At 44.9% G+C, this 60,948-nt stretch overlaps 1 protein-coding gene across 1 annotated transcript; it reads left to right on the top strand.

Moving 5' to 3' along the window:
- The first annotated feature begins 595 nt into the window (after positions 1-595).
- Positions 596-52,799, top strand: LOC113452852 (granulocyte colony-stimulating factor receptor-like). The gene is made up of 16 exons (XM_087921038.1): positions 596-736; positions 3,120-3,200; positions 8,711-8,789; positions 20,705-20,828; positions 23,723-23,904; positions 25,837-25,988; positions 27,298-27,478; positions 30,199-30,281; positions 34,505-34,724; positions 35,636-35,815; positions 37,504-37,605; positions 40,532-40,678; positions 42,622-42,765; positions 45,979-46,072; positions 48,369-48,450; positions 51,295-52,799. Exons 1-16 carry the CDS (start codon positions 596-598, stop codon positions 51,823-51,825), a joined length of 2,523 nt encoding a protein of 840 aa, XP_087777164.1. The 3' UTR covers positions 51,826-52,799.
- The last annotated feature ends 8,149 nt before the right edge of the window (positions 52,800-60,948 follow it).

The following is a 60,948-nucleotide window of genomic DNA, read 5'->3' as shown; positions in this document are numbered from 1 at the left end:
GGGAAAGCCATTGAGCAAATCAGATAACATAGCAACTAGCCTTCAAGGGGATTAATTCCGAAATAATAAGAATCACGTAACTCACCAGAAACTCCACTAAGACTCCAAGATCCAGTCACTGCTAGTAAGCCTGGTTTCACCCAGTCTTTTATTTAAGTATTAAATGCACAAAATAATAAATAACTTTTTGGTATATATATATATATATATATATATTTATCCCAGGCACTGCTAGTAAGCCTGGTTTCACCCAGTCTTTTATCTAAGTATTAAATGCACGAAATAATAAATAACTTTTTGGTATATATATATATATTTATCCCAGGCACTGCTAGTAAGCCTGGTTTCACCCAGTCTTTTATTTAAGTATTCAATGCACGAAATAATAAACAACTTTTGGGTATCTTTCTTTTTTTAGGTAATTAGGGCAAAGAAGCCACGTCGAGTTGGCCACACCCACCCAGTCACATGACCACCTAGCCACACCCAATCCCATGACCATCCGATCACATGACCACCCAGCCACACCCACCCAGCCAGTCATTAGGGCAAAGAGCCCTTTGCAAAAAAAATGTAAAGCCCATCCCTGGCTAAAATGGATGAAAAACGGTTGCAGGACCTGGATATGTCCAATCTAATGAAGAGAAGAACAAGGGCTGATGCGATAGCAATCTTCCAATATTTGGGGGATGTCACAGAGAAGTGGGGTAGAACACCTTCTCCAAAGCACCTGAAGGTAGGATAAGAAGAAAGGAATAGAAACTTACCAAAGTGAGACCCAACCAAGAACTTACTAAGGAGAAATTTCCTGACAGTGATAACAATGAATCACTTGCCTCCAGAAAATGGTACACTGGAAGTGGGCAGAGCAAAAGCCAATATTAGGTGGGACTATCCCTTTCTCATTGCCCCCCCCCCCAAAAAAAAACTGGAAGCGGGGAGAAGCGAGATAGATTCCACCAAGGGTGGAATAACTGTTTGCAAAGCAGACTGTTCAACGTATGGCTATTTCTTTAAGAACGGTTCAGATTTATGACAGTGCTGAGAAAAGCAGTCCAATACTTGAAGGGCTGCCAAAAAGAAGAGGGGGGTCAACCTATTCTCCAAAGCGGGGGTCTCCAACCTTGGCAACTTTAAGACTTGTGGACTTCAACTCCCAGAGTTCCTCAGCCAGCTTTGCTTAAAGTCTTAAAGTTGCCAAGGTTGGAGACCCCTGCTCCAAAGCACCTGAAGGTAGGACAAGAAGCAACAGATGGAAACTGATCGAGGATAGAAGCAACTTCTCTTCTCTTCTCCTCTCTTCCCTTCCCTTCCCTTCCCTTCCCTTCCCTAGTCTTCTCTTCCATCTTTTTCACCCACAGAACCTCCTTCAGAGAGCTGCATCTTCACATCATGTGTCCAAAGTAGGACAATTCTATTCTATTCTATTCTATTCTATTCTATTCTATTCTATTCTATTCTATTCTATTCCCTATTCTATTCTATTCTAATCTTCATCCCATCTATTCTATTCTATTCTATTCTATTCTATTCTATTCTATTCTATTATAATCTAATCTTCATTCCATCTATTCTATTCTATTCTATTCTATTCTATTCTATTCTATTCTATTCTATTCTATTCTATTCTATTCTATTCTATTCTATTCTAATCTTTATCCCATCTATTCTATTCTATTCTATTCTATTCTATTCCCTATTCTATTCTATTCTATTCTATTCTATTCTATTCTATTCTATTCTATTCTAATCTAATCTAATCTTCATCCCATCTATTCTATTCTATTCTATTCTAATCTTTATCCCATCTATTCTATTCTTTTCTATTCTTTTCTATTCTATTCTAATCTTTATCCCATCTATTCTATTCTATTCTATTCTATTCTATTCCTTATTCCCTATTCTATTCTATTCTATTCCTTATTCCCTATTCTATTCTATTCCTTATTCCCTATTCTATTCTATTCTATTCTATTCTATTCTTTATCCCATCTATTCTATTCTATTCTATTCTATTCTTTATCCCTTCTATTCTATTCTATTCTATTCTATTCTATTCTATTCTATTCTATTCTATTCTATTCTATTCTATTCTAATCTAATCCAATCTTTTTCAGCCTCAGAACCTCCTTCAGAGAGCTGGATCTTCACATCATGTGTCCAAAGTAGGATAATTTGAACACGGTCATCAGTGCCCCGAGGGAGAAACCTGACTTGATTTCTTGGTATATAAGAAAGGTAAATTATATTAAGAAAAAACATTAGGTGCTCTGAAGTCTAGTATCGACCTCACAGGTTGTCCCATGTTCTCGTCTGGCATCTTCAGGCTGACTATTCAGACTCCTCCCTAGGGCTTTCTGCTGATTGGCCAGGGAGCATAGGCCACACCCCCTTCTTAACAGGCAGCTTATACAAAGCTTTGCTCTCACTCACCTGTTCCTTTCAGCCTGGGAGGCTTCTCAGCTTTTATCTATAGGAGATGGATCTCCAGTTTCCAATTTGAAGTGCGCTTTCTGTCTTGCCCAGTAAGGAAGTGGATTTTATGCCAGGGTTGGAACCCTTCTCTCTTTCTCTCTTGTTTTTCTCTTTCTCTCTCCCACACATCTCTCTCTTTCACTTTCTCACTTTCTTTCTTTCTCCCACTTTTTCTTTCTCTCTCTCTCCGTCTCTCCGTATGTTTCTCTTTCTCTCTCCTTCTCTTTCTCTTTTTCTGTCTCACACTTTCTCTCTCTGTGTGTATGTATGTTTATCTTCCTTCCTTCCTTCCTTTCTTTTTCTTTCTTTCTTTCTTTCTTTCTTTCTTTCTTTCTTTCTTTCTTTCTTTCTTTCTTTCTTTCTTTCTTTCTTTCTTTCTTTCTCTCTCTCTCTCTCTCTCTCTCTCTCTCTCTCCCTCCCTCCCTCCCTCCCTCCCTCTCCCTCTCTCTTTTAACCCAGGGGAGGTAGGGCCCTTTATCCCTGAACCAGTCAGAGTTCTTTTCTCTCTTTTTTTTTTGGACACTTTTCAAAAGGAGAGACCAGAGACCGCATACATTTCTGTGGCAGGCAAGAAACGGCCGAGATTTGAAACCTCCAGAATGAAAACAGAAAGTCTTTATGATTTTTGCCTGTCTTTTGTCTAGAAAACCAGGGAGCCCCATTTGCATCGGTGTGCGAGAAGCGATGATTTCCAAAGCCCGCGGCAGCCAAAGCTTCGCTTGGAGGTAAGTACCGTCTTTCAAAGTATTATTTAGCAGGGAAGAAACAGCAGGACAGAGCTAGAAGCCGGAGGAGGGAATAATAAGGCTAGCTGGCGTAGAGCAGCAAGGAGATTAATTGCTATAGTCCTTTTTATGGTCCTGAGCGAAGAGGTGAGGCTGTGGGTTCAAGGGCTGGGGGATGCTATAGACAAGAATTCACCAACTCCTGCTTTGCAGAGCTGGCCAAGGCTGTATTTGCAATGATAAACCGATGTCTCTCCTTTCTACTTTCCAAACCCACCTGTTAATCTCCTGCGTGTAGAGCGATAGAGACAAAGGATGTTTTTCTTTTATTTCTTCGCAAAGTACGTTGTTAAAAGAAGCAAAGGTTTTGTTGTGTAGCTGCAGATGGAGAGAAGAGAAATGCATCTGAGGAGGGCAGCTCCAGACCACGAAAGTTTCTGCTATGCCATAAAATTGGTTTAAGCAGAAAAGTTACTATCAGACACTTCCTGATTCTTTTGGGGTCACTTAGGCTACAATGAAGAGAAACGGATTTTAATCAGGAATAGATGAGGATGTAAGAACCTGCAGGCAAAACACCTATTTCTGTTTTTTTTTTTTTTTTTAAAGAAAAATCATTGATATAATAGTAGCTTTAGAGCAGGGGGTATCCAACTACGGGAACTCTAAGACTGGTGGATTTCAACTTCCAGAATTCTCCGGCCAGTCAGTCCTGGGAGTCGAAGTGCACCAGTCTTAAAGTTCCCGACACGCTTGCCTTAGAGGGTGCATTAGAGGTCAGCTATTCGAGGCTGAAATCTTTCAATTGCACTGTTTTTGTCCAAACTCCTTGTCTTAAATGACCAATATAGGGGCAGTTCCTCTGCCTCTTTCAACTCAACCCATTTCACAGGATTGTTGTAAGCGGGTGGGGGAATAGGAGGAGAAAGATGTGTTAGATATATTCGCTATCTCGAGCCATTTGTAGAAATTATAAAGAGGTGACGTGAGAGCAGTCTTCCAATATCTCAGGGGCTGCCGCAAAGAAGAGGGAGTCAACCTATTCTCCAAAGCCCCTGAAGGCAGGACAAGCAGAGGGGGTATTCAGCCAGTTCTGGAGAACCGGTAGCGGAAATTTTGAGTAGTTTGGAGAACCGGCACATCCCACCTCTGACTGGTCCCACCCCCATCTCTTCTCTGCCTCCCAAGTCCCAGCTGATCGGCTGGGTCTCCTTTGGTTGCCCTGCACAGGAGAATGGAGCTGGAAAGCAGGTTAGTGGGGTGGGGAAGGAAGGGGGATTTTGCAGTATATCCTTCCCCTGCTATGCCCACCAAGCCATGCGCACAGAACCGGTAACAAAAGTGTTTGAATCCCACCTCTGAGGACAAGAAGCAATGGGAGGACACTAATCAAGGAGAGAAGCAACCTAGAACTAAGGAGAAATTTCCTGACAGTGAAAACAAATTAATCAGTGGAACAGCTGGCCTCTAGAAGTTAGAAGACCTCCAAGGTTCCTTCCAACTTTGTTATTCTATTCTATTCTATTCTATTCCTCATTCCCTATTCTATTCTATTCCTTATTCCTTATTCCCTATTCTATTCTATTCTATTCTATTCTATTCTATTCTATTCTATTCTATTCTATTCTATTCTATTCTATTCCTTATTCCCTATTCTATTCTATTCTATTCCTTATTCCCTATTCTATTCCTTATTCCCTATTCTATTCTTTTCTATTCTATTCTATTCCTTATTCCCTGTTCTATTCTATTCCTCTTCCCTTCTATTCCTTTTCGCTTTCCCTTCCTCTTCCTTTCCCTTCCATGTTTTCTATTTCATTCCATTCTAAATAAATAAAATCTTAGTTGCCCCGAAGTGTTCAACTTTAGCCTTGCCCTCCAGAACAACCAAGGCTAACGGGACCACGCAGTCCTTTGGCTTTCTGGGAACTCAGCTCCCAGGAAAGTCGGCAGCTTTGCAGGAAGTGAAAAATCGTCTATTTGATTTTTATTTTATTTTTTTACTGAAAATGTTTGAGGAGATAGAAGATGGGCAGGGAGGAAGGAGGGGTGAGAAATAAGTGGGTGTGGAAAAATAAGGACAGTGTGAGACCCAGAGGCAATCCCAGAGGTGAAATTATGAATAAAGGAGAATATTTGTAGTTTTCTTGCAGATGTTCCATGTCCCAAACTAAGTAACGTTACATTGACGCAATGTGTCAACCATAGCTTATGAGCCTAAAGACTACTTCACCGTGAGATGGGTGGCCTTTAAGTTTAATATTTTTTTAAAAAAAATAGTAAAAACAACCAAGGTGGCTCGCTGACCATCACCAAGCAGGAGCCATTCGAAAGCCCGTCTTCCCCAATTCAGGAGATAATTCTGAGGTTGTCTGTCTCACGAACATGATTTTTAGGATGGCTGATTAGAACTTTACCTGGACACCCCAAAGCCCTTTCCAACTTTTTCTCTCTCCCCAAAAAATTACTTAAAATAGGAGGGGCGGGGGGAGAGGGATTGCTTACTTTGAAGATTGGGGAAGAAGGTGAGAAACAGAAAGAGAGAAAGCAAGAATGGTTAGAGGAATGGATAGATTGGATGGGTGGGTGGGTGGATAGAGGGATGGATGGATGGATGGATGGATGGATGGGTGGGTGAATAGATTGGATGGATGGATGGATGGATGGGTGGGTGGATGGGTGGATGGATGGATGGATAGATAGATTGGATGGATGGATGGATAGATTGGATGAATGGATGGATAAATTGGATGGATGGATGAATAAATGGGATGGATGGATGGATAAATTGGATGGATGGTTGGGTGGGTGGGTGGATGGATGGGGGTGGATAGATTGGATGGATGGATACATTGGATGGATGGATGGATTGGATAGATGTATGGATGGGTGGATAGATTGGATGGATGGATGGATGGATAAATTGGATGGATGGATGAATAAATGGGATGGATGGATGGATAAATTGGATGGATGGTTGGGTGGGTGGGTGGATGGATGGGGGTGGATAGATTGGATGGATGGATACATTGGATGGATGGATGGATTGGATAGATGTATGGATGGGTGGATAGATTGGATGGATGGATGGATAAATTGGATGGATGGATGAATAAATGGGATGGATGGATGGATAAATTGGATGGATGGATGAATAAATGGGATGGATGGATGGATAAATTGGATGGATGGTTGGGTGGATGGATAGATGGATGGATAGATTGAATGGATAGATGGATGGATGGATAGATTGGATGGGTGAGTGGGTGGATGGATGGATGGATAGATGGATAGATTGGATGGCTGGATGGATAAATTAGATGGATGGATGGATTGGATGGATGGATGGATGGATAGATGGATGAAATGATGGATGGATAAATTGGATGGAGGGATAAATAAATTGGATGGGTGGATGGATAGACTGGTGGGTGGGTGGGTGGACTGATGGATGGATAGATTGGATGGATGGATGGATTGGACGGGTGGGTGGGTGGATTTTAAAGTATAGGATAGAGAGAGAGAAAAAAGAGAAAGATAAACAGGTAGATGGATAGATTGGAAAAGGTGGGTGGATATACAAAGTAGAGAGAAAGAGTATGAGAAAAAGAGAGAAAGAGAAAAAGATAAATGGAACGATGGATAGATATACAAAGTAGATAGAGGATAGAGAGATAGATAAACAGAAATAATTGTTTTGCGTTGTATAAATTACAGGGATGGATGGATGGATATACAAAGTTTCTTGGCCTTTGTTAACCTGGATTTGATCTTTAACTTAGTGTAGGAACCTCCATCATCGTTGATGTCATCATGCTTTCTCTTTCCATTTTGATACACAAACAATCAGAAGTAGAGTGCGCTATTCTCATTACAGCTAGTCTTCGACTTACAACACTTCGTTTAGTGACCATTCGAAGTTACGACAGCATTAAAAAAAAAAAAAAGGGACCGATGACCGGTTTTGCAGCATCCCCACAATCACATGATAAAATTCAAAGTGCTTGGCAACTGGCAGGTGCTTAGGATGGTTGCATGGTCCCAGGGTCACGTGATCACCATTTTGTAACCTTCCAAGACAACGTCCGACAAACAAACTCTCTTCTGCACCCCCATTTTACAAGCTTTCTTGCCGCAGTTGTTAACTCAATCAGTGCACTCATTCAGTTAGTAACACAGTTGTTAAGTGAATCCGGCTTCGCCGCTGACTTGTCAGAAGGTCACAAAAGGGGATCACATGACACCAAGACACTGCGACCATCATAAACACAAACCAGTTGCGAAAGGTCCAAAATTTTGATTGCAAAGCACCTTTGGGACAACTATACCCTGGATGACTGAAAATATGAGACGCTCATAAGTCAATTTTTTCAGTGCTGCTGTAACTCTGAACAGCCCTTAAATGAATGGTTGTATGTCGAGGATTATCTGTACGTAGATAAGGGAAAGGAAGGGAGGGAAGAGGAGAGGGAAATGAGGGGAGGGGAGGTGCGGGGGAGAGATCAATGACTGTCCAGTCTCTTCTTAAAATCTTCCAGTGTTGGAGCATTCACAACTTCTGGAGGCAAGTTGTTCCACTGGTTAATTGTTCTCTCAGTCAGGAAATTTCTCCTTAGTTCTAGGTTGCTTCTCTCCTGGATTAGTTTCCACCCGTTGCTTCTTGTCCTGCCTTCAGGGGCTTTGGAGAAGAGCTTGACTCCCTCTTCTTTGGAGCAGCCCCTGAGATATTAGAAGACTGCTATCATGTCTCCCCTAGTCCTCCTTTTCATCAAACTAGACATACCCAGTTCCAGCAACCAGTTCCTCATACGTTTTAGCCTCCAGTCCCCTAATCCTCTTCGTTGCTCTTCTCTGCGCTCTTTCTAGAGTCTCAACATCTTTTTTACATCGCGGAGACCAAAACTGGATGCAGGATTCCAAGTGTGGCCTTACCCAGGCCTTATAAAATGGTATTAACACTTCCTGTGATTCTATCCCTCTGTTTATGCAGCCTAGAACTGTGTTGGCTTTTTTGGCAGCTGCTGCCACACGGCTGGCTCATATTTAAATGGTTGTCTACTAGGACCCCGAGATCCTTCTCCCAGTTACTACTGTTGAGCCAGGTACCACCTATCCTGTACCTGGGCCTTGGCTTTTTCTTGCCTCAGTGTGGAACCTCTATTTTGTTAAGATCATGCCCGATGTTCAAGTCTGTCAGGATCCTTCTCAAGCCCATCACCGGCTATCACTTTTCACAGCCCTTTTTTTTGGGCTCGTTGGAGCAAAAATCCAACAGCTGAATCAAGAGTGAAGCCCCCCCCCCCCCTTCCCTCTTCTTCCTTCTCCTTCTCCAAGTCCCTTTCTTCCTGGTTGCCAGCTTGTTGGAGCGACCGAGCAGGGGGAGTTTGCTTGAAGCGTGCACTTGCATAATTTACAATGTGCCACACGCACGCACCGATTTGATTTTCAAAAAAGGGAGAGAAAAAAACTTAAGGGAGATTTAAATACCTGCCATTGTCGTCTCTTGGCAGCTGCGGTGCGCTGTGAGCTTCAGGATGTCCTTCCTGCTGGCGTGGATCGTGGTTCTTCTCACCTGCCTCTCCTGTCTAGGTAAGAACGGAGATCCAGAACAGAGTTTTTGGTGGGGTGAATGCAACAAGTCCTCGACTTATGGCTGAAAGAGAGCCCCCAAAATGTCTGTCAGTAAACAAGGCATTTGTTATGGGAGCTTGGCTCCATTTTAGGACCTTATGGAGATCCAGAACAGAGTTTTTGGTGGGTTGAATGCAGCAAGTCCTCGACTTATGGCCAAAAGAGAGCCCCCAAATTTATGTCACTAAACAAGACATTTGTTACGGGAGTTTTGCTCCATTTTAGGACTTTACGGAGATCCAGAACAGAGTTTTTGGTGGGTTGAATGCAGCTAGTCCTCAAGGTACGGTCGCAGCTGAAGCCCAACATGTCTGTCGCTAAACGAGACATTTGTTACAGGAGTTCTGCTCCATCTTAGGACCTTCCTTGCCACCGGTGTTAAGTGAATCACTGCATTTATTACATTACAGGTAATCCTCGACTTGCAACAGTTCATGTAGTGACCATTCATAGTTACAACCGCACTGAAAAAAATGATTTCTGACCATTTTTTTCACACTTACGAACTTCGTAGCAGCCCCAGGATCATGTGATCAAAATTCAGACCCTTGCCAACTGCTTCATACTTATGATAGTTGCTGCATCCCGGGGTCATCCGATCCCCTTTTGTGACCAGCGAAGTCAAGAGGGAAGCCAGATTCACTGAATGACCATGTTGCTCACTTATGAACTGCAGGGATTCACTTAGCAACTGTGGCAAGGAAGGTCGTAAAATGGGACAAGGCTCACTGATAAACGTCTCACTTCACCGCAGAATTGTGGAGCTCAATTGTGGTCGCAAGTCAAGAACTACCTGTAGTAATGCGGTTGTTAAGTGAATCTGGCTTCCCTATTGACTTTGCTTGCCAGAAGGTTGTAAAAGGGGATCGGATACCCCAGGAGACGGCAACCATCATAAATATAAACCCGTTGCCCACGGTTCTGAGTTCTGATCACACAGACCTGGGGATGCTGCAACAGTCATAAGTGTGAAAAATAGTCAGGTCACTTTTTTTTCAGTGCCGTTGTAACTTCAGTCACTAAATGGAACTGTTGTAAGTCGAGGACTACCGTATACTTAGCTTGAGTTCCTGATTTTCAAAATGTAAGTGTCTTTCTCTGTCAGTCAAATCATTAGGTAAAGTTTCCGCTCGCACATAAGTGCTAGTCGTTATTTCCGACTCTAGGGGGCGCTGCTCATCTCCGTTACAAAGCCAAAGAAGAGCCAGCGCTGTCCGAAGACGTCTCCGTGGTCATGTGGCCGGCATGACTGAATGCTAAAGGCGCACAGAACGCTGTTACCTTCCCACCAAAGTGGTGCCTATTTTTCTACTTGCATTTTTTTTTTACATGCTTTCGAATTGCTAGGTTGGCAGAAGCTGGGACAAGTAACGGGAGCTCACTCCATTATGCAGCGCTAGGGATTCGAACCGCCGAACTGCCAACCTTTCTTATCGACAAGCTCAGCGTCTTAGCCACTGAGCTACTGCATCAGTGGTGGGATTCAAATTTTTTTTACTACCGGTTCTGTGGGTGTGGCTTGGTGGGCGTGGCTTGGCTTGGTGTGGGGAAGGATATTGCAAAATTCCCCTTTCCCTTCCCACCCCACTAACCTGCTTTCCAGCTCCGTTCTCCTGGGCAGGGCAACCAAAGGAGATCCAGCCAATCAGCTGGGACTCAATGGGAGGCAGAGAAGAGATGGGGGCGGGGCCTATAAGAAGTGGCATTTGCCGGTTCTCCAAACTGTTCAAAATGTCCGCTACTGGTCCCCAGTCAAATCATTAGCAGATGTCAAATCAATAACACCCCCCTCTAAAGCTGTTAACTTGTTTCTCTCGGCCTTCGCTCCAATTAAATGGTCCGGGAAATAAACCACAGAGCGCTGACCTAGTTCTCCAGTCTAAATGCAAGCCCTTGCTCATTTTGAAGTGCAGGCGGTCCTCGACTTACGACCGGTTGCTTAGCAACCATTTGAAGTTACTGCAGACTTCCCCAGAAGATCCATCTACTGATAGCCCTCGATTTACAACCGTTCGTTTAGTGATGATTCAAAGTTACAACCGTACCGAGAAAAAGTGACATGACTGTTTGCTTGCGCTTACGACCGTTTAGGCCTCCCCATGGTCACGTGATCAACAGGGAGTGGTGCGGTGGCGTAGAGGTGGAGCTCTCGCCTCAAAATCGGGAGGCTGTGAGTTCGATCCTAGGTAGAGGCAGGTATTTCTCTCTCTGGGCACAATGAGAAACAAACAAAACTCCTCATTGGCAACAGGAATGGCATCTGGCCATTAAAAAAAACATTCTGCTAGCTCCATTCAGTGGCTCAGACTCCACCTCATAAGGGATTATGGGGTCATTAAAAGATGGTGATGATTGTCACATGGTCAACAGTCAGATGCTTGGCAATTGACTCATACTGGGTTTGTACAGGTAGTCCTCAACTTACAACAGTTCATTCAGTGACTGTTTGAAGTTACAACGGCACTGAAAAAGTGATCTACGACCATTTTTCAGACTTATGACTGTTGTAGTACCCCCATGGTCATGTGATTTACATTCATGGTCATGTGATTTACATTCATGGTCATGTGACTTAATTCAGATGCTTGACAACTGACTCACATTTATGACAGTCACAGTGTCCTGGATCATACGGTCCCCTTTTGCAACCTTCTGACAAGTAAAGTCAATGGGGAAGCCGGATTCACTTAACAACCCTGGTTACTAACTTAACCACTGGGATGATTCATTTAACAATGGTGACAAGAAAGGTTGTAAAATGGGACAAAACACACTTAACAAGTGTCTCACTTAGCAATGGAAATTTTGAACTCAATTTTGGTCGTGAGCCGAGGACAACCTGTATTATCAGGTTTGAAGTTCCCCCTCTACCCCAGGCAGTTATTAAGGGAGCTTGGCCCTACTCTACATCCTTTTTGCCCCAGTCATTAAGTGAATCATTGCGGTTCTTAAGTGAATCATATCTGTCCTACTTAATGATTGTGGGCCATTCACTTAATGACCACAGAACAAGTGGGGTTATAAACTCATTGTGGTTTTGTTTAACGACCATAATGCTTAGTGACCAAGTCACAGATAACAATTGGGGTCGCTGAGTGAAGAAGCCCAGCATAAATCTCCCAATCTAACCTACAACCACCACTAACCTCCAAATTCCTGTTGGCTATGGTTCTTTTTCTTTTTTTTTTCTTTTCCTTTTAATTTAAAAATGGTTTAAAGAAGGGGAAAGCAATTTCCTGTTTTGTAATAAATTCGGAGCCTGGGGCTTCATCGCTTCTGATGAAGATTGCACCTGATGCGGAGCTGGAAATCAAAGTAAATCTTCCATCCTGCTGGAGAATCCGAGGAAGACTTTTAGAACAAAGACCGTCGTAAGGCTAGAAGTCTGTGGAGATTCTCCGTCATCCGGATCATGGTTATCTCAAAGATGCTTTTTTTTTCAGGAGGCAATTGGACTTTTTTGGTTTTTTTTCTTTGAAGACATTTCACTTCTTATCCAAGAAGCTTCTTCAGCTCTGACCGGATGGCGGAGAACGGAAGGGTTTATACTCCTTGCAGACAGCTGGTCATTTGCGTACTTTGAGAGAGTCCTTGAGGCCACTTGGACGTTGGTTTGAAAGAGGGGTCGAAGAGGCCATCTGTGTCAAAACTGAACAGCCCTCACTCCACAGAGCGGGAGGGATACAATATCGTTTATCTCCTGTTTACAACACAGTCCTTTCAGCGGTTCCAAGAAGGCTCCACACCCATTTGCACCACTCAGGTGACCTTGAGGACACAGATAAACCTCCAAGTGGCCTCAAGGACTCTCTAAAAAAGGATGCAAATGACCAGCTGGGTCTGCAAGGAGTATAAATCCTTCCATTCCCACCATCCTGTCAGAGCTGAAGAAGCTTCTTAGGTGAGGAGTGAAATGTCTTCAAAGAAAAACCAGAAAGTCCAGTTGCTTCTTGATCAAAAGCACCTTTGGGATAAGGCCAGGGGTCAGATTCAGGCCCGGTTCGGGCCAGTTCGAGTGAACCTGATGTTAAATATATATCCGGTTTGCTGAACCAGTAGTTGAACTGACCGACTGGCCCCGCCCACCCTTCCTCTTCCCTCCCAGGAGTCTGTATGCAGCCCATTTTGGGTGCAGGGTCTGTGTGGAGACTCTGGGAGGGTGAAAAACAGGCCAAACCGGAAGTTCCAGAAGTCCAGAAACTGGCCTGTTTCCCGCTTCCGGAGGGCCTTCAGAGCCTAGGAGAGGCCATTTTGACCCTCCCGGAGTCCCGAGGGAAGCCTCCGGACTCTGGGGAAGGTGAAAAACGGCCATCCCGGAAGTTCCGGTTGACCACGCCCACCGAGCAACCGGGCAGTGAACCGGTTGTCGGGATTTTTTGAATCCCACCCCAGGTTGGACACCAATACCATCCCAGTCATTGAACAGGGGGGGTTGGACTAGAAGACCTCCAAGGTCCGTTCCACCACTCCGTTATTCTGTCAAAGGAACTCTGAACTGGAATTGGGGGTGGGGGCTTTAATCGACCTTCACACACACACACACACACACACACACACACTCACAAACCCTGTTCTGGACCATGCAAGGTACATCTTTGTGGGCGAATTGTGTTCCTGCATTTGGGCGGTTTGGTATTTCCTGCCGCCTGCTTGCTTTTCCCCTCTGTTCCTCCCTGGGCCACGTTCTCTCCATATTCAATAGGTGCATTATTTTATTTTATTTTCTTCCTTTTCTTCCTTTCGTTCTTTCTGTGCCGGCTTTGTGGAAGTGGAAGGAACATTGTGTCCAGGGTTACAAATCGTTGGAAGAAAGCCAGCCGGTTCTCCGGTTTTTTGGTTTTCTTTTTCATCAGCACTAGCCCTCCCCCCACCCACCCACCCCCAGGGCAGGGGAAGGGGATTCGGAGTGGCTTTGCAGGCAGAAGGGATCGTGGGTTGGTGGTGAAAGTCCTGGTAGCCGCTGATCCTTTTCCCAGAGGTCTCGGGCAGTTTAGCGCTGCATTTACGAATCCGATTTTAATTCATTCTTCCTTCATGAATTAATTAGATCGTGGGGTCTCCAACCTTTGCAACTTTAAGCCTGGTGGACTTCAACTCCCAGAATTCCTCAGCCGGCTGGGAGTTGCAGTCCACCAGTCTTAAAGTTGCCAAGGTTGGAGGCCCATGAATTAGATCACAGGGTGTGCAAATCCCAGAGTCTCCCTCTCTCTCTCTCCCACAGCCCCTTTACTCCTGAGGTGTTGCCTCTCATTATTATTATTATTATTACCTTTATTGTCAGAGTACAACATGTGTACAGTGAGTTTGTCTCTCGGGTCTGTCAAAAAGCCACCTTTGAATGGTCATGTTTGATGTGTTCCGTTGGGAGTCGATTTGTAATCCCAAAGCTGTGGTTTTCTTGAAGACATTTCACTACTCTACTAGGTAACCACATCAGCAGGGCATGTCTGATAAAATGCTTGCAAGGAAACCACCAAGCTCAGAGAGCACCAAGGACCCCCCCAGTTCAACCCTGAACTGTTGGAATCCCCAATCTGTTAAATTTAATGTGAGGTTTATCCTGCGTCCACTCTCTCTCTCCCTCTCCCTCTCTCAGAGAGAGAGAGAGAGAGAAACATGGAGAAAGAAAGAGAATGTCAGTCAGAGAGAGAGAGAGAGAGAGAGACAGAAAGAGAAAAAGAGAGAAAGAGAAAAGAGAGAGAAAGAAAGACAAAGAGGGAGACAGAAAGAGAGAAAGAGAGAGAGAAAGAAAGAAAGAAAGAAAGAAAAGAAAGAAAGAAAGAAAGAAAGAAAGAAAGAAAGAAAGAAAGAAAGAAAGAAAGAAAGAAAGAAAAAGAAAAAGAAAGGAAGAAAGGAAGAAAGAAAGAAAGACAAAGAGGGATAAAAAAGAGAAACAGAGAAAAAAGAGAGGAGAGAAAGAGTGAGAGAAAGAAAGAGAGAGAGAAAGAAAGAGAGAGAGGAAAAAAGACAAAGAGGGAGAAAAAAGAGAAAAAGAAAGAAAGAAGAGTGAGAGAAAAAAAGAGAGGAAGAAAAAGGAAGAAAGAGAAAGATGGAAAAAAAGAGAGAAAAATAAAGAAAAAGAAGGGAGAGAAAGACAGAATGAGAGAAAGAAAAAGGAAGAAAGAGAAGAAAGAAAGAAGCGTTCTCACTTCTAATTTTTTCATTAGTGTATAGTATAAAATACAAAAATAAAAAAGCAAATAGTAGAACACAGAGCCGAGGGGAAGAGGGAAGTGTGGAAGTAGAAGGAAGGGTAAAAAGGCTTTGAATTCTCTTGCAGTGGAATAAGGCATTAACATTAAACCACACATTTTTACTTTTCCTTTACTTATTTTTACCTTTTTTACTTTAAACTAGCCATTTCTCTAACAACAAATCAATCTGATCAGTAAAACCCCAAATGAAAGTTTCATTTTTTTTGCCCCACCTCAAACACAAAAGCCCAGAAGCCGTTTCCAAGTAGAAACAAAAGTACTTATATTCTTTTCTTCGATCAAAACGGGCAATTTAGCCATCTTTTCTCACTTCTCAAAGCATAGACACCCCCACTGGCCATCCCCTGGGAGTGCTTGATTTGAAAGTTGACACTACGGTAATCTTCAACTTACAACCATGGGTTAAGTGGCTGTCCAAAGTTACAACAGCTCTGAAAAAAAGGGACTTGCAACCGGTTCACTTGTACCTACAACAGTTGCATCATCCTCCGTGTGATCAAAATTCAGGCGTGTGGAAAACAGCACATACTTATGACGGTTGCAGCATCCTGGTCACATGATCACTATTTGCAACCTTCCCAGCCAACTCCCGTCAACGGGAGAAGCCGGATTTGCTTAATGGCCGCACGACCCACTTTTTTAAAAAAAAATTAAGCGATTTGCTTAACAACTATGGCAAAAAGGTGATAAAATTGGACACCGCTCACTTAACGATCTTAGCCATGGAAATTCCTATCCCGACAGCAGTCGTAAGTCGCAGGACTGGCTGTATAACAATGGATTCAGATTCTGGGTGGGGAATTAATGGGTTGGAATATAAGTGATCTCCAGGTACCCTTTCCATCCTTTCATACGAGAAGAAAATCCAACCAGTAAGTCAGGTTTCCATGGAGATTAATCTAACTCTGTTGATGGCACTTAATCAATCACACAAAATTGGTTTAAGAGCAGAACAGAAAGATTGGACTTTGAAAACATCTTTAAATAAAGACTAGATGACCCACCATTAAGGATGCTCTAATGATGAAATCCTGAATTGGTCAAGACCAGAATAACAGAATAACAGAGTTGGAAGGGACCTTGGAGGTCTTCTAGTCCAGCCCCTGCTCAAGCAGGAAACCCTATACCATTTCAGACAAATGGTTATCCAATCTCTTCTTTAAAACTTCCAGAGTTGGAGCATTCACAACTTCTGGAGTCAAGTAGTTCCACTGGTTAATTGTTCTCATGTCAGGAAATTTTTCCTTAGTTCTAGGTTGCTTCTCTCCTTGATTAGTAAGAGGAGGAAGGAGAGGAAGAAAAAAAATCAAAGGAGAGGAGGAGGAAGGAGAAAAAGAGGAAAAGGAGGAGAGAAAAGGAGGAAGAAGAGGGGGAACAGAGAAGAAGAGAAATGGTAAGACAATGAAGAGGAAGAGAAGAAAAGGAGGAGGTGGAGGAAGAAGGAAAGGGGAAGGAATGCAGAAAAGAGGGGGAGAGGAAGAGAAGAGGAAAAGAAGGAGGAAGAGGAAGAAGAAAAAGGACAGACAAGTGGAAGAGGAGGAAAGGGGGGAGGAAGAGAAAGAAGAAGAAGGCAAAGAAGAAGGAAAGAAGACAAGAAGAGGAGGAGGAAGAGAAAGAAGAAACAGAGGAACAAGAAGAAAAGGAACTTTCTATTGCTGGTCTAATAACAGTCCTTTTTTTTTTATAGAACCGACTTAAATTTAGTTCAGAACATTCCAATTCCTTCACCAACAGAATGAGAAGAACTGACTGAAGCAACCTTAACGTAAGAGAAAAATAGATCCAGACCAACCAAGGACTTTTGAAGGTCTCTAAGTAGAGTGCTAACATTCTCCTCCACCTTCTCTTCATCTTCCACCTCTGCGTGTCATGGTGATTGAACTGCAGCAGGGATGTGAAACTCAAGGCCTATGGGCCGGATCCTGCCGCCCTCCCCCCCGGGCAGGGGTGGACTGCTACGGGTTTGGCCAGGTCCGGGTGGACCTGTTGCTAATCTTATGGCTAGTTTGGTGAACCACCAAATCCCACCCGTGGCTGGCCCTGCCCACCAAGCCACCCCCTCCCCACCCCAGGTATCTTCACGCGGCCCATTTTGGATGTGAGGTAAATGCAGGGCCCTCACGGAGGCTCGGGGAGGGGGAAAAATACAGGCCTCCCAGAAGTTCCAGACCTCTAAAAACAGGCCCATTTCTGGCTTCTGGAGGGCCTCGGGAGCCCGGGGGAGGCAGTTTTCGCCTTCCCAGAGGCTCGAGGAAAGCCTCCGGAGCCTGAGGAGAGGGAAAAATGGGCCCTCATGGAAGTTCTGGAAGTCTGAAAATGGGCCCATTTCTGGCCTCTGGAGGGCCTCGGGAGCCCGGGGGAGGCAGTTTTCGCCATCCCAGAGACTCAAGGAAGGCTGTTGAGGTAATTCCCCGTTAGGAGAATGAGCGCATAGAGGGAGACGTATAGAGAGTAGTGTTGGAATAATACACACACAGCACACAGATACACTGTACAGTAAATGTAGGTTTTTACTTCCAGAAAGGTTTAAGCAAAGTCCAAAATAAGCAGTCCAAAATCATTCACAAGTTAAATCAGTCAGTTTTTCAATCCAGGGATAATCCAAATATCAAAGTCCAGTGTCAAAAAACAGTTCAGTATCAGACTTAACATTAAATCCAGTAATATCAGTCAATTAGAAGAAATGGAGCAACGGCAATACTTTCCAACAGAAGGAAACAGAAACTCACTCACACTCTCTTCTGAGACTAAGACTAAACCACCCAGGTTTCTGGCTCCATCTTATGGCTGTTTGAGAAACCACACCTAATTACAGTTTTGCATTTTCTTAAAGTTACAGTTTTAAAATGTTTATCCTGGTTTATATATTTCTAACCCAAATAGCTGACTTATATTCCTAACAAAGGCCTCCAGACCTGGGGAGAGGGAAAAACGCCCCCTCCCCCCTGCCATGGAGCAGGGGGCTGGCCACCATGGCCCTGCCCACCCAGCAACGGGGCAGAGAACTCATTGTTGACATTTTTGAAGCCCACCCCTGCTCATGGGGTGTTTAGATCTGTCCCGCAGGACTGCCTTGGAAACTGCGAAGGACTGGCCCGCAATGCCTCTGCCCTCAAAGACGAAGCTCGGGAGGGCCGCATGCAGCCCTCCCGAGCTCCGTTTTTGCTGGCAAGGGGTTGCAGGAGGCTGTCGCGGCCGAATATGGAGCTCAGGATCCCGTTTTTGCTGGCAGAGCACTCGGGCTGCCACAAGTCCTCCCCCACCCACCCACCCCGATGCAAGTGGCATCATGCTGGGGGGGACAGCTCTCTCTGCCCCCTCCCCCCGAGTTCGAACAAAACCCTGATGTGGCACTCAATGAAATCGAGTTTGACACCCCTGCTCTACAGCATATCTAGGGCTGTACAAATTGGACCAGGCAAGTGTGGAGAAGAATTAACTTTAAAACTTTGCGACAGTGACCCCAGTCCCAAACTATTGAAAAACTTTCAGGCATTTTTTTTTTTTAAATGTGGATCTATGTGAAGCCTGCAGATCAGGCTACCTTTATTTCATTACCCAAACTAGGTAATATCATCAATAGTAGCACTGAAGGTGTTACCAAGTTGGGTAATGAAACGCCTGCAAGAAAAAAAACCAAGCCGAGAGAAACACCAACCCACACTCCTCCTCTTCCTCCTCCTTCTCCTCCTCTTCCTCCTCCTCCTCTTCCTCCTCCTCCTCCTCCTCCTTGCAAATCTCACCCCTTCTAGCACTGAAGATGTTACCTAGTTGGGTAATGAAACGTCTGCAAGAAAAGAACCAAGCTCAGAGAAACGCCAAAGACCCCACAATTCTCTCCTCTTCCTCTCCGCAAACCCCTGTCCACTGTCACTGCTTTCCCTCCCTCCTCCCCTCTCTCCCTCTCTCTCTCTCTCTCTCCCTCCCTCCCTCCCTCTCTCTCCCTCTCTCTCTCTCTCTCTCTGCCCTCTGAAAATCCGGCCTAGATTTCTCATCGGACCCATTTCCTCTCCGCAATCCTCTTTTGGACTCCACGGCTAGACCGACGAAGCAGATGACAGCCGGCGCTTATGTGGGCCCAACGTCTTCCCTGAGTGTAGGCGAAGCCTCAAACGCCGGCTTGACGTCCCTTCATCAAAAATCCATGGCTCTCAGCCTGCCTGCGAAGCCATTGAAGCTTCTCTCGTAATCACTCCCTGCGCCCCCGAGGCTTGCTGATCTGGCATTCGCGCTGTCCTGAACTCATGCCAATCTTTTCCCTTGCGATGCGCCAAGCGCACTCCTCGCAGCATGGAGTTGTTTGGAAACATGTGGCAGAGGCTTTGCATGAGCTGGAATCAGTGCCTCCTTGCTTTGCCAGGCGCTCTTCTCGGAGACAGATGTTTCTGCGGGGGGGGGCTCTAATTTTCCAATTTCACCCTTTGTTTCGGGCCTTAAATTCATCCGTCCGCCGTTCTGGTTCTGCCCCCAGAGTGAGTCACTCCTAATCTCTCCCATCTGTTCTGGAGCGGTTGCAAAGGGGGTAGACACTTGCAACAGGAAATCTCTTTTCTCCCGTCTGAAATTTATTATTAATCATTCTGGTAACTGTTTTGTGGTTGTTGTTTTTGAAAGTCTACACTTTCATAGTAATTATCAGTTTAATCTTAGGCAGAAGGTGATGAAGATGCGTAGTATGACACACGTGTGTTTACTGTCATAAGCAGGAATCTGAAGTCAAAACACAGCTTAAACTGTGGGCCTCTTCAGGGGGAGTGGTGCCACAGTCAGTCCCAAATTTATTTCAATGAGAGAAGCCTTTTGGACTAATTTATTTCAATGAGATAAGCCTTTGGGACTAACACGGTGTTTTTCAACCTGGTGGGCAACATTAAGAAGTCTGTGGATTTCGACTCCCAGAATTCTGGGAGTCGAAGTCCACAAATGCTGGCTGGGGAATTCTGGGAGTCGAAGTCCACAAATGCTGGCTGGGGAATTCTGGGAGTCAAGTCCACAAATGCTGGCTGGGGAATTCTGGGAGTCGAAGTCCACAATGCTGGCTGGGGAATTTTGGGCGTCAAAATCCACAAATGCTGGCTGGGGAATTCTGGGCGTCAAAATCCACAAATGCTGGCTAGGGAATTCTGGGCGTCAAAATCCACAAATGCTGGCTGGGGAATTCTGGGAGTCGAAATCCACAAATGCTGGCTGGGGAATTCTGGGAGTCGAAATCCACAAATGCTGGCTGGGGAATTCTGGGAGTCGAAATCCACAAATGCTGGCTGGGGAATTCTGGGAGTCGAAATCCACAAATGCTGGCTGGGGAATTCTGGGAGTCGAAATCCACAAATGCTGGCTGGGGAATTCTGGAACTTGAAGTCCACCCATCTTCAAACTGACAAGCTTTCAAAGGCGATCCAAAGTCCTCCCTTCGGACAAAAATTGCAGTTTTCTTGGCCTCTTTGTCGGAACTGGTTTGCGGTCACTTCTTCCTAGAGCCGTGAGGGAGGGACAGGCCCCCCAAACCACTCAGCTTGCTTCCTGCCTAAGCCAGGACTTGAACTCGTGGTCTCCTGGTGACTTGGAGGCCCAAAGATCCGGTGACTTCTCTGCTTCGTTTATTCTAGCCTTTCAGCTCTTAGACAGTAACTGGGTTTTCTGTCTTGGTTTCTCTTTAAGGAGGGATGCCCGGGACTCTCAAGATTAAGTCTTGTGTCAGCTTCTGGGGGAAAAACATCACCTGCTACTGGGATCTTCTGCCAGAAATGGATTCTCCAACCACCTACACCCTCCAAGTCACGGAGTAAGATGCATTCCTCAAGGCTCCAGTGGTGGGATTCCATTTTTTTTTTTACTACCGGTTCTGTGGGTGTGGCCAGGTGGGCGTGGCCAGGCAGTCATGTGACCGGGGGCGTGGCCAATGGTCATGTGACTGGGGGGAGTCAAAAGGGGGTTTTTTGTAGCCTCCTCCCCACGCCCCCCCTTTTTTTTTTAGCCTAGTGGGCCTCAGGGAAGCCTCCTGGGAGCAAAAATGGGGCATGGGGGGGGCACGCAGCACCCACACACACACACACCCCGTTTTTGGCCTAGCGGGCCTCAGGGGAGCCTCCTGAGGCACTGAAAAAAGAAGCATTTTGAAGCCTTCCGAGGTAAGTACAACAGCAACAGGGGGGCATGGAATCAGCTCTGCCACTCGATTTAGATTAGCTAAAAAAGCAAGAAATCTGTGTCAACTCATAAAACATTTTGTATACATGTTTTATAGTTGTCAACAGAAAGAAGGGGGGGGAGATTTCAAAGAACAGGCGGCAGTGTGGAATCGAAAGTACCTCCCATTCATATTTTCTTCAGAGACTGATTAGAGGACTGAAGCTTCTGCCGTGCGAAAAATCTAATTGGAGAGCGTGATTGATGACTCTTGGCTATGGAACTGTCTCATTGGATGATACACCCAGAGTGGTGGGGGAAACAGGGTCAAGGGTGACGGTGAATATCTCAGAGTTGGCTACGCCTGGGAAAATGCCAGCACGTTAACTTCAAATAAATCCTTTGAAGTTTTGGGAGTGTCGCTCGAGGCTCATGATTTAATTGGAGTAACTGACGGAATCTGACAATCCGATGATTTCCTGCTTTCTAGCTAATCTAAATCGCGTGGCACAGCTGATCGTTGGAAATACCGTTTCAGGTGAACCTGTAGCATTTTTTTTTACTACCAGTTCACGTGAACCGGGCTGAATCGGCAGCATTTCACTTCTGGTCCACTGCAGAAGTTATTACTGGGAACTACTGGCAAAGCACAGTTGTGTCAGGCAAAGAGCACAACCAAAGCTTTGTCTAGCCTGCTTGAGCAGAGGGTTGGACTAGAAGACCTCCAAGGTCCCATCCAACTCTGTTGTTCTGTGTTTTATGCTCTGTGTTCTAAATCAGCAGTCCCCAACCTTTGCCCAGCTGGGGAGTGGGGGAGAGGGGAACTGGGCAGCAAGAGTAGTGACCCAGCAGGCATACGCATGTGCGTGCAGCTTGACTCACATGAGCAACAGTTTGATACTGGACTGCAAGTTGATCTGGGCATACATGCACATGTGTGACAGCCCACTGCTTGCACGAGCCAAGCTGCACACACACACACACACCAGCCCACCTGTCATGCGGCCCGGTTCTGAATAGGCCACAGCCCACTAGTGGGCTTCGGCCTGGAGTTGGGGACCCTTGTTCAAAATGATACTAGAATGATATCTAAGTAAGTTTTCGCTGGTCTATTATGTCTCCAACTATAAGGAGTCCTCAAGTTATGATGGTGATAGAACCTGCCCATTCTGGATTTAGGTCGTGACGGTAGCAAAGCAAGGCGGTCGCATGATTGACCTGATTTTATGATCTCTTTTGCAGTGGTCATTAACACTGTGGTCATCCTAGGGCTGGTTTTGGAATGGGACAACTCACCACAGCCAACTCGCTGCGGCCAACTCACCAAGGCCAACTGGCCAGGGAGCAACTCGCTGTGGGACAATTTAACAATTCAATTTAATGATTTAAAATAAATAAAAAATATTCTCATGTTTGTCATTCACATTTTATTCTGTCCCTCTTTTTGCATCCTTTTCTTAATGATTCTATTCCACCATTTCTTTGATATTAGTGTAACTCTTGTCCCACAGTGAGTTGGCCATGGCAAGGTGGCCATGGTGAATTGGCAGTGATGAGTTGACCATGAGTTAGCCATGGTGAGTTGGCCATGGCAAGTTGGCTGCGGTGAGTTGGCCATGGTGAGTTGGCATTGATGAGTTGGCCATGAAGAGTTAGCCATGGTGAGTTGGCATTGATGAGTTGGCCATGGCGAGTTGGCATTGATGAGTTGGCCATGATGAGTTGGCCATGGTGAGTTGGCCATGGCAAGTTAGCTGTGGTGAGTTGGCCATGGTGAGTTGGCATTGATGAGTTGGCCATGGAAAGTTAGCTGTGGTGAGTTGGCATTGATGAGTTGGCCATGATGAGTTGGCCATGTTGAGTTGGCCATGGCAAGTTGGCTGTGGTGAGTTGGCCATGGTGAGTTGGCATTGATGAGTTGGCCATGATGAGTTAGCCATGTTGAGTTGGCCATGGCAAGTTGGCTGTGGTGAGTTGGCCATGGTGAGTTGGCATTGATGAGTTGGCCATGATGAGTTAGCCATGGCAAGTTGGCTGTGGTGAGTTGGCCATGGTGAGTTGGCATTGATGAGTTGGCCATGGTGAATTGACCATGGGGAGTTGGCTGTGGGGAGTTGACCATGACGAATTGGCCATGGTGATTTGACTGTGATGAGTTGGTCATGCCAAGTTGGCTGTGATGAGTTGGCCATGATGTGTTGACCATGGCGAGTTGGCCGTGGGGAGTTGGCTGTGGCAAGTGGGCCGTGGGGAGTGGGACATGGTGAATTGTTATAAATCAAGTTGGTTTTACCAAAAATTGCACGTTTTTGGCAAACGAATCATCAAATGTGGTCAGGTGAATGCAGGATGCTGCAAACAACTGTAAACTTAGCCTAGTTGCCAAGCACCAAATTGTGTTTTAAATGTATCACACCAAGTGTCATCACCAAGTCTCTGTCCATCACTTACTACCTCCAACACCTGCTAAGTGCCCCTTCTGATGTTCCTGGTGCCAAGTAACCAACATGACTTTTAGATCCTATTATTGCTGGGTTCTTTTTTTCCCAGGGAAGCTGGACACTGCCAAAGAGACTTTGGCCTCCCCAAGAACTGCGTGGCTGATCCAGGAGAACGTTGGTGTGGCGTTCCAGTGGAGAACCTCTTTGCTTTCTACAAGATCAAATTAATTGCACAGAACCAGCAGCTGTGGACTGACTCCTCGGAGAAATGTGTCCATGGAATGAGCATTGGTAAGCCCAGGGGAAGGGGGAGAAATTGGGCTCACTTGGTACAGGTAGTCCTAGTAGACCCATGACTGGTCTTGGCCCTTATGATGACTCCTCCTCCTCCTCCTTCGATAACTTGTCCTTCTCCGCCTTCTATGCTTCTCCTCCTCCTCTTCCTCCCTCTCTTCTTCCTCCTTCCCATTCTTCTCCTTGTATGGTTTTTTCCTTCTGTGGTTCCTCCTCCTCCTTCTATAACTTCTCCTTTCCTTTCTCCTCCTCCTCCTCCTCCTCCTCCTTCTTCTTCTTCTTCTTCCTCCTCCTCCTCCTCCTCCTCCTATAATTTCTCCTTCTTCTCCTCCTCCTCCTCCTTCTTCTTCTTCTTCTTCTTCTTCTTCTTCTTCTTCTTCTTCTTCTTCTTCTTCTTCTTCTTCTTCTTCTTCTTCTTCTTCTTCTTCTTCTTCTTCTTCTTCTTCTTCTTCTTCCTCCTCCGCCTCCTCCTCCTCCTCCTCCTCCTCCTCCTATAATTTCTCCTTCTTCTCCTTCTTCTACTCTTCTTCTTCCTCCTCCTCCTCTCCTTCTTCTCTTTCTATGGCTCCTCCTCTGGCTCCTTCTCCATTGTAGCTCCTCGTCCCTTTCTCCTTCTCCTTCTTTGAATCTGCCATTTTAATGCTCACTCTGCCTGCTTATCAAATCAAGAATTTCTCAGGTGTGCCAGGCCAAAATATAAATCAAATGAATGGCAATTCTTCCGCTTCAGTTGCTGTACCCAGCAGGACAACCTGAATTATAGGTTGAAACAGAGCCAGTCCTCATAACCACAACTGAGCCAAAAATTTCTGTGGCTGAGCAAAGACAGTTGTTAAGTGAATTTTGCCCCCCCCCATTTGATGTCCTTTCATGACAAACTTGTTAAGTGAATCACTGCAGTTGTTAGTAACACGGTCGTTAAGTGAATCTGGCTTCCCCGTTGACTTTGCTTGTCAGAAGGTCACAAAAATTGATCACATGACCCTGGAACACACACAACTGTCATAAATACGAGTCAGTTGCCCAGTGTTTGAATTTTGATCCCGAGACCACAGGGATGCTGCAACAGTCGTAAGTGTGAAAAATGGTCACTTTTTTCAGTGCTGCTGTAACTTTGAATGGTCACAAAATGAATCATTGTAAGTTGAGGACTACCTGTATCTGCAAGGCTTCCTCCTAGGAAAATGGGTGAAATTACTCCAACCCCGTGTGTCATGCCCCTGTTGGAATCTAACTCGAAGGAGGAAGCTGAACAGCTGACAGAGTGGGAGTGTGGCTCCATTGGCTGTGGAGGAAACTGGGGAAGGGCAAAGTCCAGGTGGGCAGAGCAGGGGAGAGGTAGAACAAGGGAGAGGGAGTTCAGAGGAAGACCCAGGCCCACCCCTTCTTCACCCTAGGGCATGCAGCGAGGAACGGAGAAGGGAGCAACATGGGTTGCATGGCTTACGGGGGAGGAAAGGGCCCTGATTCCCTTCATTAGCTGCAGCTGGGAACACAGTGTATAAAAAAGGCAAGCTGCTGTTGGGAGCAAACGTGACTTTATCTTGTATTGTCGAGGCTTATCTGTGTTCCTGGCGTCTTCCCAACTGTGTGAGTTTTGCCGTCCTTTCCAGTCTGGAATTCTTGCTCCTGCCCTGCCAAACTAATTACTTCAGTTTGGCTTGTTTGGACTTTAAGTTATAATTTGTGTTTACCCTGTTTTGGACTTCATTTTCTGCAGTCAAAGGCTGTTCCTGGGAGAGTTTTTCTCCAGCCAGAAACTAACCTGGACATTGGGGGCCAAATTGGAGATAATAAAGGGACTCTTATTAGGTATCTGACTGTGTTGCTTTTGTGCCACGCCCCGGGTCATCACACCATGTTTTGAACTGTAAAATCGCTCAGTCCTGCCCTGTAACCTGTGTGCCTTCTTCCCATTGCTCATCCTAGTGAAACTGAGTCCACCAGTATTGAACGTGGTTGTACCCCAAAGCCACTGCCTCCAACCACAATGGAACCAGCCTGGGGACGAGCTGATATCGGCAACGGAGGCCCAGTACGAGATCCGGTACTGTGACCTGATGGAGCTCTCTTGCCTGCAGGTAGGTGCCAAGCTTTTTCAGTGCCAAATGGGTTGCAGGTGCTCCTTGACTTATGACCACAATTGAGCCCTGAATTTCCATTACTGAGACAGTTGTTTAAGTGAGTTTTCCCCCATTTTATAAACTTTCTTGCCACAGTTGTTAAGCATTGAATTGTTAAGTATTTAGTTGTTAAGTATTTAGTTGTTACTTATTTAGTATCCTATGACTATTACTAAGTGTTGTATCTTATGATTCTTGATGAATGTATTTTTTTATGTACACTGAGAGCTTATGCACCGAAGACAAAGTCCTTGTGTGTCCAATCACACTTGGCCAATAAAGAATTCTATTCTATTCTATTCTATTCTATTCTATTCTATTCTATTCTATTCTATTCTATTCTATTCTATTCTATTTTCTATTCTATTCTATTCTATTTTCTATTCTATTTTCTATTCTATTCTATAATTCTATTCTATTCTATGTTTCTATTTCTTTTCTAGTCTATTCTATTTGCTATTCTATTTGCTATTCTATTTGCTATTCTATTTGCTATTCTATTCTACGTTCTTCTCTTCTCTATTCTATTCTATTCTTTAGGTCAGTTTACACTGGCAGGTCTAACTTTAATCTTTCAGAAATATGAGGTCAAACACTTAACCTGCCTGCAAATTCTATCACTGCCTGGATTGGTTCTGCAACCCAACAAGACAGACCCAGACTCCAGAGGATAATTAGGACTGCAGAAAAAACAATTGCTACCAACCTGCCTTCCATGGAGGACCTGTATTCTGCACGAGTCAAAAAAGAGGGCTGTGAAAATATCTACAGACCCCTCACATCCCGGACATAAATTGTTTCATCCCCTCAAAACGAGGCTATTGAGCACTGCACACCAGAACAACTAGACACAAGGACAAGTTTTTTCCCCAAAAGCCATCACTCTGCCAAACAACTAATTCCCTCAACACTGTCCAACTATTTACAAAGTCTGCACTACTATTACTATTAACCTTCTCATCACTCCTTATCACCCATCCCCTCCCATTTGTGACTGTATGACTGTAACTTTGTCGTTGTATCCTTACGAACTATATTGACTTTTCCTAGTATGATTTGATTGCTTATTGTACCCTATGACTATTATTAAGTGTTGTACCTGATGATTCTTGACTCTTGACGAATGTATCTTTTATTTTATGGACACTGAGAGCATTTGCACCAAGACAAATTCCTTGTGTGTCTTATCACACTTGGCCAATAAAGCATTCATTCATTCATTCATTCATTCATTCCTTCATTCATTCCTTCACTTATTCATTCACAGGTAAATTTTACAACCCTGGAGAATGCTCCCCTTTCTGCAAACATCTGTGGGCTGTTCCCCTTTACCAACTACTCTTTGCAAGTCCGGGCAAAATATCTGCAGAGTTCTGCTTTCCAAAGTGATGGTGATGCCTTTTGGAGCAACTGGAGCTTGGAGACATTTGCAAGGACCCTTCCAGCAGGTATGGGAATTTGGCTGTTTTTAGTTGAGGTGATTGTGTTACACGTTATTGTCTTTCAAGAGGCTGGGATTTCATGCAGTGGAACCTTATCCATTTTTTCTTCAACTCATCAAGCACTTCAAAGTATGCCCAGAATGGACAACACCAAAAATTTAGACTTGGAGGGTTTGTTTGTTTGTTTGTTTAAAAAAGAAGGGTTAGCTGTATTTTAAGTGATTTACAATACAGGTTTAAGCTCTTAAAGTCCTCTGGATTCAGCCCTTTCCTAAATTTGGGCTGATTTTTTTTCTCTCTGAGATAATTAAATGCCAAAAAGTCTGCAAAGCTTAAGGCGTCAGAATAATAGAATAACAGAGTTCGAAGGGACTTTGGAGGTCTTCTAGTCCAACCCCCTGCCTAGGCAGGAAAACCTATACCACTTCTGACAAATGGTTGTCAGAATCTCTTCTTTAAAACCTCCAGTGTTAAAGCACCCATAACTTCTGGAGGCAGGTCGTTCCACTGGTTAATTGTTTTAAGTGTCAAGGAATTCCTCCTTAATTCCAGGTTGCTTCTCTCCTTGATTAGTTTCCACCCATTGTTTCTTGTCCTGACTTTCAGGTGCTTTGGAGAATAGCTTGACTCCCTCTTCTTTGGGGCAGCCCCTGAGATATTGGAACACTGCTATCATGTCACTCCTGGTCCTTCTTTTCATTAAACCCAATTCCAACAACTGCCCTTAATATATTTCATATATATTTATATATATATATTTATATGCTTCATTCTGGGGGCCAAGTTGGGCAGATGGAACGTCAAAGAAGGCCTTTCTCCTGGACTCCAACAGGTGGGATTCCCTGGTCTATGGGGCCCCACAGCATGCCTCCTTTGCCGGCACATGTGGGGTGGGCAAGAATAACAGAATAAGAGAGTCGGAAGGGACCTTGGAGGTCTTCTAGTCCAACCCCCCGCTGAAAAGCAGGAAAACCCTATACCATTCCAGACAAATGGCTGTCCAATCTCTTCTCAAAAACCTCCAGGGACGGAGCACCCGCAATGTCTGGTGGCAAACCCGTTCCACTGATGAATTCTTCTCTGAAAATGCTCCCGCTTAGAATGCTGAATGAATTGTTCTCGCTCGTTCCAGCGATTTCATTGAGAGCTTCAAGAAGCTCTTCGCTTTTCCTAGAATGTGGCGCACCGCGGTGGCCGCTGGCATCAAGAACGACCCAATCTGGATGCACAGTCATGTCCGTAAATGCGGGGAGTGAAATCAGCACCTTGGAGAGCTCCGCCGGAGCATTTGCATTCATTAGGCAGTGCAACAAGATGTTGTCTCAAGCAAGGAACTTCAAATAGTCCTCAACTTACGACCACAGTTGGGACCAGATTTTTCCATTGCTAAGCAAGGCAGTTGTTAAAGGAGTCAACCCTGATTTTATTGACTTTTTGGCCCGTGTTTTTAGGCAAATCCCTGCATTTTTTTAAATGAATAGTGCTGTCGTTTAATGAACCCAACTCACTCTATTGAGTTTGCTTGCCAGAGGATGGCTGAGAAAATCAGAAGAACTGAGTTGGAAGGGACCTTGGAGGTCTTCTAGTCCAACCCCCCCTGCTCAAGCAGGAGGCCCTATGCCATTTCAGACAAATGATTATCCAATCTCTTCTTAAAGACCCCCCCGTGACGGAGCATCCGCAACTTCCTGTGTCAAGCTGTTCCACTGGTTCATGAATTAATTCTTACTGTCACTGATCGCATGACCTGGATCACAGCAACCATCATAAATATATGCTGTTGCCAAGTGCCTGAATTTTGACCACGGGGATTGTAGAGATGCCACAAGGGGTCTTAAAGGCAAGCACCAGTTGTAAGTCGCTTTTCCCCGTGCCTTTGCACAGTGGTGGTATGCTACCGGTTTGTACCGGTTCAGCAGAACGGGTAGTAAAAAAGCCAACGATCAGCTGAGCGGAGGAAAAAAAATCTTCAATAATCAGCCGAGAGGAAAAAGAAGAGAAAGCACAGGGTCGGCCCTTCCACCGACCCCTGGGTTTTTCTCTTCTCTATCCCCTCAGATGATTGGCACTGCAGGTCTCAGCTAGCGTGGGGAAAACTGTGCCCCGGCATTAGCACCCCCACCAAGCCACGTCCACCGAACGGGTGGTAAAATCATTTGAATCCCACCACTGTATCTTTGAAGAGTCACTGACTGAATGGTCATAAGTTGAGGACTATCTGTAAGACCTTATGAAGACAAGATATATACTGCTCTAGGAATCCTAGAGAAAACTGGCTATTTATTTTTTTATTTTTTGCAAGCCACCATCGCTGATTGTATTAGAAGATGTGTATATAAATTGTCCTATCTTAAAGCCTTTTGTAGGAGGAGGGGTGGAGTCAAAAGAGGAACCAGCCTAGAATCCTTACATAGCCATAACTGAATTAAGTCCAATGGTGAATTCCATTGATTGTATTCAGCACCAAAAATAGTGCTATTAGTTATGTAGATTCCTGTGTATCGGCACAGGAATCAGTTTAACTAGAACTTCAGGTGTATCCTTCCTGGTCTTTGTCCTTACGGAATATGGTTTTTTCCACTCCGTACAAAAATACCAACTTGCATTCATGATGGAGATGTTCACAGGCACAAGTTCTAGAGATGTCTCAAACCTGGCAATTGATTTGCTCCTTTCTCCTTCTTCTCCTTCTTCTTCTTGCTCTGCTTCTTCTTCTACCTGGCAAGTGCCTTCCCGAGGGCCAGCATTCTGGAGGAAACTAGGAAACCCCACTGCTGACAAAAAGAGGGCGGTTGTCTTGATGTGGAAGGTAGGAGAAAATACCAAGCTGTAGCAGACGGACTGGCAGAAACTGGGGGAAGAGTGAAAAAAGGGCTTAGCCTAGAAACCCTAACGGACTAAGCCCAACCCCCTGTGGTGGTCCCACTCACCCACACGTCAGTCTGTTCCCCTCAAACCTGTTTTATTTCAGGTTTTCAGCTAACCCCCAGCTGCAAGCTTAGCACAGCAATTGGCTCACCACCAAGTAGATAACCAAAAGCAAAACAAACTTACAGCCAAACCAAAAAACACTCTCGGAAATAAAAGGTTTTGCCTGGTAGGTTCCAGTGGTGGGATTCGAACACCTTAACAACCGGTTCTCTGGCTGGGTAGGCATGGCTGGTTGGGGTCATGTGACCGGGTGAGTGATGTCACTCATCACACCCAGCCCCGCCTCCCAGCCACTCGCCTCAAAGACAGAATTAGGATTCAGCCAATTGGGGCTAGTCCTACCACTGGATGGCCCCGCCCCCACTTGTTTTTTGGCCTGTTTATTGGGCTTGTTTTCAAGGCGTTTTCTGGACCATTTTCAGGGCATTTTGGGGCCCTATTTGCACAGTTTGGCGAACTGACAAATCCCACCCCTGACTGGCCCCACTCATTGTTTCGGCTGGTTTTGGGGGGCTGGTTTTTCAGCTGGTTTTGGCCCCCCTCATTGTTTCGGCTGGTTTTAGGCCGTTTTCTGCACCATTTTTGTGCAGTTAAGCGAACCGGCAAATCCCGCCACTGGCTGGCCCCGCCCCCGCTCCTTTTTCAGCCTGTTTTGGGGGCTGTTTTGGGCCAGAAAAGCAGCCCAAAGCAGCCCCCCAAAACAGGCCAAAAATGTAGCTAGTTCACCGAACTGCACATAATCTTAACTACCGGTTCGCCTGAACCAGTGCAAATCGGCAGCAGCCCACCTCTGGTAGTTTCCAAAAATAAACAGCCCAAATCCCCTCCGAGGTCTGCCTCCACTGAGGTTCGTCAACCAGTTGGGTGGTCCAGTTTGGGGGCTTGCAAGGAGAAGCCACGCGAATTTGTCCAAGCCAGGAGTTCAGGGCGTCATGTCCAGTGAAGCCAGCCACAAACAAGCTCCAGACTAACCTTCCAGGCAGTGGCCAATTAGTCCACCTGACAGATAACTGGCTGCTCCAAACACAAATATAATCCCTCTCCACAATGGAATTAATTCCACCAGCTGCAGAGTCCCAGAAACCCAAACAACCATCTGGCCACGACCCACCCATGCTGCTTCCAGCAACGCCTCCCTCTGCTTGCCCTGCTAAATAGCCCCTCCCAGTGCAGCCCATTAAGGGGGCGGGGCCTTTCCCCGATCAATCTGGCAGATCTCCCCCTTTCTTCCCTACATCCTCTAGCATCTACCAAGGTTGGTAGCTCCTCCCCCTCTTCCTCATTGGCCTGTGAGCTCTTCCCAAGTCAAGGCATGTTCTGCTGGCAGTTTAGAGTCAGCAATACCGGACTTGCCAGGAATTAGTTAGTTTACTTTATTGTCACTACACCTCGTACACAGAAGTTAAATGCCATCTTCAGTGCACGTTATACATAAAAAAATGAAACGAACACACACAACCTTCACATTCTATACATTGAATTGAAAACCCCTGATATTGCATTAATATTGCACTATACAGTAGAATTTACTATAGTTCCTGCCCTGGGATAGAAGCTGCTTTTCAGCCTATTTCTCCTTGTTTTTATTATCCGGTACCGTCTGCCAGATGGTAATAGTTCAAAAAAAAAATGGTGCCCAGGATAAGATGGATCTTTGAGAATGTTTTGAACTTTCTTAAGGCAGCGGGAGCTATAAACGAGTGGGATTCAGCCGATTCGGGCCAGTTCGGCAAACCGAATGTTAATTTTACATCCAGTGGGGTGAACTGGTAGTTCCAACAATCATCTGGCCCCGCCCACCCCACCCGGCCCCTCCCACAAGGCCCGTCTGGCTCCCAGGTAAGTGTAGGGCGGCCTCCTGGAGTAAAAATAGGGCACAGGCTGGTTGGCTCAGGAATTCTGGGAGTTGTAGTCCACAAGCCATCAAAGGGACCATTGTTCCTCATCCCCACACTAGAATTCGCTGCTGTTGTTCTAAGCTGCACTTCGCTCATTGCTTGAGTCCCAGTCAAGCCTATTAAACCAACATTCATTGTTTGCTGGTCTCGGTCCAAAAAATAGCTTTCACGGCATTATTTTCCAAAGATTGTGTGATCTGCATTGTATTATCTTAATCTGGAAGAAGTGGAGCAAAATCTTAATTGTTCTCTTTGGCTCTGTTGGTCCCTGGCTGCTGTTTGAATTCTCTACCCCTCGGTGAATAAATATGCTCCTAATTATATTTGTTGTGCTGAGCGTATTTTCTTGCGGCTTGCACTGTGACATCTCTCTCGATGTCTTATTTGCTTTTTATATAACTATTTCCAACCGGTACATTTCGTCTTCAACATACAACTATTCTGACCCAGGCTTTGTCAAACATATTTAAACACAAACTTGTTTTAAAAGCAAAGCCTATTTTATTGCAACGCTGGGAATTACGTGCCTTCCCAGACAGAACTAATTATTTATAGTTCCCCAAGATAAGCACACGCCTGTCAGTGCTGTGGAATGCTGCCAAAAACAGAAGTATCCAATTATAACTGAAACCAACTGAAATACCAGAAAAAAACAACCAGAATACACAGAGCTTCAAGGAGGACTTGGAATCTATTGAACTACTTTGCTTCCTGCAAAGCTTTTGTCATTGAGGTCTGACTTTTATCCCTTATGGGAGGGGCAATCACTTCCCAGCCTTACTCCCGAGTCGCCCCTTTTGTTTCAGCTGCTCTCGCCTTCTAGCAGCTCTGCGCATGCACGCACTGGGAACAGGCTCCGCTTGTTCCTCTGCCTCGCTGCTGCTAGACTCCGAAGGCTTCAAAGTCAGCACCCCACTCCCAGATGGTCCTGGCCCCATCCCTGCCTTGGACGCAGGACCCTCGTCCAAGTCCTCTCCAGACCCCTGGACTGATCTCCTTTCTTCCTCACTGTCCGACTCCGCTGCCATTTGCACTGGCTGCCAGCGAACCACCACAACAACGTTCATTTAGCGACCGTTCGAAAATTACAGCCACACTGAAAAATGTGACTTATGGCTGATCTTTGCATTTATGACCATCGCAGCCACCCAATGATGATCAAAATTTGGGCACTTGGCAGCCAGCATGTACAGGTCATCTTTGACTTACGACCACAATGGAGCCCAACATCTCTGTTGTTAACTGAGGCATTTGTTCAGGGAGTTTCACCTCATTTTACGACATTCCCTGTCACGGTTGTTCGGTGAACCATTGAAGTTGTTCAATTAGTAGCCCGGTTGTTAAGTGAATCTGGCTTCCCCGTTGTTGGGAGGTCGCAAAAGGGGATCATGTGACCCTGGGACACTGCAACTGTCATAAATATGAACCAGTGGCCAAGCATCTGAATTTTGATTATGTGACCCTGGGGACGCTGCAAAGGTCATAATTGTGAGAAAACGGTCCTAAGTCACTTTTTTCAGTGCTGTTGTAACATTGAACAGACGCTAAGTGAACTGCTGTAAGTTGAGGACTACCTGTATTTACTATGGTTGCAGGATCCCGGAGTCATGTGATCACCATTCATGACCTTCCCAGCCAGCTTCCAACTAGTCAATGGGGGTGGGGGAAGGTGGATTCGCTTAACGACGGTATGATTTACGTAACAACTGAAGTGATTCACTTAACCACCATGGCAAATAGCACTAGCAAGAGCACTTATAGACCGCTTCACAGTGCTTTACAGCCCCTCTCTAAGAGGTTTACAGAGCCAGGCTCTTGCCCCCATACAATCTGGGTCCTCATTTTACCTACTTCGGATGGATGGAAGGATGAGTCAATCTTGAGCCAGTCAGGATTGAACTCCTGGCAGTGGGCAGAGTTAGGCTGCAATTCTGCATTCTAACTACTGCGCCATCAGGACTCTTGAGAGAGAGAGAGAGAGATTGTAGATAGACAGAAGGTCTCATCAGATTCAGCCCATGGGCCTTGAGTTTGACACCCCTGATCTAAGATATGCAAACAGGTGTTTCTTCTTGCGTAGGTTTCCTTAGTGGTGGACATTTGTGTAGCAGGACATTACCTTTTCCTTTGTCATTCCTTATCCTAGTCTTCTTCTCTCCCTGAAAGCTGACCACAGGCCTCGTCTTTTCATTTATCCTGCTAGCCCTTGAAGCCCAAGGAAGCCAACGGTGAGATTTTGGGGTACAGCCTCCTCTCTCAGAGGAAAGGGGAGCTCACGGCGCCCGAATGCATCACTCACCACCTGCGGTGTCGGCTGGTCCTCCCGGCCGGCGAAGAATTCGCCTTTTATCTCACCGCCAAAAACAGAGTTGGCATCTCACCTCCAACCAAGCTGGTGATTCCAGCCTTCCCTAACCCAGAAGGTAAGATTTGCAACAGTTGTTATATTTAAAAAAATAAATAAATATTTGCTTAAATGTTTTGGCCCCTTTTTTGTGGGTTGTAAAAATTGGAAAAGAAGTTTCTGCAAACTACAGTATATTTGGGGAGGAAGGGAAATTGGGTTGGTCTGTCATGTTCTTTCCTTGATCAACATGAGAAGCAGAATGTCTATGGAGATTCTCAGTCCTCCAGGTCACGGTTGTTGTCCCCAAAGTGCTTTTTCAAGAGGCAACCGGACTTTCTGTTGTTGTTTTTTTCTTTGAAGACATTTCGCTTCTCACCCAAGAAGCTTCTTCGGCTCTGACTGGATGGTGGGAAATGGAAGGATTTATACTCCTTGCAGACAGTTGATCATTTGCATCCTTTTAGAGGCGTCGTTGAGGCCACTTGGGGGTTTATCTGTGTCCTCAGGGTCACCTGAGTAATGCAAACGGGTGTGGAGCTTTCTTGGCTACAGGATGTTTTCTGGCCTGGGTCCCTTCCCTGACGCAGGCTGCTGGGGATAAGTCTATGTTGGCTGAAGCACAAAGTTTAGATAAACCTCCAAGTAGCCTCAGGGACTCCCTCAAAAGGATGCAAATGACCAGCTATGTCTGCAAGGAGTATAAACCCTTCCATTCCCCACCATCCAGTCAGAGCTGAAGAAGCTTCTTGGGTGAGAAGCGAAACGTCTTCAAAAGAAAAACCCAGAAAGTCCAGTTTCCTGAAAAAAGCACCTTTCAGATATGAGAAGCAGAAATCAACATTAAAATGACATAAAATCAATGTTTTTCAACCTTGGCAACTTTATGGTGCGTTGGACCTCAACATGTTGGCTGGGGAATAATTTTGGGATCTTAAAGTTGCCAAGGTCGAGAAACGCTATACATTGCCTCTTTTTTTTTGCCTCTAGTCCCGCCTTCCCCCCTGTCCATCCTCGTGTCCTCAGCAGGGGACCACTCCCTCCTCTTACAGTGGTCTCTTCCCAGCACCCCAAGGATGGACTTTGTTCTGGAATGGAAAAAACTGCCCGAGGAGGAAGAGGAAGACCCACACTGGCAGTATGAGAATGTCAACCACGCTGTCATTACTGGTGAGTGTGATTGATCGTGGTGATGATGGAGAGAAGAGAGGAAAAGAGAGAGGAAGGAAAGTTGTTTAAAGCAACCAGTGGCATAGCAAGAGAAAGGGGGAGGGAGGCAGGGAGGGAGGATGGGAGAGAGGAGGAAGGAGATGGAGGAAGAGGAGGAAAGAGAGGGAGGGAAGAGGAGAGGGGAGGGAGGAAGAAGAGGGAGAGAAGGAGATAGGAAAGAAGGGAGGGAGGGAAGGAAGGAAGGAAAGGTAGGTGAGAGAAGGGAGGGAGGGAGGGAGAGTGGAAGAGGGAGGGAAGGAAGGAAGGAAAGGTAGGTGAGAGAAGGGAGGGATGGAGGGAGGGAAGGAAGGAAGGAAAGGTAGGTGAGAGAAGGGAGGGATGGAGGGAGAGTGGAAGGAGACTGGGAAGTAGGAAAGAAGGAAGGAGGGAAGAAAGGAAGGAAGACAGGGAGAGGGCAGGGAGGGAGGAAGGAAGGAAGGAAGGAAGGAAAGGAAAGGAAAGGAAGGAAGGAAGGAAGGAAGGAAGGAAGGAAAGAAGAAGGAAGGAAGGAAGGAAGGAAGGAAGGAAGGAAGGAAGGAAGGAAGGAAGGAAGGAAGGAAGGAAGGAAGGAAAGCAGGGGAGGGGGACGGAGGAAGGGAGGAAGGAAAGGCATAAGAGAAAAGAGGAAGTTCAAAGAGAAAAGGGGGATCGGGGAAATATCAGAGAGCGAGAGAAAGGCCACAAAGAAAGACAGAAGAGAGAAAAAGGAGGGTGAAAGAAACAAACACATAAAGAGAGAAGATGGGCTAGAAAGAAGGGATCGGGCGTGATCCCAGAGGGTTTTTTGGCTCTGTCAGCTATTGGCCAGGGCCCTTTTGGTGAGGGGGAAGCAGCTGCCGTTTGGATGTTTTTGCTGCAGCGGCTTGCCCAGGGCGGTGCTCAAGGTCGCGGTGACCTTCTTCTTCGCAAGCCTCCTGTCATGAAGAGGAAATAGGAATGCACGTCCGGGCAGCTGCCTTGCCTGCCTTGCCAGACTGAAGTAGACCTCCTCCAGCAGCAGGAGCGACAACGACAACCGCAACAACCACAACCCTTAGGGGTTTTGCACCCCCCGTCTTTCCCATGCAGTCAGGAAATTAATATCGATCCTCGGCTCCACGGCACAGAACCAGCCCTCGGCCTGAGAGGCTCTTCGGAATCACGCACCCACAAGGCCACCCTCCCTTGTGAAAATCAGCCCTGCCAGATCCTGCGGAGGGTGTGTGTGTGTGTCAATTGAAGGGAGATTTCCTGCAGACCCCAGGCAGAAACTTAAATCGGATTAACAGAGTTGGAAGGGACCTTGCAGGTCATCTAGTCCAACCCCCCTGCCTGAGCAGGAGATCCTCCCCTACACCATTTCTGAGTCCCCTTCCCCTGCCGTGCCCACCAAGCTACACCCGCCAAGCCACACGACGCCTACTAAGCCACGCCCACAGAACTGGGAGTAAAAAAAATAATTTGAATCCCACCACTGCTCCGGCCCCCTCATCGTCTTCACAAGGAACATCGCAACGAACTGCCAGATCAGAGCAAAACAGACAGGGGGATAGGATAAGAAAAAGCCAAACCGCAGGGCCGCAAATGTTTCCGTAATTGCTCATTTCTTCTTCTTCTTCTTCTTCCTCCTCCTCCTCCTCCTCCTCCTCCTCCTCCTCCACCTCCTCCAGAAGCCATCGAGCCTGGGAATCGTTATGCCGTGAAGATCTTTGGACTCTTAGATGGCCGTCTCAGAGCCTTTGGTTCGACTCACGCTTACTCCAAGCAAATCGGTAAGCGGAACCTGTGACGTCCTGAGGTTGATATTCCTGGATTTGGGGGCTGGCTGTTATTTAGTAAGAAAGTGCACAGTGGCCCCAGTGGCTAGAGGGCAGTACTGCAGTACTCCTTCTTCTGACTGCCGGCTGACTGCAAATTTGGCAGTTCGAATCCCACCAGGCTCCAGGTGGACTCCACCCTTCCGTCCTTCCGAGGGGGGTCAAATGAGGACCCGCATTGTTTGGGGGGAGGGGCAAGAGATGGGCTCTGTAAACCGCGTAGAGAAGGCTGTGTAAAAGCACTGTGAAGCGGTAGACAGGGGTGAGCTTCAAAAAAATTTAGCAACGGGTTCTCTGCGCAGTTGCTGGGTGGGTGTGGCCATGCGGGGCGTGGCCTACTGCACCACAGCGGGGGGGGCATTTTTCCAGGCACCTGAGGTTTTCCTCAGGCCTCCAGGAGGGTGAAAAATGGCTTCCCCGGGCTGTGGAGGCTTTCTGGAAGCCGGAAACGGGCTTATTTCAACCTTCTCAAACTTCTGAAAGGCCCGTTGTTTGACCTCCCGGAGCCTCCATCCGTGCCCGGCACTTACCTGCATCCAAAATGGCTGCATGGGGGACTCGTGGGAGGGGTGGGGTAGGGTGGGGTGGGTGGGGCCAGCCAGGAGTGGGATTTGGGAGGGGGGGGTTCTCCAAACTGCACCGAATCTTAGCTAGGGGCTGTCCTGAACCCCTTGCGAGCCCCCAGCAGCCCAGCCCTGGCAGAATATAAGTCTAAGTGCTATTGCTATGGCTATTGCGCCACCCATACAGACAAAGGAAGCATCAGTTGGCTTGGAGTGACCTCAAATTATGGAGATGTACCTGTTATTGTTAGTTGCGAAGTCGTGTCCGACCCATCGCGACCCCATGGACAACGTTCCTCCAGGCCTTCTGGTCCTCTACCATCCTCTGGAGTCCATTTAAGCTCACGCTGACTGCTTCAGTGACTCCCTCCAGCCACCTCCTTCTCTGCCGTCTCCTTCTTCTTCTATTGTCCTCAATCGTTCCCAGCATGAGCCTCTTCTCCAGGGAGTCCTTCCTTCTCATTAGGTGGCCAAAGTCTTTGAGTTTCATCTTCAGGATCTGGCCTTCTAAAGAGCAGTCAGGGTTGATCTCCTCTGGGACTGACCGGTTGGATCGCCTTGCAGTCCAAGGGAACTACAGGGATAAATAAACCTTTTATTTGCTATCACATTGTGAAGCAGGGGTCTCCAAACTTGGCAAGGTTAAGACTGGTGGACTTCAACTCCCAGAATTCCCCAGCCAGCATGGAGTATCTCAGCTGCTGTGGGTATTTACTTTGGATTCGTTTTTTTTTAGAGTTTTAAAATATTTTTAGTGTTTTCATTGTAATATATCAGCTGGCTGAGGAATGGGCTGGCAGAGGAATTCTGGGAGTTGAAGTCCACAAGTCTTAAGAGTTGCCAAGTTTGGACACACACACACACACACATACACACATTCTCTCTGTTCTAAAGGAATGTGAGAATGTCCTTGAGAGGAAAGGGGGAACGACCAGATAAAAGGTGAAGGAGCCCGCAATTGTGTAACAGGCAGAGAAAGAAAGATGGAAAAGGTTCATCCTCAGACAATAAAAAGAGATGGTGGGGGATTTGTACTTTCAGACCTGTAAGATCGATCTCAGCCTCCTACGTAGACGAGGCAGGAAACACGAGAAGATTACATATTTTATTATAAAGCTACATTAACAGCATGCACTCGTTCCTTCATTCAATCCATTTCTATAGCCGGCCCATCTCAATCCATCACTCTGGGAAGCTTACGATTTCAAAAATAAAAAAGACACATTGCAGCGAAAAGACTAAATACATTTTAAAAATAAGAAAAACCAACCCCCCAAATAATTACATATAATAGCTGAGATCCTTGGCCACTTAGCAATAAAATCGGGAAACGGGGCACTTGACACATTCAGCACCGCAGGCTCAGTGCCAGGTTTTTAGGGCCTTACGAAAGGTCATTCTGATGTCTGGAGGGAGGATGCACCACCGCAGAAATGAAAGAAGTTTGCAAATCTGAAAGGGAAATCGTCTGCTGTCTCTTTTAACTACCTGATTCATTAGAGAGGACTTGCCTGTCTGTCTGCCTGCCTGCCTTTCTCTCTCTCCACCCTTCTCTCTAGCTATCTATTTATCTACCTACCTATCTACCTACCTACCTACCTGTCTATTTAAATACCTTATCCATACATCCACCTTGGAAAGCTGGAAAGGTTGGGGACCGCTGGTATAGGGTCTCCTGCTCGAACGGAGTGGGGGAGGGTTCAGTCTAGAAGACCTCCGAGGTCCCTTCTGTACTGTATATTCACTTTCTTCCTCTGGAATTGCAGCCCCTCCCTTCTGGGAATCCAGACTACATGCCACTACAGCAGCATCTCTCCCTCTGTCTTCCAAGGCCATGCTCAGGTCCTATTTCATATATGGACTTCTTCAATGAATAGGCTGCTGAGTCAGCAAGCAAGAAACATAAGGATTAAGGGCAGGGAGGGTGGGATTCTACCGGTTTGGGTCGTTCAGGCAAACCGGTAGTTCCGGGGATTATTTTGGCCCCGCCCCTGTCCTTTTCCTGAGCTTTATTTCCTTGATTTTTGAGCACGGCTGATTCGCGCGGCAGAGCGGTTTGCCGCGCACCAGCTGTTTTATTCACCAGGAATGCAGCAAAAGGCAAGTACTATAGCTACAAATTGTCTTTTCTAAATGCGACGCCGATGGTTACACCCGTTGAATTGCACCACCGATTTAAGGGTGAGGTGAGAGGGGGTGCGGCGGTATTTCCATTAAAAACCCTAAGTGTTTGGCATCCTATTCTTATACGCATCTGTTCCCTTTCGGTGTCGGGGTCTACTCGCTGATGCCCTAGATGTCTCCTTTCTATTTTCCAGCTCCACGTCGGGCCCCGGCTTTGTATCCCACTCAGGTCTGGAAATCTTGGGTGGAGCTGCAGTGGGAGAGGCTCCCCTTGGAAGAACAAGGTGGCGAGATCCAGAACTACACCCTCTACTACAAGGAAGAGAAGAAGGAGGCCTATCGTAAGGAGAATCCTTATGCTTCTCGGCAAAGGGTTAGGTTTGCTGAGAAAAGCTGGCTGGGGAATTCTGGGAGTTGAAGTCTTCCAGGCTGAAAGTGGCCAAGGTTGGAAAGCCTTGCCCTGCACCACAATGCTTTGTCCCGTGTCTCTCAAGGTCTTTCTCTCACGCACCCCACTTCTCGTCCAGCGCCTTCACGGCCGGACTGTCCTGAGCCTGCGGTTTATTCTTGAAACCTGCACGAATGAAACATTCTTGATAGTGTGACCCTAAGCACAGGCGCTCCTTGATTTACAACACTTCATTTAGTTATAACGGCACTGGAAAAAGTGACGTATGACGAGGGCTGGGCTGCTGGGGGTTTGCGGGGGTTTCGGGAGGGCCCCTAGCTAAGATTCTGGGCAGTTTGGAGAACCCCCAGAAATCCCACTCCTGGATGGCCTCACCCACCCCTCCCCTCCCAGGATTCCCCACACAGCCTGTTTTGGATGCAGGTAAGTGCAGGGCGTGTGTGGAGGCTCGGGGAGGGCGAAAAACGGGCCTCCTGGAAGTTCTGTGAGGCCGGAAATGGGCTTGTTTCCAGCTTCCAGAGAGCCTCTGGAGCCTGGGGCAAGGGTGGGATTCTACCAGTTCACACCTATTCGCTAGAACCAGTTGTTAACATTCTAAGCAGTTCAGAGAACCGGTTGTTAGAAGAAATTACTGGGCTAATCCTGTAAGGAAGGCAGGAAGGAAACATTCTGGTGTTGCTTACAGAAACTGCCTCTCCGTTAACCTTTATTACATTCTTGGCAGGACTAGACTTCCTGTCTCAGGAACTTCTCTGGAGCTTTTCCCCCCTCCTTTGCTGGTACTTTGCTTGTGTGGAGTGACCATTCAAAGTTACAATGGCACTGAAAAAAGTGACTTATGACCATTTTTCACACTTAACGACTGTTGCAGCATCCCCACAATCATGAGAGGAGAGGAGAGGCAAGGGACCAGGCAAGGAGATGCGTGCCTCGATGTGAGTGATGTTGAGTTGGCCACGCCCAGACAGTCACATGACCACCAAGCCACACCCACCAACTAAGCCACGCCCACAGAACCTGTTGTTAAAAAAAAATGAATCTCACCCCTGCCTGGGGGAGACCATTTTCACCTTTCCGGAGGCTCAAAGAAAGCCTCCGGAGCCCAGGGAGGGCAAAAACACCCCCACACACACACCGTAGTATAGGAGGCCAGCTAGGCCATGCCCACCATGACCACGCCCACCCAGGAACCTGGCAGAGAACCCTTTGCTGAATTTTTTTGAAGCCCACCCCTGCTTATGATCATTTTTTTTTATTCTTATGACCTTTGCAGCATCCCTGTGGTCACATGACCAAAATTCAGACACTTGGCAATGGTCTCACATTTATGACGGTTGCAGTGTCCCGGAATCATGTCATCATCCCCTTTTACAGCTTTCTGACAAGCGCAATCAAGCCAGGTACTTCAAAACTATACAACTAGCTTAACAGCTTGCAGCGATTTCACTTAACAAATGTGGCCAGAAAGGGGGCAAAAATGGGTCAAAGTTCACTTAAGGACTACCTCACTTAGCGACAGAAACTTTGAGCTCAATTGAGGTCGTAAGTCAAGGACTAGCTACATGCTTCCCATCAGCGTGTCCTTTGATTTAGCCAACAGAAACATGAACTGCTGATAAGATTTATACAGCAAGTGTCCTTTTTATAATCAGCTTCTGTTCCTATTTAAAAGTCATCATCATTTCTTGTAAAAATGGGGCGAAACTCACTGAACACCTGTCTCGCTTAGTAGCAGAAATTCTGGTCTCCGTTGTGGTCATAAGTCGAGGATCACCTGTGTCCTCGACTTACGACCACAATGAGCTTTGCAGGAGCCAAGGACAACGGAGTCTTTGCGACTGTGGGTCTGGCCTCTCCCTGCTTCTTCTTTTCCAGGGGCCGTGGTGCTGGACGGCTCAGTGCATCACTACGTCATCAACGGCTTGGCCCCCGGCTCAACTGTGAGGGTGTACATGGTGACGGCCAACGAAGGCGGGAGCACCAGAGGATCCTTGCTGTCCATCCGCACTAAGAACTATGGTGAGGGTTGAATGAAATAGATAGATAGATAGATAGATAGATAGATAGATAGATAGATAGATAGATAGATAGATAGATAGATTTATTGTCATTGTATGCAGAAACCTGAGAACAACGAAATAAGGTGCTCTTCCCACAACATACAACTGAACAACACCAAAAGACATATACAAATAACAATGTAAAACAAATTCAAACAAATAACAGTTAAAAACTGTACAACCAGGATATATATATATGTTAAGATCACCAGATTCATAACTCTGCATTTAACCTGATCACAGCACTTGGGTAAAAGCTATGTTTAAATCTACTTGAATGAAAGAATGAATGAATGAATGAATGTTTGAATGAATGAATGAATGATTGAATGAATGTTTGAATGAATGAATGATTGAATGTTTGAATGAATGAATGATTGAATGTTTGAATGAATGAATGATTGAATGAATGATTGAATGAATGAATGATTGAATGAATGAATAAATGAATGATTGAATGAATGAATGATTGAATAAATAAATAAATGATTGAATAAATGAATGATTGAATAAATGAATAAATAAATAAATGATTGAATGAATGTTTGAATGAATGAATGAATGTTTGAATGAATGAATGATTGAATGTTTGAATGAATGAATGATTGAATGAATGATTGAATGAATGAATGATTGAATGAATGAATAAATGAATGATTGAATGAATGAATGATTGAATAAATAAATAAATGATTGAATAAATGAATGATTGAATAAATGAATAAATAAATAAATGATTGAATGACTGTTTGAATAAGTGAATGAATGAATGAATGTTTGAATGAATGAATAAATGAATGATTGAATGAATGAATGAATGATTGAATAAATAAATGATTGAATAAATGAATGTTTGAATAAATGAATAAATAAATAGATGATTGAATGAATGAATGTTTGAATAAATGAATGAATGAATGAATTCTTTATTGGCCAAGTGTGATTGGACACACAAGGAATTTGTCTTGGTGCAAATGCTCTCAGTGTACATAAAAAGAAAAGACACATTTGTCAAGAATCGTAAGGTACAGATTGATACAGACTTGGGTGGAACAAATGATGGGAGGGCATATTCCGTTTAAACAAGGAATTATTTCTCTTGGGAATAATGATAAAAAGTTATAGGAAAGGTATAGCATGTTTGATCATACATGTTTTGACAACGGTGTGAATGATATACGCACAATATTGGGAAAATGAAACCATCCCACCAGAAAGAGAAATAATAAAAAAAAATAATGCCTTGTGCAGAATTGGATAGGCTAATCTTAGAACTGAAAAATAAGGGGGAATCCGTTTACTATGAAACGTGGAATAAGTTTTATCAGCGATTACAAAAAAGAAGGCAAGGTCAGAACAGAAACAACCTGGATGAATAGAACCAAAAAGCAAATACTGGATCAATAATATGAAAGTCAACGGTTTAGCAATATCTTTGTATGTATAGTAAATGTAACGCCCAAACGGCAGCACTGTTGTATATTTACAATTGTAAACAATAATCTATATAATAAAAAAGAATCATCCGGTACAACACTTAATGATAGTCATAAGGTACAATAAGCAATCAAATCATACTAGGAAACAGTCAATATAAATCGTAAGGATACAAGCGACAAAGTTACAGTCATACAGTCACAAGTGGGAGGGGATGGGCGATAAGGAGTGATGAGAAGATTAACAGTAATAGTAATGCAGATTTTGTAAACAGTTGAACAGTGTTGAGGGAATTATTTGTTTAGCAGAGTGATGGCATTTGGGGAAAAAATTATCCTTGTGTCTAGTTGTTCTGGTGTGCAGTGCTCTATAGCATCCTTTTGAAGGTAGGAGTTGAAACAATTTATGTCCGGGTTGTGAGGGGTCTGTAGATATTTTCACAGCCCTCTTTTTGACTCGTGCGGTATACGGGACCTCCATGGAAGGCAGGTTGGTAGTAACTGTCTTTTCTGCAGTCTTAATTACCCTCTGGAGTCTACCAGGCACTGAGACACCAGGAAAGGCCCCGCGGGAGGAGCAGAGACCACTTCCCATTGGGGAGAAGGGACCAATGGCACCCCCTCATCCCTGGGCATGTGGACTCACCCTATGAAGGCACAGCCAGCCCTGTCCAAATACAGAGGAGTTATAACAGACAGGAATCATGAAGAACAAGCCGGGGCCAACCACAACTGCAATAGCTGGCAGGTTAACATCATGTAGTGATAAGGATTCCAGGCTAGGTCGGACAAGGCAGGAAGCGACAACAAGTCATAAGCCTCCTTTGACCAACATGACGGAAGCAAAAATAGCAAAGCTAATTATGGACGGGAGGTGGTTGGAAGGACCTATCACGCATACAAGGGCTAAATTGATTAATGATATATAAAGGCAAAGGTCTCTGTAATAGTAGCTTAACACTCTGACATGTCCGCAGAGGCTGATGAAAGCTTAAGTACATTAAATATAATTTCAAGTTCGGGCGATCGCAGGATGTCTGTTTCTTCTTTTACAAGTATACCTGGAACTCGTATTTTTAGAATAGTTGTGTGTGTGTGAGAGAGAGAGAGAGAGAAAGAGAGAGAAAGAAAGAGACATGGACAGCTGTATAAATCAGGTAGACAGACTGATAGACAGAGAGAAAATAGTTGGATGTGTGGATAGATAAGAAAGATGAATAGATAAGAGATAAACAGATATAGATAGATGATAGATATGGATAGGCAGGCAGACAGATATAGATGACAGATAGATATAGATATATATAGATAGCTCTATCTATCTATCTATCTATCTATCTATCTATCTATCTATCTATCTATAGAGGGGGGAATTCCGGGAGTTGGACACCGCATATCTTAAAGTTGCCAAGATTGGGAAACGCTGCACAAAATGGCAATCTTAGAATGAGCCAGAAGCTGTTTTTCTGGCCACTCTGAGATCCTCCAGCTTGCTGGCATTCACACAACATGTTTCACCCCAAGCCAGATAAAAAAACCCGAATTGTCAAACATCCATCATCTGCAGTGGGCCTGTTCACATAGCTTGCTGAGACAAGAATCCAACCATCTGTATTTTAGCTTGGTTTGAGTGTGCTGTGTGAATGAAAACCTGTATCTTTTTTTTTTTAATGCACATGTGAGTTGTTGAAATTGTCTTTCGCCTAAACGTTTCTTTTTTTTTTCTTTTTCTCCAGACTATGGGGAAGTTGAAATCCTGGTCTCAGTTTTTTGCATAGGGTTTGTCATTCTCCTTGCAGGAACTTTGGTCTGCGTTTCCAGACATCGATCGTATGTCAATAAGTACTGTGTTTTTCCATTTATCATTGTCTTTCCCTATGTCTATCTGTCTGTCTGTCTGTCTATCTATCTATCTACAGTATCTATCTATCATCCATGTCATCTGTCTCATGTATCTGTGTCTGTCTGTCTATTTATCTACCTATCTATCTACTATCCATGTCATTTTTTACATTTTTTAAAATTCAATTTGTCAATCACTTACAAGATACAGGTATAAGAATAAATATAGTTTTGAATACATGAGATACTTATAAGAAAAATAAAAAGAAACAATAGGACAGGAACGGTAGGCACGATTGGTGTACTTATGCACGCCCCCTACAGGCCTCTTAGGAAGGGGGTGAGGTCAATAGTAGACAGTCTTAAGGTTAAAATTTTTTGGGGTTTGGGGAAGAAACCACAGAGTCAGGTAGAGTATTCCAGACATTGACCACTCTGTCGCTGAAGTCGTATTTCCTGCAGTCAAGTTTGGTGCGGTTTACTTTGAGTTTGTATCTATTGTGTGCTCTCTTGTATTGGTTGAAGCTGAAGTATTCATTTGCAGGTAGGACATTGCAATGTATGATTTTGATACATAGTCAAGGTCTTTTTGGAGGGTAATAGTATTGTCTGTGGTGTTGAATAGCTTTACATCATCAGCGAAGAGAACGCAGTTGCTCTTAATATGATCACAGAGGTCATTTATGTAGAGTATGAAGAGAGTTGGTCCTAAAACACTGCCTTGGGGGAACACCACTGTTGACAGGTACAGAATTTGATAGGATGTTCCCAATTTTGACCATTTGTTGTCTGTTTGACAGGAATGTTTCTATCCTGTTATGTAGGTGTCCAGAGATACCATAAGATTTTAGTGTTAGTAGTAGTTTGTCGTGTAACACTGAATCAAAGGCTTTACAGAAGTCTATGTAGATTGCGTCTATTGCTTTGCCCTGATTGAGTTGTGTAGTCCATATGTTTTTGCAATGTAAGAATTGCAGATTACAGGATAGTTTTTCCTGAAACCAAATTATTTATTAGAGAGTAGGTTGCTTGTCTCTAAGTGGAGGATAATGGATTGGTTAATAATTGATTCCATGACTTTACAGGTGACGCAGCATAAGGAGATTGGTCTGTAATTTTCAACTAGGCTGGGGTCTCCCTTTTTGAAGATGGGGATGACCGTGGCTTGTGACCATAGGTTAGGCAAGGAGCTGGTCCTGAAAGATTTTTCAAAGATTATGCTTAGGGGTTCAGCTATGGCAGTGGATAGCTTTTTTAAGAAGTAGGCACATATTGTGTCTGGTCCAATAGATAGGGATGGTTTTAGATTGCGCAGTGCTTTGTCAACAATGTCTTCTGTAAAATCGATATGTATTAGATCATTGTAGTCTGTGGTTCGACTAGGAAGTACTGGGCCTTGATCCATTGCTGTTTACAAATACTGAGCCAAAAAATGTGTTAAAGAGGTTGGCTTTGATGGTGTCATCATTGCAGTCTTTGCCATTAGGTCCTTTCAGGAGTGGGATAGACCTTGAGAATTTTAGTTTGTTGTTTACAAAATTGTAGAAAGCGCGGGTGGAATTTGTGCGTAGGTTTTCCTCTTGTTTAATGTGATAATTAGTGCATTCAGTTTTAATCTGATGGCATAGATTTTTGTAACAGCTTTTGAAGTTGGCAACGTGACCAGATTTGTTTTTCCGCCAAAGTGATCTCTTTTTGGAGTGAAGCTTCCTTATTGTTATGGGTAATCTGTTTTTCCTGGTTTTGGGAGTTGTTATTGGTACATATAGTTTGATGGCTCTTTTGATTTCCAGTAAGAATATGTTGTAATGGTCTTCAACAGTATTGCATCCAGTGAATAGAAATTGCCAATCAAGGGAAGAGAGATTGATTATAAGATCATAGTTGACTTTTTTGAAGTTATAATTGGGGATTTTGTCATTGTGATGATTTTTGTGTGGATGTATATTGAGACAAAAGTCAATCATGTTGTGGTCACTGTTGGAAAAGGGTTCTTTAATTTGTATTCCATAAATTGAATTCAAACTGTTGCAGAAGATGAGATCGAGGCAGTTGTTAAGCCTAGGGACATCTCTCTGTCTCATGTATCTATCTGTCTGTGTCTGTCTATCAGTCTATCCATCTATCATTTATCTACGTCATGTCTATCTCTCTCATGTATCCATCATGTATCATCTGATCTATCAATCTATCAATTTATTCTATCATCTATGAATTTTTCTATTATCTATCATGTATCTATCATCTGTAAATCTATCTTCTATATCATCTGTTTAATTTTCAGACTTCGGAAGTATCTATGGCCACAGATTCCAGATCCAAGAAAAAGCAATTTGGCTACTTGGATACCACAGAACATGTGCCTGGTAAGTGAGCCTCAGGGGAAGGGGCAGTTGGGCATTTTCTCCAGAAAAAAAAAAGACAATCTGGAATGTAATTTTAAGATGGGTAGACTTCAATCCCCAGAATGCCTTAGCTGGCATTTGTGGACTTCAGTCCCCAGAATGCCTCAGGTGGCATTTGTGGACTTCAATCCCCAGAATGCCTCAGCTGGCATTTGTGGACTTCAATCCCCAGAATGCCTCAGCTGGCATTTGTGGACTTCAATCCCCAGAATGCCTCAGCTGGCATTTGTGGACTTCAATCCCCAGAATGCCTCAACTGGCATTTGTGGACTTCAATCCCCAGAATGCCTCAGCTGACATTTGTGGACTTCAGTCCCTAGAATGCCTCAGGCGTCATTTGTGGACCAACTCCCAGAATTCCTCAGCTGTCATTTGTGGACTTCAACCCCCAGAATACCTCTGGTGTCATTTGAGGGCTTCAATTCCAAAATTGCCTCAGGCGTCATTTGTGAACTTCAACTCTCAGAATGCCTCGAAAGACATTTGTGGACTTCAACCCCCAGAATGCCTCAATCAGCATGTTTCTCTGCCTCCCCAATAACCCGTGTTCTACAGCTACTGGGCATGCTCAGTTTTCTCTTGTTGCTTTAACATTAAGACAGGGGTCTCCAAACTTGGCAACTTTAAGACTTGTGGAGTTCAACTCCCAGAATTCTGGGAGTTGAAGTCCACATGTCTTAAAATTGCCAAGTTTGGAGAATTCTGGGAGTTGAAGTCCACATGTCTTAAAATTGCCAAGTTTGGAGACCTCTGCGTTAAGATCTTGGCCTGAGCTTACCAACATTAATCCAGAGATGGTGTCAGTTTGACTGGATGACCCAAAAACCATCACCTCTTTTAATAACAAGAGAATATTGATCAAGTCCATCCATCTGGTGGAAAATTATATAGGGAGTCCTTGACTTACAACCATTCCTTTAGCAACCTTTTGAAGCTACGACGACATTGGAAAAAGGGACTTATGATAATCTTTCACACTTACAAGTATGGTAGCATCCCCAGTGGTCACGTGATCAAAATTCAGATACTTGGCAAACAGAATATATTTATGATGGTGGCAGTGTGTGTGTGTCCCAAGATTCATCCACAGATAGTCCTCGACTTAAAACCACAAATGAGCCCAAAGTAAGGGCAAAATTCAGTGAATTTTGACTCCTTTTATGACTTTTCTTGCCACCGTTGTTAAGTGAATCACTGCAGTTACATGGTTGTTATGTGAATCTGGCTTCCCTATTGACTTTGCTTGTCAGAAGGTTGCAAAAGGGGATCGCATGACTCCAGGAAAACACAACCGTCATAAATACGAGCCAGTGGCCAAGTGGCTGAATTTTGAATACATGATCATAGGGACAATGCAACGGTCGGAAGTATGAAAAAAGGTCATAACTCTAATTTTTTCTGTTGTAAATTTGGACGCTCACTAAACAAGCTGTTGTAAAGTTGAGGATTACCCTCAATCAGCTTTTGCAACCTTCTAACAAGCCAAGTCAATGGGGAAGCCATATTCACTTAACAACTTCAGTGATTCACTTAACAACAGTGGCGAGAAAGGTCGTAAAGTGAGGGAAAGCTCTCTTAACAATTGTCTCACTTAGCAGCAGAAATGTTGCGCTCAGTTGTGGTCTACCTTCATTTTATTGTTGGTGTAGATGCAGGTAGTACTTTACTTATGATAGTTCATTTAGCGACTGTTCAATGTTACAAAAGCATTGAAAAAAGTGACTCATGACCATTTTTCACACTTATGACCATTGCGGCATCCTCAAGACCCCTTTGGCATCTTTCTGGCAAGCAAAGCCAATGGGGAAGCCAGATTCACATAACAACCATGTAACTAACTTCTCCACGGCAGGGATTCACTTAACAACTGTGGCAAGAAAATTCATTAAATGGGGGAAAATTCACTGAATAAATGTCTCGCTTAAGAACAGAAATTTTGGGCTCAATTGTGGGATTACCTGTACATCCACCTTAAACATGATCTTCTTTTCTCTTCTCTTCTCTCCTCTCTCTCTCCTCTCCTCTTCTCTTCTCTCTTCTCTTCTCTCTCTTCTCTTCTCTTCTTTCCTTTCTCTTCTCTTCTCTTCTTTCCTTTCTCTTCTCTTCTCTCCTCTTCTCTCCTCTTCTCTCTTCTCTCTCTTCTCTTCTCTCATCTCTCCTCTTCTCTTCTCTCTTCTCTCTCTCTCTCTCATCTCCTCTTCTCTTCTCTCATCTCTTCTCTCTCTCTCTCTTCTCTCTCTCTCTCTCTTCTCTTCTCTCATCTCTCTTCTCTTCTCTCTTCTCTCATCTTCTCTTTTCTCTTCTCTCCTCTCTCTTCTCTTCTCTTCTCTTCTCTTCTTTCCTTTCTCTTCTCTTCTCTCCTCTTCTCTCCTCTTCTCTCTTCTCTCTCTTCTCTTCTCTCATCTCTCCTCTCCTCTTCTCTCTTCTCTCCTCTCTCTTCTCTTCTCTCATCTCTCTTCTCTTCTCTCTTCTCTCATCTTCTCTTTTCTCTTCACTCCTCTCTCTTCTCTTCTCTTCTTTCCTTTCTCTTCTCTTCTCTCCTCTTCTCTTTTCTCTTCTCTCCTTTCTCTTCTCTTTTCTCTCCTCTCTCTTCTCTCCTCTTCTCTCCTCCCTTCTCTTCCCTCCCTCTCTTCTCTCCTCCCTGCCCTCCCTCCTCTCTTCCTCTCTCCCCTCCCCTCCGCTTCTCCCCTCTCTTCTCTTCTCCTCCTCTCTCCTTGTCCCCTGCCCTTCCTCCTCTCCTCTCCTCCCCTGCCCTGCCGTCCCCTCCTCTTCCCTTCTCCTCTTCTTACCACTCCCACCCTTTAGGACTTCACATCTCATGGCCCTGAGAAATGGAGCCAGGCTTACCTCGGAATGACCATCAGTGACCTCCTCCAGGTTTTCCCTTCTCAACCTGAGGATGCCGGTCCAGAACTCTTCCACGGAAAGCCGCCGTGGCCGGTGGAGTCTCCCGTGGCCTTGCAGAAGGCCGTCTCCATGACCAAAAACGGGATAGCAGCATCACCGGAACCCGAAGACCAGCAGCTCCAGAAATCTCTGGCCATTTGGAGCGAGGTGGAATATTCCCGGGTGTTGGTGATCGAAAGCAACCAGGGACCAGGCGAAACCTGGAGCGCTCCTCCTCGCTTCTGGTCCAGTGGCTGGGATCTGGTCAAAACATGCCCCGAATCGCCATTTCACCCACAGTTCTGGGTCCAGAATTTGACCTACGAGACTTTCTTAGATGCCAAGTCCTATAGGAAGGCGTCCATTGAATCCGTGGGGGAGTTTCCACTCTTGGTTAGTCTGGTGACCATGGATGAAGAGCTACACTCTGTGGAAAAATCACACCCCTAACCCCACCCGCAAACAAAGCAGAGGTGGTATTCAGCCAGTTCAGACCAGTTCTGGAGAACCAGGAGTAGAAATTTGGAGTAGTTTGGAGAACCGGCCCATACAACCTCTGACTGGCCCCGCCCCCAACTATTCTCCGCCTCCCGAGTCCCAGCCGATTGGCTGCGTCTCCTTTGGTAGCCCTGCACAGGAGAAGGGAGCTGGAAAGCAGGTTAGTGGGATGGGGAGGGAATGGGGATTTTGCAGTATCCTTCCCCCTGCCACACCTACCGCCACGCACACCAAGCCACACCACGCCCATTAAGTCACGCCCACAGAACCGGTAGTAAAAATATTTGAATCCCTCCACTGAAACAGATCTCCTAAGACTTTACATCTCAGCCAACTCAGAAGTTGATCGGTGGAGAAAAATATCTTTCTTCAGAGAATCCTCACATTGAACTGTTTTCAACCGATGGGAAGAATTTGACACAGCAAGAATTCACCGTTTGGGAAGTTTTAAGAGAACCTTTTTGGGGGCTGATCGGAGCTGCTGAAAGCTCCTCTTTAAGATTTGCACCAAAAAAAAACCAAAATGTCATTTTCTCTTAGCATGTCAGCTTTGGAGTTTGCTGGTGTTCGTTGCCAACATCGCCCTGTCAATAGTAGTCCTTCAAATAAAGAGCAAAGTTTTGTGGGTTTTTTGCAATAATTTTCTTAATTTTTTGTTTCAACAAGCATATAATCATGTGAATTGTGTGGTTCTGGAGTGTCTTACATTTTAAAACAAATATGAGAATAGTCTTTGTATTTAATACAATTGACAATCTTATAAACTTTGATATGAATACACATATTTTGTTAAATTATCCATCTTGATTATTCAATATCACAGTATGTTTTTCTTATGCCAATCTTTATATTCTTAATATCACTCCTTTTACTACAGATATTAATAATCATATTTGCAGAGCAAAGTTTTTAAAAGGCATTCCACTAGCCAACTTTAGTAGGCCAAGATTTAATGGACATAGGGAGAGGGACGACTGTGAACTTTCAGACTAAGTCCTTCACTTACAACCATTCGTTTAGTGACTGTTCAAAGTTACAACCAGAACCTACAAAGATTCAGATCTATAGAGCCTAGGTCTTGAGCACACGCTTGTACTGCAGTGAGTCTTGGACCCTGTCACGCCCCTGTCGGAGTCTGAATCCGAGGAAGAAGACTAACAGCTGACAAGGAGTGGAAATGTTGGCTGTGGAAGAAACTGGGGAAGGGCATAGTCTGGTTGGGCAGAGCAGGGCAGAGGTAGAGCGAGGGAGAGGGAATTCAGAGGCATGCAGGCAGGAACAGAGAAGAGAGCAATGTGGGTTGCATGGCTTACGGGGGAGGAAAGGGCCCTGATTCCCTTCATTAGCTGCAGCTGGGAGCACAGTGTATAAAAGAGGAAGCTGTGCACAGAAAGTTGTTGGGAGCAAACGTGAATTTATCTTGTATCGTGGCGGCTTATCTGTGTTCCTGGCGTCTTCCCAACTGTGTAAGTTTTGCCGTGCTTTCAAGTCTGAAATTCCTTCCCCTGCCTTGTCAAGTTAATTACTTCAGCTTGGCTTGTTTGGATTTTTAGTTACAGTCCATATGTACCTTGTTTTGGGCTTAATTTTCTGCAGCCAAAGGCTGTTCCTGGGAGAATTTTTCTCCAGTCTAGAAGGTAACCTGGACATCGGGAGAAAAATTGGGAGATAATAATGGACTCTTATTGCTTATTTGACTGTGTTGCCTTTGTGCCACGCCCCTTTGGGTCATCACAGGTCAGGAGAGAAAGTTGAACACCTTTCACAGGCGCTGTCTCTGACGTATTCTTGGCATCACCTGGCATGACAAAGTTGCAAACAGCACAGTCTTGGAACGTGCTGGAATTCCTAGCATGCTTGTACTAGTGAAACAGTGATGTCTACGCTGGCTTGGGCATGTCATGGGGATGGCTGATGGGCGGATTCTGAAAGACCTCCTATAGGGGGAATTAGTGCAGTGAAAGCACCAGAGGTGGTCTTCAGCAGGTTCTGACCAGTTCTGGAGAACCGGTAATGGAAATTTTGAGTAGTTCGGAGAACCGGCAAATCCCACCTCTGACTGGCCTCACCTCCATCTCTTCTCTGCCTCCCATTGAGTCCCAGCTGATGGGCTGGGTCTCCTTTGGTTGCCCTGCACAGGAGAACGGAGCTGGAAAGCAGGTTAGTGGGGTGGGGAGGGAATGGGGATTTTTCAGTGTCCTTCCCCTACCATGCCCACCGAGCCACACCACACCCACCAAGCCACGCCCACAGAATCCGTTGGCTGAGGAATTCTGGGAGTTGAAGTCCACAAGTCTTAAAAGTTGCCATGGTTGGTGACGCCTGATCTAAAGGCCTTGGGAATGGACATCAACAGCTGGGAAACCTTGACCTCTGATCGTTCAGTTGGAGGCTAAAGACACAGCATGGCCTCCTCCGATTTGAAGAAGAAACACTCGTTTGGCAGGCTGAGGCCGAGAGGCCGTCCCAGAACCAGCGAAATCCAGGGGCTGTATCTGTCCTCAGTGTGGAAGGGGTTGCCACTCTCAAATTGGCATTTTTTAGCCACACTAGATGTTGTTTTAGGACAGCGGTGGCTAACCTTTTTGGGCTCCTGTGCCAAAAATTGTGCAGGCGCTTGCACGCTGATGTTCGTTCGCCAGCACCCAGAAGGCAATGCACCCCCACATGCCCCCTACACATGCGCGCACACTCCCCACCCCCATCCCCCCACCGCCCCCTTACCTGCACTGCACTTCACAGCTGATTTTCGATCGGTTTGAGGCCTTTTTCGGCCTCCCAGAAGCTTTAGGCAGGCTTCTGCAGGCTTCTGCAGTCTTTTCAGGCCGAAAACTAGGCCCGTTTCGTCACTTCCAGTATTTCCGGAAAAACCGGAAGTGATGAAACGGGCTTAGTTTTCACCCTGCAAAGCCTGCACAAGCCTTCCTGAAGCCTCTGGGAGACCGAAAAAGGCCTCAAACCCGCCGAAAATCAGCTGTGAGGCACGCACATGCGCAGTGAGGTAAGTTTGCTTGCAGCTCACGTGATGGCACAAATGGCTCTGCGTGTCACAGGTTCGCCATCACAGTTTTAGGACCTCTTTTCAGAACATAGTCTCTCGAGACTGAAGGATGCCAATTCAAAGTTACAACCTCACTGGAAAAAGGGACTTGTGTTATGACCGCTTTTCACACTTATGACCATTACAGCCTCCCCATGGTCATGTGACCAAAACTTAGACCAATGGCAGCTGACTCATATTTATGATGGTTGAAGGTGTCCCAGGGTCATGATCCATGGGGGAATCCAAATTTAACAAACTGCAGTACTAACTTATCCACTGCAGCAATTCGCTTAACATCTGTCGCAAGAAAGGTCATAAAATAGGGCAAAACTCACTGCACCAATGTCTCACTGAGCAATGGAAATGTTGGGCTGAGTTGTGGTCGTAAGTTGAGGACTACCTGTAAAATTGGTTTTGCAATGCACTCCAATTGACTTACTCAGCCCTTAAGGATTTTTCTACAGTCTTCAAGGAGCAAAAAATAGGATTTCTGGCACGGAGTCCCACAGACATATGACCATGATTTATTATGTATTTTTGCTGGAAACTGGTGTTTATTTACAGTTTCTGCAAAAAACACCCATAATAGACAATGGCTTCATTTAATGACTATGGTATTTGCTCAGTGACTGCCAGATTCACTAAATATCCACCAGAAAAAACTCCATAAAATCAGTTTGATTACACGATGACCTGCTTAATGACTTACAACCATAATTCTGGGCTCAATTACAGTCATAAGTTGAGGACTATCTGTACTGTATACAAACTGGGAGTGGGTAAAGAGCATAGCCTGGCTAGTTGGACAGAATGGGATTTATACTTCCACCCATTTACCGAGTACCAGATGAGGAACCATAAAGAACTACAGGTAGCCTTGATTTACAGCCATTTATTTAGTAAATATGCAAAGTTACCAGCATTGGACAAAGTGTCTTCACGCTTCCCACCAAGGAAATGTGGCAAGAAATGTCATAAAATGAGGCAAAACTCACTTAACAAATTTCTCACTTACCCATATAAATTCTGGGCTCAATTGTAAGTCGAGGATGATGGCTAGTCTAGTAAAGAGAAGAACCAGGGGAGACAGGAGAGCAGCCTTCCAATATTTGAGGGGCTGCCACAGAGAGGAGGGAGGGGTCAAGCTATTTTGCAAAGCATCCAAAGGCCAGACAAGGAGCAATGGATGGAAACTGAACAAGGAGAGATTCCGCCTGGAAATAAGGAGGAATTTTCTGACAGAACAATCAACCCACGGAACAGAAGTTGCCTTCAGAAGTTGTGGGAGCTTCATCCCTGGGGGTTTTTGAGAAGAGACTGGACCGCCATCTGTCAGAAATGGTATAGGGTCTCCCCTATAGGGCAGTGGGTTGGACTAGATGACCTACAAGGTCCCTTCCAACTCTGATTCTCTGTTATCTGTTTATCTGTAAGCTGTTTTGACTGCCTGTCTCCTTCCCACTCACCCAGTTTTTGACACTTGCAATTGTACAAATTCAACACTAGAGGGCAAAGTGGTTCCATCGCTTTCCTGAGCATTTCCTCTGAGAAGCAATCCCAAACGCTTTATCGAACGTGGCAAGTTTAATTCTAAGTCTAATACTCCCACATTTTTTTTCTTATTTAGAAGCAATGAGATGATTATTATTCCTGTTGTCAAGGGCTGGCTATTTTTAACCTCCCTGGAACTTTTTGCTGAGTGCCATGAAAAATTCAGGGATATCCAGAAAAGTCCGTAGCTATTTTAATGCCGATCCTCCCCCGATTTTTAAGGAAAACATCTACAAGATTGATTGAGGAACACGGCTCAATCCCAAATCTCCATTGCTAAGCAAGACAGTTGTTCAATGAGTTTTGCCCCATTTTACGACCTGGTCACTGTTGTTATGTGAATCATTGCAGTGGTTAAATTAGGAACACGGTCGCTAAGTGAATCTGACTCCCCCCCCCTTGACAGAAGTTTGCAAAAGGGGATCACATGACCCTAGGACACTAAACCGTCATAAATAGGAGTCAGTTGCCAAGCATCCGAATTTTGATCACGGGATGCTGCAATAGTCGTAAGTGTGAATAACGGTCGTGAGTTATTTTTTTTCAGTGCCGTTGTAACTTCACATGGGCATTAGGATGGCTGTAAGTTGAAGACTATCTGTAATAAAGAAATTGTTACTCAGAGCTGTTCCAAAGTCTTGAAACAGCAGGTGGCAAATTCGTAAACTCACCATCTCTTACAGAGAAAAAAATATTGGAATCTCTTTCTTTAACTCCATCCTAAACACGAAATGAGGGCTTTGCAAGCTATCGTATCATTACAGATTAACAGAGTTGGAAGTTGAGTACTGAGATTCAGACTTCCCTGTTTAAGAGATTAACAGAGTTGAAAGGGACCTTGTAGGTCATCTAGTCCAACCCCCCTGTCCAAGCGGGAGACCCTACACCATTTCTGACAAATGGCAGTCCAACCGCTTCTTGAAAGTCTCAAGTGATGAAGCTCCCACAACTTCCGAGGGCAACTTCTGTTCCATGGGTTGATTGTTCTCCCTGTCAGAAAGTTTCTCCTTATTCCCAGGTTGAATCTCTCCTTGTTCAGTTTCCATCCATTATTCCTTGTCTGGCCTTCGGGTGCCTTGGAAAATAGCTTGACTCTCCTTCCTCCTCTCTGTGGCAGCCCTTCAAATATTGAAAGACTGCTATCCTGTCTCCCCTGGTCCTTCTCTTCACTTATTTCTTTGTGGGCCCATTTCTTTGTGACAGAAAAATTGTTTCTCAAAGTAGAGATGCATTATAAACACGAGCCAATGAGGAAAATTTAAAAATCCAGTGTTGAAACTGCAAAGAAATGTGGAAATACTCCGTTTCTTCCCCTGCCAATAATTTTCTTAGATTATTGTACAAGTGAAAATTGTACAGCTGCAGAATAAATGCATGTTTAAAAAGTAGTCCTTTAAGGTAGTCCTTGACTTACAAGCATTTGTTTAGTGACCCCTCAAAATTACAACGGCACTGAAAAAAGTGACTTAGGACAGTTCCTCGCACTTACGACCATCGCAACATCACCCATGGTCTCATCTGTGATCAAAATGCAGGCAATTGGCAACCGGTATGTATTTACAATGATTATAACATTGTGAGGTCATGTGATTGGTTATTTGCGACCTCCCCAGCCAGCTTCTGACAAGCGAAGTCAATGGGGGAAGCTGGATTTGCTTATTGACCTCCTGATTTGTTTAATAGCCGCAGTGGTTCACTTAACGACTGTGGCAACAGAGTTGTAAAATCAGGCACGACTCACTTCATAACCATCTTTCTTAGCAATCGAAATTCTGGTCCTAACTGGTTGTAAGTTGAGGATCACCTGTATATAGATTGATGACAGATAGATGGATGAATGGATGGATGGATGGATGGACGGACAGACAGATAAATAGATAGATGGAGAGACATAGACTGAGGGAGAGAGAGACTGATGGATAGAGAGAGAGAGAGAGAGAGACTGATGGAGAGATAGAGATGGCTTGATAGATGGAAAGAGAGAGAAAGAGATGGATAGAGATAAACTAATATATATATGTATATGTTTTCTGAGGTTCTCACGGGTATTTGTATGTGGATCTTTGGTTATTCGGGTTTTCTCCCACGTAAGATTGGAAATATCTAGGCAACGTTTCAATGAAGTCTCATTCATCATCTTCAGGCTTGTGTCTTCTGCTCTGTTGAGAAGCACAGAGCAGAAGACACAAGCCTGAAGATGATGAATGAGACTTCATCAAACGTTACCTAGATACTTCCAATCTTACATGGGAGAAAACCCAATAACCAAAGAACCACATATATATATATATCAGCTTTGTTTGGGTATTTTCCCAGTGTTCATCAGATGAACAGAAGCCTGATGACGGCAGATGAGATTCTGCGTGAGCGTTCTACAACTTTAAAAGCACACTACATGACATGGGAAAATACCGAACAAAGCTGAATGCCATACATGTAAGTACCCTGAAAACTTAAGAAAACATATATATATATATAAGTTGTGGCGGGTACTTACAGGTATGGCATTCAGCTTTGTTCGGGTATTTTCCCACGTCATGTAGTTGTGCTTTTAAAGTTGTAGCAACGTTTCGCAGAATCTCATCTGCCGTCATCAGGCTTGTGTATTGGGTTCTTTTTAATCTTGTGTGTCAGGCTTAGCAGCCATTTTTTGTTTGAATTTGGTGCTGGCTTTCTGCTTTATTTGAATGGTTTTTTCCTCATCTTGATTGGCTGGGAGTCTAGGTTTGTTTTTATTGGTCTTGGAGTTGCTGTGTTCTTGATTGGTTGGCAACACTGTGTTTTGTGCTTTGGGGTTTCTTAGTGCAGCTTGGTTTCTTATGAATGGCCGATAATTATTTATTAGGAAGCTAGGTTTTATTTGGGTAGCTGGCTGGGGTGTGTTTGGGCTGGAGGTATTAGGGAGGGTTTGTTTGTGTCCAGGTGCTTGCCTGGATTGTGGTATAGAGATTTGTTTGTGAGTGCAGGCTTCCAGATGATTGATAGTCTGGGGGAGCCATCTCTTCTATTCATAGTATTAGGTCTTTTATCAATTTCTATGGCTTCTTTGATGATTCTGTAGCCGGGGTTTTCTATAGGTACTAGGGTTTTGGTGCCACTGAAGTCAACGGTATGACCTGTGGCCCTCATGTGTTGGACTAGTGAGGAAGTGTGTTCCAGCTTTTTTATCGCATTCTTGTATGTGGCAGGACATGATGTGCAGGGGACTTCATATATGCCTTGCTTTTCCAGGTCAATTTTATCATTGGGGTTTCTTAGGATGGCTGCTGTTTTTTTGTCTGTTTTGAAGGCAGTCTTGACGCGATGCCTGCATAGTATGTTGCTGATTTTGTCTGTTGTTCCTCTTAGGTAGGGCAGGACAGCTGTTCCATAGGTTTGTTCCTCTTCTGGGTCTCTATTGTGTTTTAGTGTGTTTTTGTGGATCAGGTCCGTGATTTTGTTTTTGTGGAAGCCATTAGCTCTCAGTATATTGGTCAGGGTGCATAAATACCCGTGAAAACATATAGATAGATAGATAGATAGATAGATAGATAGATAGATCAATCGATCTATGGCTATTCGGGTTTTCTCCTGTGTAAGATTGGAAGTATCTAGGCAACGTTTCAATGAAGTCCCCACCTGAAGTCCCCACCTGAAGCCCCCACCTGAACAGAATACACCTCCAGCCAATCAGAACATGGCCAACCCCCCAACCAATCAGAACACAGCCAAAACCCCAACCAATGAGAACACACCCCCACCCAATCAGAACACAGCCAAGCCCCCACCCAATCAAGTCACACCCCCACTAGCAGTTAAAAGGAAGAAGCAGTTGCAAGCTCACATCACTCTGAGAAGCACAAAGCCGAAGACACAAACCTGAAGACGATGAATGAGACTTCATCGAAACGTTGCCTAGATACTTCCAATCTTATGCGGGAGAAAACCTGAATAACCATAGATCCACATACAAATACCCGCGAGAACCTCAGAAAACACACACACACACACTCACACACACACATATATATATATATAGAGAGAGAGATGGAGAGAGATACTGATAGGGGGGGGGAGAGAGAGAGATGGAGGGAGGGAGAGGCTGAGGGATAGATAGGCAGACAGATAGATATAGACAAAAAGATTCAATTTGTATTTGGAAAATAGAAAAAAGTCCCCCTTCCTTCCCAGCAAATGGAAATAATGTTGAAAAAGATAATAGATAGCAAAGTTTAATTTGTAGAAACTATAACAACAACAATAACAACAATAATAATACATTTTTAAATGTGTTTTTAAATGTTCAGTGGACTTGAATTTCATGTTTAATGAATAAAAGAGATAATAACAATAATTTAAAAAAACATTGCTGGGTAAATATTAGTGACTGTCTGCTCAGCCAGTCCAATATCAAGAGAGAGAGAGGAAATTGTGTTCTTTTTTATTTCAAAAATGGAGGATGGGTAACTTTAGATATTTTGTGGGTTTATAGATCTGCAAAG

Source organism: Pseudonaja textilis, chromosome 1, assembly GCF_049901715.1.
Source record: "Pseudonaja textilis isolate UNSWEBS1 chromosome 1, rPseTex1.2, whole genome shotgun sequence".
Taxonomy (NCBI): Eukaryota; Metazoa; Chordata; class Lepidosauria; order Squamata; family Elapidae; genus Pseudonaja; species Pseudonaja textilis.
The sequence above is the reverse complement of the archived record's forward strand: the minus strand, read 5'-3'. Positions and strand labels throughout refer to the sequence as shown.

Coding starts and splice junctions, on each gene's coding strand:
- LOC113452852 (XM_087921038.1), top strand. CDS start 596: ATGGATGAAAAACGGTTGCAGGACCTGGATATGTCCAATCTAATGAAG. Junction 8,790..20,704: donor CACCTGCCTCTCCTGTCTAG/GTAAGAACGGAG, acceptor TTTCTCTTTAAG/GAGGGATGCCCGGGACTCTC. Junction 46,073..48,368: donor TGCGTTTCCAGACATCGATC/GTATGTCAATAA, acceptor TTTAATTTTCAG/ACTTCGGAAGTATCTATGGC.